Source organism: Falco cherrug, chromosome 2, assembly GCF_023634085.1.
Source record: "Falco cherrug isolate bFalChe1 chromosome 2, bFalChe1.pri, whole genome shotgun sequence".
Taxonomy (NCBI): Eukaryota; Metazoa; Chordata; class Aves; order Falconiformes; family Falconidae; genus Falco; species Falco cherrug.
The window spans coordinates 67,870,128-67,942,216 of NC_073698.1; the positions used below are offsets into that span (position 1 = coordinate 67,870,128).

General features: G+C 41.6%; 1 long non-coding RNA gene across 1 annotated transcript; it reads left to right on the forward strand.

The window, feature by feature from the left end:
- Window positions 1-14,066: 14,066 nt before the first annotated feature.
- Window positions 14,067-28,813, forward strand: LOC114017416 (uncharacterized). The gene is made up of 3 exons (XR_003562470.2): window positions 14,067-14,153; window positions 23,420-23,546; window positions 25,227-28,813. It is a non-coding gene; the product is annotated as an uncharacterized LOC114017416 (long non-coding RNA).
- Window positions 28,814-72,089: the final 43,276 nt, after the last annotated feature.

Here is a 72,089-nt window from a genome sequence, read left to right on the forward strand (position 1 = left end):
AGCTGTTAAGGTAGTTCACTGGGAGTTTGTATCTGGTGCCTTGCAAAAGTCACTTCAGTTACTGACTTTACTGTGAATATCTACATATACCCCAATCTCAGCATAAAAATACTTGTGCATATATTTGTCCTTCTAGAACTAACCGAACAGGGCTATGAATTATGCCTAAAAAGATGCCACTGAGATAAAAAACTTATAAAATAGTAATGGAATATAGAATTTTATATAATGCCAACAACTTTAGCATGATTCTTGGCATAAGCCATTTAGTGCAATTTCATTTGTCTGAACCAGAATGATATTACAAAGTGAATTAATAGAACATTAGTACTGAAAAGAGAAACACTTCTTCCTTTGAAATATGAAGTGCCACTAACTTGAGATGAAACCTGAAAGTCAGTGAATAATATATGGGAAATATTAATATTTTAAATGTATCATATTTAAAATTGCTGTGAACTTAAACAAGGTTTCACATCAAGAAAAAACAAGTAATTCATTTTAGGTTCCAATTTTATGTGCAATATTTTACAAATGAAGCAATTCACTAAAGAAGTGAAGTCAGGTATGTAAGCATATTTTGTTATTTTGCACATGAAATACGGTCATTATGGAATATGAATTTAATTTGGGAAATGATAAAAAAGAACATTTATTTTATTTTTCTACTGTGCTGCAAGGAAAACATTTTTAAGTAGCTGATTAATGAGATGAAATGAACTGATACAGCCCATAATACCTGCACGAGCTTTTATACCTCATGAAACCGCACCACAATGGGACCTTTATAAAAAGTATGAAGTCAAGTAATGCAATCTTATTTTAAATTTAGAATGGGAGTTGATATGATTCAGCTTGATGTTGTAAAAAGTGAGCCCTCTGGCACTTGGCATTACATTACTTAAAAATCACTTCTGCAAGGAAAGTTAGCGCAGACAGCGTAGCAGGGCTGATGCCCAGCTCTACAGCTCAGGGGCAAGTCGTGGTGCCACCACCTGCCTTGCCGTTGGTTTTAGCAGGGAGAAAGCATAGCCCTTCGTCTTCTCCTTCGTACAAGGTCTGTTGACTCCAGTGTTTCACTGCCCTGCTCCAATGAGTGGGTGCAGCTCAGCCCCTGGCAGCCAAACCTTGTGCTCCTCAAGATGGGCCAAATCCTGCTTGTCCCAATCATTGAAGCCAGCTGGAGTTTTGTGTCATAGGAATGAGCAGGATCTGGCCCTCAGTCCACACCCTGGTCTATCTCCATTGGACTTTAATATCAATGGAGGGGTTAACTTTGTGTTTATTTGATGTGGATGGAGTTAGGTCTGAGGGCCACGGTGACCTTGCCCTTATGCTTAAGCCATGTGAGGGTGAGGTCCTACTCACCCTGGCTGTGGTGGACCAGGCCAGCAATAACTGCAGTCGCTATATGCGATACATAGGATACATATTGACTGGGCATTTTGAACAGTTGCACAAAAAAAGGTGCCTTTGCACCAATGGAGAGTGCTGGGATGCGTATGAGCTCTGTAGAAAGGGCCATTGCGTGTTCAAGGAAGGACTGAGTCTGTCATGAGGACTGTAAGCGCTTAGGAACTAGCTTGTTGAAGGACAGCAAAAGTCTGGTTAGTCCATAGCCTGATTCCCACCAGGAGCTATTCACAAGTGCCACAGAAGGCAGCAGCTTGTTGTGGGTGGGGAGGGGACATGCTTGTCACCTTCTACACAGCAGATCTCTTTCTGGCCACTTTTGCCCAAAGCCCTGGTTTGCTATGATTCTCCCAATTATCTCCAATTAATTTCAGTAGCTCGTGTTTGTTACGAATGCCCAGTGCCCTTCTGAAACTCACTGCAAATATTTTAAATTCAGAATAACTGTGATGGGGGAAACCCCCCTGCTTTTCCTTTTTAAACAGTTTTACCATTTTATCACCGTGTGTTTAAATATACATTTCTTTGCTGTGAAATAACCTTCCTTTCCACATTTATACCCATATGCACAATGCTAACTCATAGCAGAAACAACATTTTAAAACACTGTGTCATGCTTATAGGATAATTATTAATCTTGTCAGAATAAAAAGCATACTAAAAGTACTCCATACAAAGGTTTGTGCCTTAACGTTTTTGAAAGTTTTTTTTTTAAGTGATCAGAGATGTCATAACAGAGAGAGAAACTATACGATATATAGCACATAGTAAAAGTATATGACTCCTACAGGACTATTTAGAAATATACAGATTATTTTTTCTCCTTTTGGTAGGCAGATGAAAAGGTATGTTTTTATTTTTATTCCTGCTTGTGTCTTACAGTTCTATGAAGATGATGTGAAACTACAAATTCCAAATTTTAGTAGCTATGAATGATATCAAAATAAGGAAATGTTCATGATACATATCTGGAGGGATAAATACACAATAATCATGCAATCTGATAGCAGAAAGAATAACTATTTGACAATAAAACCAATGCTAAATACAAACAGAACAATATTGTTCTAGTGAGAAATATAGCAAATAAAATGATACAACAAAAAGATACTTTTTCAATAGAAGCTCCCTCTATGTTTAGATTTTTTCCAGCTGAATGTTCCTTTCTAATGTATTGTGACCATCGAGATACAGTTAGTGAAAAAGTTAGTCAAAACTTTTCTGTCTTGATTTTCATATCCCATATCTACAAATCCAAAATTGTAACCTGTAGCAACCCCACTTCATGTTAGGAAGGTGATTTTTCTGTTGGTTGCTTGGGTTTTGCTTGAGATCTGATTTTGCATGCTGTGACTTGTGTGCTGAAATTGCTGGGGTATGTGAGCAGTGTTTGTAGAGTTATCTACTGACTTTGAGCAGGAGAGCCAGCTTTTTCATACTGGGGGTTCACATAAACACAGGAAAGGGGTAGTGCAGGAAAGGGGACTATTTTTCAAGAGCACTGGACATTTACCCCTTCATTTGACTTCAGTGAGAACTGTGAAAGCTCAGTATTTAAAAAAAAAGAAGAAAACGGCCACTTTTCTTTAGAAAGTCAAACGTGAGCATCATATCTAAAAATGGTAAAATGTTGTTGCTGGAAATTTCTGGTTTTATCTTTGCATAGGTTTAGCATCAGCCCTACGGATGTAAAGCACAAACCTACCTTTCCCCATGTGATAACTGTTTGCTCTGCCTTTTCCTTCAGCGAGGTAGGAGAAATGATTAAACCACTGCCACCCTGAAAAAAACAGACATCTATAATAGAAATTATTGTTCATTACTCAATTAAGAAAACAAGAAGTCTAGAATCTGCATAGGCTGTATTCTGATTTTAAATGCTCATGTTTTGACTTTCTGAAAGTAGGATCTTAGTACAGAACTCTTCCAGCTATTTCTTAGCACCGTTAGGAAAGAATGATATGCAAATTTTAAAGACCTGTTAGAGGGACAGCTTTCTGCATGGTAACATGCTGAAACCTAAGGGAAATACAGCGAATGTTTTGAAGAGCAGCCAATGGTTGGGGAGAGGAGAATATGCTGTAGATGCCTCTCTGCTTGTGAACCCCGTAGCAGGTTGTGTGCACCTGGGGTTACGGGCTCCTCTTCAGAAGAGGAGAAGCAGGAGAACTAAACCCCATTACCGGTTATCGCTTAAAGTCTCCTCAGTGTGGCACCATCAAGTTTTGGGATGAATTTTGGCTGGATGATGTCAAGCTGGAAGTGGGAAAGGGACCCAGTGCAAAGCTCAGCCTGCCCCTGGTGCCCGTACTTGGGGGATAATTTGTTTCCTAGTGGTGGGTGAAGCCATGACCCTCCTCCCAGCAAAAACCAGGGACAAGCCACACCACGCCCCCCGGCAGGAGCTGGGGTCCCTGGGGCAGGAGTGGTGACCCTCTTTGTTGTGCCCAACCCGTAAGGACAGGGCTCCCCTCCACATCCCAGCCCCAACTTCACTCTTTGGTTTCATCTCTAACAATGCTGCTAGGTTTTTATTTCATTTTAAATCCTGGCTTCGTCTAGAAACGATTGGGCTGTGCTCAGAACCGGCTGTCTTGATAGGTTTGAAATTCCTGGGAAACCTCAATACTGGCATTTTTTAAACAGAGTAGGCAAAGCACACTGGAATATTCATCGGTGAAACATTTTAAAGGGGCACCATCACGTTGTAATTTCATCTGTTAAAATATATTGGCTAGGGGCAGTTTGGGGGAGTTGCAGCAAAGCCACAAGTGTTCTTTGCAATTTAAGGCTTCTGTGTTTTAATTATTTCTATTTTTTTTTTTTCTGCCACTGTGAAAGATCCCTGGAGACAATGGGGGCTGTGACACTGAGGAACAGGTTATCCTGGCTGCGCAGGGAGCACCATAAGAAACACAAAGTGGACACACAGAATAAAATACAACACATACACCCCCACTCCTTCCCAGTTTCTCTAATTTCTGGCATTTATAGTAGTTACATTACATCAGCAGTGGGTAAAAAGAAAAAAAAAGCAGACGGAAATGTGGTCCCTAAACTGACAGAGCCTCTAAATTTGCTTGAAGAACTATCTCAGAAAAAAGAAAAAAAAAAAAAAAGACATACTACAGTGTTCGGTTTTTTATTTGTTTAAAAGCAAATTTATGGAGCTGGCCATACACCAAAAACTGGAGAGTTTGGTACTGCAGTTGCTTTGGTGTATTTTTCCGCATTGTAATGGGCTACAGGGAGACAAAGGAGAATATGAATATATGGCAGCTGATATTTAGGTTTGGGTGACATTTTTGCTTGTTGTAACTGTCATTTTTAAAAATCCATTTTCCTTCTATCATGCTGTTGAATCACAGCAGACGTTGATGTAGAAAAGCTGGAATTATTTAATAACCAAAATTAGGAGTGATTTTTGTACTATATTTCTCATTACCGACCTCTCAACTGATGAAGAAGTCTGAGGTCCAGGCTAAACTCACCCATGGGGTAGAGCGGGCTGTTAAGGAGTGAGATGACAGACGGACCCCTTCCTCACCCCCCCCGACTGGTTTCTTTATAAAGCGGTAGAAAGCAGACCCTCTCGTAGAGCATCAAAAAGGAAGCTCAAGCATGACACTGCTATCACACCTTTCATGGTATGTTTTTTTCAGGAGTCTGCCCCTGATTTTAGTCCAAAGGAGCTGCTTTCGGGAATTGCGTGTCCGGCTCCCGTGTTTGCCTGCTGAGGAAGAGGTATGCCCTTTGTCCCTCACCTGCAGATGGCTTGGATACTTTTACTTTTCCGAGGCGAGCACTTCCCAGTGGGCTGCATTCAGAAAGTGCTTTTCGTAGCATTAGTACGGAACCAAGTTACAAAAGAATATTAATCTAATACATTCCAAAATTCAAATATGTGTGATTAATAAGCATTATTATCTATAAATAAGGCTCTAATGATACTTTGGCAGTGTTGTAAACACAAGAATCAGAAGCAATTATTGTCATTATTGTTCTGCAAGTACTTTCCATGAATACCAAATGGATATTACTGTCCAGCTACTTGGCACATAGAAATCCTGTAAAGAAACAGTTGTCAGTCAGTCAGGTCTGGCTGGCTGCTGTTAACTACGTTTGTCTAAAATGCAGCGTACCTAAAGACAAAGCCTGCAAGCTGTTGAAAGCAAGATGATTGTTGATTTAAAAAATTCTTGTCTTTTGCAACCCCCCAGCTGATGTTAAATAAAGCTGTGATATATAAAGGATAAATAAAGTTCATCTTGTGAGATGAACTGTTTGTGTGATGGCTGTGATTAAAAATGGAAATGGATTCTCTGCCAAAAAAGCTGCCCTTCTTTGTGTGAAACCCACAAAGGTGAGAATGTCCCGGCTGAAAGGTGGTGTGAAAATAACGACAAAGACCCCCCCCAGCCATTAGAGGTAACCCATGGCTAGTTTTCAAGGATGCGGGATGAAAGGGGCATTCATTCCCATCACGTTTGCCTCTCCCCACTTTGTAGCAGTCCCACAGACTCGAGTCACGCTGGTGGCCGGGTCCCACTCGCTGTGACACCCCCACTTGCCTTCCTTTGGCAGTCTCACCTCCCTCACCAAACCTCGCCACTTTAGATGGTGCCAGCCAACAGCAGCATTTTGTGGTGGGTGTCATGTTGTTCTTCAGATGCCAGGGTGTCATCGCGAGCGGGAACAGTGTGGGTCTGACTCTCCGAATCTGCAGAAAGAAAAAGAAAAAGGAAAAAAACAACAAACCCCAAACAGTAAGCTTTACTTTCCAAATGTGTTCAATTCTTCTTTCCTCTCCTTGATATTTGGGGCGTGCAGCACCCTATACCATGTGGTTTAACATTTTGTTCTCTATTTGTAGGTCAACATTTCCATGATTAAACTTCATCCTTTATTCAGCCTGTTCTGGCTAGGCTTTGCAGCACATGTGATATAAGCTGTTTTCACAGCTAGTAGGCCAAATCTTACTCTGGGTAAGGGAGCCAAACATATGTGACTGAGTCAGACACTTAAATCAGCTCCCTGGTAAATGGGAGATAACTCCAGGTGCAGTGTTGAACACTGAGAACCAAAAAAGTGGGAAGGGTGGCCAGCATTTTTCCGTGTGGGAAAGGAGACATCCTAAGCACACAGACAGTGAAATCATAGCCCTGCCCAAATTTTGGTCTCCCGCATTTGCCTGAGGGTACTCGTCACTGGAGTCATTGGGAATCTTCCCATTGACTTTGGTGGGGTAGGGGTCAGGCAAACCTGAGGCAAGCTTGTGCAGGAGGGGATGAGGTGGGAGGAGGCGAGGCCCTTCTTGGAGACCTCACCTTGCACTTGCAGCGTGCACAAGGCGGCTGCTGGGGAGACACGGAGCACCCCATTACGGCACTGCATTTCTTTCGCTCGCCCTCTCTCCGTCATCCTTACCGTAGCTGGCTCATTTACTGACTGAGGCTGGTGACTGTTCTTTCACCTGGTGGCAGGTATCAGTTACTCTAACATAGGGTTGGACCGGGCGACATCTCCTCATAAATCAATGGAACAATTCCTGGAAGTCCTGGCCACCCAGAGTTAGCATTACCCAACCCATTAATCCTCTGTGCAGAGGATTAGCGTTAAAGGACTCTCTGGCTGTGTGGCCAGCAGCCCCCCTTCTCCCGTCCTTCTTTGCCATTGCCTGGTAACTCTGGTAAGTAACAGGAAAGCCTACAGGGCTCGTTAAGTGCAAACGGAAAAGCCAGATGAGCAGGTGGGTGTCGTGTATGATGCAGAGCTGCTATGTTACTGCTGTGTGGCATTCCTACCGTCACCAGGGCTCGACTGGTCCTGGCTGTTGGGCTGCTACACAGCAAGTACCAGGGTTGACTAGAGTGAATAGCACAGGAGAGCTCCTGCAGCGAGGACACATTTTCCTCAAATGAGCAAGGCTGTACCCATCATGTTGCAGAGAGAGGACTGCGCTTCATCTATTATTTGGTGATAAACTGCAGCATCACAGAAGGGGGCTGGCAATGAACAGTTTCCCTCAGGAACAAGCCCTTCCAGAGCTCCACTCGGGCTGACTCCCTCAGCTAAAGAAAATAGTGTTGGCAATGTAGACAGCAGGACTTCCAGTAACTTTTGGTTTTATCGGGTTTTTTATGGCACCCATCCTTTAGCTTTTTTTAATTTGCTTTGATTTTTTCAATAGCTTTTTTAATTTAGAAAAAAACATCTCCTGCCCAAAACTAAATCTGCTTGCTAGATATTCAACGGGTAAGCTCAGATAATGAATACTGTGGCTGTGTGAGCACTGTGTTACCCACTGTTTAGAAAGTCCTGTCCTGATAACACACATGGTGGCACGCAGGATGAAGTGGATGCACTACTCTGAGGCTTGAAGGACTTGCCTCATGGTTGGGGTGGTGGTGAGGGGGAGGATCTGATTGACTTTTCTGCCATTGCATTGGGAAGAAGAGTCTGCTGGCTACGAGAAGAAAGTTGCAGGTGCCTTCAGTGCTTGTCATGCGGCTAGGGGATGCTGTCCTAAAGTGAGACACAGATGTAGAAGATCTGGTCTGGTCTGGTCTGGTCTGCCTAGGGACATGAAATGGTGCAAGGCAGAGCAACAGGGGGAGTACCACGATTCTGCCCTCACTGGTGTGAAAGTTAATCGAGAATATGCTGGAATAAATCCACATGTGCTTCAAAGACACATCGGTGTCAAATTAGTGGAAAGGAGAGGGGAATTCAGGCCAGTAAGATCTGCTGATAGGGTCAAGTGACCTCCCTGTCCCTGGGTCTGCCTTTTGGAAACACAAACTGCACTTTGGTTTCTCTTTTAAAAGTGTCAGCCAAATTGTGATGCTTACAGAAAGCAAGAGGAGCAGAAGGAGATGGGAAAGTCCTGTGAGCAGGGTGTGAGAGGACTGCACGGCCGTACAGTGATGTGAAGCTGAGGAAAAGCAAATTAAGCTTTTGCTCTGTGGTTATGTAGACAAAGGAAGTTAAGTCACCCTTTTCTTATGCTTAAATAACAGTCTCCCTCTTCCACGGTATAAAAGATCTTGGGATCACACAGGAATGAATTAAGACCATGGTACCAGATGTCATTTCAAGTTAATGAAGAGACAGTGTATTTTGTATTATCTTTTCTCTTGTTTCGGATTGTTCTTTTTTGGGGTTGATATTACTGTAAATAAATACACTTGTCTTTTGTTTCATTTTCCCCTTGTGACCTATTTCATTTAATTAGAAGGAAATGTATAATAGGAAATGAGTAGCATCACACTGGGCTCTGTCCAAAGCCTGTGAAATCATCAGGAATTTTTCCCGGGCTTTTCATAAGCACCAGACCTGGCCCAGCAGAAACGAGGGGCTGTTTCCACCTTATCTGGAAGAACGTGTGCTGCCAGTGTCAAAATATTACAGTCCTCCTTTTAAGATCTGGCCCAGATACTAGAGGATTTTGCTACTGCATATGCCTCTCTCTGCCACATGTTTCACATCTGCAGCAGCATGTTAAAGGATAAAGGTTCCTAAAACCTTGACTCTGAATATACATATAAAAAGAAGATACAAATTAGGGAAAAGATAAAAGATATTGATGGAAGTACAGGAGATGCTCTTTAACATGCATATTATTGACTCAATAGATTGTTACAGCTTCAGAGCTATTAGGGTCTGCTGTGTCAATGTGTACTTAGGGACTGTTTAATATGCAGATGGTTGACATGACAGACCGAAGCCATTACAGTCTATCATGTCAGGGGGGATACATGAATACGCACTTTGCCAACACTGTAAAAAGTCCATTTAAAATACAGTTGCTGTGCATACTTAGCTGCTTTTTAAAATAATTTAATAGGTTTGGTTCTTTGGATGCCCAGAGACTACGGAGTCTGGATATATCAGCAACAAAATTTATTTCCAAATTAAGCCATTTTCCATGTGGAATGTGCAGGCAGGAGGACAGGGTGTAATCTCAGATACGCAGCTCCTATCAAATCTTGTAAAATTAGCTCCTGCACTTGTGCATGTGTAGAAGAGATCAGAATCTATCTGTCGGCATGTGTCTTTTTGAAGAATATAGTTTTGTCTTTTTGAGGGGTAAGGGAGAATGTCGTCTCTTTTTTCATTCAAATAATCTTCAGTAGCAATTAAATAGCTTATGCTACCTAAGAGATCAGTTATTACAAGATAAGCAGCATGACAGTTTGGAAAAACTGAATAAGTCTTTGATTATTTACTAAGTTTTGATATCTGCTATTTGCCTCAAAATGCTAAAAAGTGAAGTATAAGATACAAACATGAAAGGCTCATTTGATCATCATAAGGAAAGGAATCAGTAGTTTTGCTTTTCTTTTCCTCAACAACTTATTTTTTATTAAAATAGCAAAGCCAAGTGTTGTGTTTAATAAGATATATTTTTTTCATTTGAATATCAAATGGAAAAATACAATTAAAATATTTCTGCTTTTACATTAGTTGTAGGCTATATTTCAACAACACATATATCTAAGAAGCTCAGCATACACATTTGGTATATATTAGATGCTTCTAACAGATGCCCAGACCTCTTCCCCTGATTTTTAATGTTCTTTTTTATGGCAGCGATCCAGGGACATTTTAATTTGCAAGCCTGTGAACTTGGAAATAATACTTGTAGTGGGGCATTACATCTAGTCCACATACCCTCTGAGCTTATTGTCTTGTGTCACCTAGCTCTGATTTTAGCTGATCTTCTGGGCTGAGGTGCACCGTGCAACTCCAGCACAAAATTCACAGAGCAAAAGCCCCCAGCCTTGCAAACAACAGTAACTGTGCGACGTTGCAAAGGCCTTTCCTCTTACCTGTGGGACAGTTGGGGGGCAAATCTTGCAAAGGCAAATTTTCAGGCAAATGTGATGGTTGATTTTCTGAGGGCTCTTTTTACTGCCTGACACGAACGGTGAGACCATTGGGGCCATTGGGTTGTGGTGGTCACGGGTAGGACAAGTGCCAGGAGGCAGAAAGCGTGGAGAGGACATTTCCCATAGCCCATCACACATATGCTCCTGGTTCTTCTGTGAGCTCTCTGCAGTGACACAGGGAAGCCAGGAAAGGCCTGGGGGGGTGGGAATGAAAGAGGTCCAGCAAACCCTAGGCAGCGGCTGCTTCTTACAGCTGAATGAATTCACCCTGTGCTCCAGGAGAGGTCCCGAACAGGAGATGCCTGTCCCTGGGCTGAGTTATCTCTGCAACCAACCAGCAGGAGCCCGAGCTGCAGAAAAACATAGCATAGCCTCAAACAGCACCAGTGCCGGTGGGAAAGGTGCGCTTTGCTTCCTCCCCAGCCCTGGGAAGATGGGTGCATCCCTGTGGTTGCCTCTTGGCAATGGGTGGTGACCACGGCTGCGAGAGCAGCAGCCCCTGCACCCCTTCCCGCTCCACCTCTGGTCATCCGGGGGGGGCATGTCTGGCTCCCCAGGATTCTGCCCTTCTGGGTCCCTGGAAGCTCCACATCCCTCTCTGTGTACCCGTGTGCAGGGAAACATCAGCTGAAAGAAGATCGTACGAGGGTGCAATGCAAGGTGCTGCGTTACCTGGTGCTAATCAATAAAGCGAAAATGTAGCTTTTTGACAGCACTTGTAATTTTGACTATTGCAATGGTGTGCCATTTCTTTGAATGCAGTATGCTTCTGTGCCCCATTAAAGGATGGCTGGCATCGCTTTCAACTATTCACAAATGCTGAGATGTTGAAAAATGTAACATTTACAAAAGATACATCTGGTGTATATTTACAAGGCTCAGGAATCATTTAAATAGTGCCTGTGCCATCACCATATTAGGAAAAAAGTTAGTCCCAGCCCCATATGTGAAATCAGTAGTCAAATGTGTGCTGGTTGAAAGTCCACTGATCTGATATAGTATTTTGGAGTATTAAACGTAAATGTGCCATACTGGGTGTAATACCTACATGTGTACACCGGTATAACGTGTGATAATTGCCCATGTGCACCTGCTTCAAACTATGTGGTCAGGAGAGGATTGTGGGTTTTGAGGGGCAAATGTGTAATTTTTTATTAAAGAAGAATCTTTGGCTTCTTGCTGTGAGAAGTCATCGTATTTTTCCCTACTCTTCAATGAGAATTGTAAGACCTGCCTAAGAATCAAGGAAAAAGACGTTGAACAGCTTCCTTTATATCACATAACATGTTGAGGACAAAAAAGTGTTTGTCTCCTCCTGCCAGTGCAATACCACTTAGGCTACATTTGAAAACTATTTTTTAATTAATGTGATGGGTCGTGTGGGTCACCACACTAAGGCAGGAAATTCAAGGTAAACCAGATACTCCCTTTCTCAGTCACACAAACATGAATTAAGCATGTAGCATCAGACTTAATTTCAATTTCTAGGTCTGTAATTGAATCTAGCTCAATGTGAACTTTTTTTTCTGCACCGTCACATTTATATCTGGATGTTAGTGACATTATTTAAAGCAACAAATCAACCTATAGGACTGTGTTCAGCTATACTTTCTTTATGTCATTTGACAGTAAATGGAATAAAAAATGTTACTTTTCTCTAGGGGCAGATTTGTTAAAGGGTTTTCATCTTTTGTCAAGATATTTAATCTCGGAATGTTACAAAAAAATTGCACAGTTTGTACAAGTGCAGATTTCTGCATGCACAGTTTGCCTGATTGCTAATTTGGATGAACACGCTTAGGCTTAACACAGGCGAATGAGGGAGGAAAGATAATTTTTGTGTATATCCTTCTGAGTCAAGTGTGAGTCCCTGGACTCTAAGGGAAGCAGGTATCCACTTTTGGGGCTGAAGGCTGTCACTCTGGATTACCCCATACATCAGTCTCAGTTCATGCATGCCAATGAGAACAAATCCTAACAATGAGCTGTTGAGTGATGCCAGCAGAAATGAACGTTTCTGAAAGCTTCGGGGTTTTGGAGAAAGCAGCTGAAGCCGACTCTGCAGCGTTCACCACTGCTGACTAACCAAAGGAGGGTGAGATTTTGGCAAAAGCCTCCCACGTAATGGACAATTTTGAACACACCTTTGTTTTCCAACGGGCTGAGTAAAGCTGATACGGCACTATAGAATTAGGCCAAAATGCCCAACCGTGTTATTTCCTCAGAGGGGTTCACTGATGGAACGACCTATCCAAAATTATTAGTGCTCCTAGTAATTATTATTATTATTAATTCCTGTTGGTAAGCCTGTCCTTCCATCACAGTAATAATCACGTGCTGGGATGTCTACTGCTTAGGACATCATACACCTTTGGAAATGGATGATTGTTTAATTGATAGATTGTAAAGATGGGCTGACCTATTGCCTTTCCATGTTTTGCTTTGCTTCAATTGCTTGGACTCTTGCAGCTCCTTAGTAGCTTCTCTGATCCATCATGTCAGGCTGGCAGCTGTGCCTCTGCACTCTGCCTGCCTGCCCACCGTGAGCCAGATTTCGATCTCAGATGCATGGCATACCCTCCTCGCTCCCTGTCCTCTCGCCGGAGAGCTGATTTTGCCTGCACCTCTATTAAATGGCTTGATTTTAATGGGAACAACTGCTTTCTCCCACGGGTCCTCTCAATCCAGGGCACTAGGTGTGCAAGGACAGAGGAGGGCACACTCCCAGATGTCCCTAGGTGTGTGCTACGCATCCAAGATCAGGCTCCTGCCTGACATCCGTGGGCTGAGCAACCATCCCCTCTGCCCTGCCCCACCCCCCCCCCCGCCAGCGAATGGTCCCACTCAGTACTGTGGCCATTTTCATGTGGAGATATTTCCCCCACGCTGTGTAACTTCTGCCCTTACTGCGGACTCCCTGCTTCTTTCTACCTTAATTTCTCTGTGGCATGCAGGCTCCCAAAGGACAGCATCTCAAATGAATAAACTCCATTTTACATCAATCCACTTGGGAAATTGTCCTCAGAGGTTTCCACCCCCTCCCCACCACTAGAAAAAATGTTTAGTAGATGGTTGAAATTTTACAAGAAAATGTTCAAGAAGGAACAGATATTTTTTACTGCCAAGCTGTATAATAGGTGTTTTTGAGAGGTCGTTAACTTCAACAGTATAGTCAAAACCTGTGTTACACCCTACACTGCATCCTTCGTTAAGCAATTAAGTTACTGATAGGCTTTTACATTTATTTACCTTGATGGAAAGATATGTTTACTCAACCTGAGTACAAATCAACATGAGGAGGTGGAAGTTCAGAGAAAATTTGACTAATGATGTTGTGTTTTCATCCTTAAAAGAAAGAAAAAAGCCTCCCTGCTTTTGATGCTATTTTATCTTCATTGGAAGGGATCCGAAATGATCCCAACTGTCATGTGAGTGCTCAGTTAGGCTCAGATCCTCTTTGATTGCAGCTGAACATCTCTCTCTGTTGGCTCATACCTTCCCTTATATGAATACAGCGTACAGCACTTCAGGTTGTTTATTAACCAGTGGTTTAACTCTTCCTCTGTGGATGCTCTCACAATTATATCTTTAAGCAAAATACAGGCTGCGGCCACCTTTGCCTGGGGAGATGTTAATGGGTCCACATCGCTGACGTGAAGGAAGAATTTCCTCTCAGTTTCAGAATAACTCCTAAAATACAAACCTGACTGGTACTAATCATATTTCTTTCAGTGAACCTTAATTATCTCTCCTTTTCTTTCAGGCCCACTCTGTTCTCCAGGCTTGTTACGTGGATTTCTCTCTCTGCAAGTAATTCCTCAGCATCTCCTTGAATGGCATCTACCACACGTGAGCATCCTTCACGTCTCTAAGATACTTTTGTTGTTATTCTTTTTTGAACATTTGTTTTTTTGAGATGACATTGATAGACATGAGGCCTAAGTCTGGAGATGTTCTGTGGGTAGAGCTCACATTTATTTCAGTATGTTGAGCAGTTTTAGGATCTGATCCATATTGAAGACTAGCACGGCGTAATGAGGCCTGGGCATATAAAACAATATGTATTCTAACACAGCTCACTCAAAACAAATATGTTCCCTTCTCTTCGGCTGGTGTAAACAAACAATCTCCATTGTGTGCAGCAGGGCTGTGCTGCACTGCTTCGCGTGCAGCAAGAGCCTGGCTTCCCAGTTCATGGAACAGCATCTCCATCCCGTGACACGGGTCTTCCCACTGCATGCCCGGGCAACCCAGGTGTAGGACACCGGTCCTAAAAGCTGACGTTAAGTCTGGTGTTAAGTCCTAAGTGCTTTATAGGGAGAACTTTTCTGGCTGCAGACATACTTAAAGGGGGTCTTGTTTCTGAGTCCTGTGCTCTTCAGTCAGGCAAACCTGTCTCTGGATTGCAGGACAGTTTGCACGGTGGGCAAGCAGAGAATGGGTGTCATAGTTGTCGCGAGATGCCCTCGTACTGATCCCCAAAATTGTCTCTTCTGATATCTAAATTTCCTTGTCATAAAGATCGGCAACCTCATGAAAAATTCGTGATGACTCGAGGTGGAAACATTAGCAGAGGCTGGTTCAAAACTCACGTGCAAGATTCCTTGTCTGTGTGAAGCGCCGCAAGTTTGAACCCAGGTGCTCCTTCTGTGATTGAACTCAGACTTCTATCCTGTTCTGCAAAACCATTACCCTCTCCTTGTAACTTGTGCTGGAAGCGGAGTGAGCTGTTTTGGCACAGAAATGATTTCATTGTTAGGCTAAGTGTTACACAGATGGCATTCTTAAATGTAAAATTCTTTTTATGATTCTTTCGATTTCATATTTATTTCATTAGATCATTATTTATGTTAAAGAGACACCATTAATATGAAACGTGCTCAGCTTGAAAGAAAATGTTGAGAGGAGTTTCAGGTATCTGATCCTCAATCCTTTAGTTTTTGTGTTTTGCATTTTCCTATTTAAAATGTTTTTTTGTGTCTCTAGGTGCTATGTGACAGATCCACACAAACAACAGAGGGGAAAGAGCCTCACTTAACTGATTAGAGGAGAGAAGCAGTGAAAGGGAATATGCACAAAGCACTGCCAAGTTCACAGAGCAAAGGAAAAGATAAAAAAAATAGAATAATTTCACCAACTTTTTTTTAATTTTTATTTAGAGTAATGCGAGGTATTTCTTATACTAGCAGCAAGGAAACAATTTTCAGACAAAAATGTGATTTCTTAATCAAGGGTCTCTAATTCAAAATATATTTATTTAATAAACAGTAATTATGATAGCTGCAACTACTCATTCATATCAATAATTCATTCAAAAGTAAACCATATAATCATACTAGCATTTATTTTTCCATTTAATAGGCTGTGATTTAAAATAAATGTAAATCGTCATAGTCATTCAGCTCCATATACTGGGAAAGGAAAAGTCACCTTAAACCAAATGGATATTGTGGAAAAAAAGGGGACGAGAAGTTGTTCCAGAGAAACAGCTTATGGGGGCAGACCTTAACATGAGCTAAAGAGAATCTGCTTTGTAGATGTCAACAGAGCTTTAAGCTGAAAAAGGGTAGATTTAGGTTACATATTAGGAAGAAATTCTTTACTGTGAGGGTGGTGAGTCACAGAAACAGGTTGCCCAGAGAAGCTGTGGATGCCCCATCCCTTGAAGCATTCAAGGCCAGGCTGGATGGGGCTCTGAGCAACCTGGTGTAGTGGAAGGTGTCCCTGGCCATGGCAGGGGGGTTTGAACTGTGTGATCTTTAAGGTCCCTTCCAACCCAAACCATCCTATGATTCTATGATTGTAAGGCTGAGTTACGCTAGATGAGACTCAAGTCAGTAATTTTAAAGGATGGGATGTTGTAGAGGGTTTTCCACTGAGTCATATTTCTTTCTTTAAGAAAATAGATGAATATGATTTCTTCCACTTTTAAACAAGAAAAGGTAACAAATGTGACCAAGAAAATTCTAGTTTGAAGAAGTTTATGTGTGGAAATAATAGGCTGTTTGCAAGTCGTAGGTTGGCTCTGCACGTGTATGTGGAGCAGTATTTATTTTTTCCTGTTGCTAAATAGTTAGCCAAACCCTTTCCTAACTTGTATCCCTAACTACCCACCTCGTTTCGTCAGCTGACAGCTTTTTTTAAACTCCTTAACCATCAGCACTCCCGCAGCAAGCTTTGTTGAAAGCCTTTCTTTCTGTCCCCTTGTCTGAGGTCCAGAGAGTGGTGTTTGTAGGCTGTGGAGCATGGTGGCACTGTTAGAACAATCTTTTTTTTTTTCCTTTGGGCACAGGAAAAAAGCGATGAAGAGCTTGAGCCCCAGTCAGCATGTGCTAGAGCATCCCAAGCGCTGGGTGCAGATCTTGCCTTGCAGCTTTTTCTGTTGCTTTTGCTTTCAGTAGGAGAGGCCAGAGCTCGTGATGGGGAGCGGGGTGTCACTGCACCGCCTATTCTGCTCCCACATCCGAGCCAGCGCCAATGGCATACCCTTCGGGCCTTGCCACAGCCATAGGGCCCTCTTGTCCTCCGATGAGCTCAGCAAAGCCCTTTTCCTCCCTCAGACAGAGCGCCCTGTGTTCTGGCTGGGAAAATAAGGCCACGCACCCCTTCTTCCCCTGAGCTCTGGCAGCGATGCTTTCGGGGAACATCTGGAGGTGGTGGCTGCAGCCACAGTGCTGCCGTGAGCATGCTGCAGGTTAACCCCGCCAAAAGATCTTTTCACAGCCTCGCAGCTGAGTTTTGTCACCCATACAGTTATTGTGTTACTCTCCCAAGGCTGTCCCAGCAGTGGCTGCCCCACAGGTGTAGCCTGCAGTGCACAGGGGTGTACGGCCACAGGGCAGGCAAGTTAAAGTGGTACCTGACTTCTGGTTCTTCCAGTCTCTGCCATGCTTTGTGCGGTTGACATTCCTCCAACAGTTTTTAAGGAGAAAAGTGAGTCATGTTTAATTTTCTCTGTCCTAATAGAGAGGAACCATACTTTTTCCACCAGTTACTGCATTATTCCTCTCTCTGGTGTGGCTCTGATTTAGTGCTGGATGAAGCTCAAAAGGAGGATTAGTGTAGATATACTCCCATATGCTTGGATGCATTTCTGAACTGTGTCTGTACCATCCTCACTGCTTTTGATGGAAAAAGCTGGGCTATAAACCTGATGAGAACAGGCTTCCATGCAAGATGTTTAGTATTTCCTGCTTCCATTTGGGCCAGGAATACAGCACATCCAGCCCCCTTTGGCCCTGCAGCTCTTGGTCACGGGCTTGCCTGAAATGCAGAAAATCACAGCAGCAGAAAACGAATGGGGGAATAAGAGGAAGTTTTTATCTACTTTAATAAAGGCTAGATTAGGGTTTAGTTCCAGCTTTGACCAAAACTTTGCAGGGGGATGGGCACAGGTAGAATGTTTTTATTTTAATGGAATTGGTTTATCCACCTTTTACATGGTTGCACTGGAGTGCAAGCCCATTTTTACGGTCCTGAGTAAAAGAACCTGTGCTGCTTTTTAAAAGCTGCACCTTCTGGGAAAATTAGGGCTGGCTGTAGGACCCTGACTGTGTTGCATTCAAGCAAATTGGGAGTACAAGAAGGGAGAAAGAAGAACAGAAAGAGTGAAAGAAGGAGAGAGGGAGGCTTTCCTAAAGATAAGCTGCTACAGTGAGTCATATTACTCCTTGGTGTCACACATGGGGGCTTCACTATACCGAATACCTAGTCATCATCAAATTGTTTAATAGTCAAACACCAAGCCACACTGAACTTAATCCCAAAACTGCTGTTCTGCTGCCATTTGGGGGCTTTCTTCTTTCTTCTTTGTTTTTTTAAAGAATTTCCTTTTAGTACTGTAATCAGATGGTCATTTTTGCTGATTCTTCTCTCCATTACAAGGGTTTCTGAGTTTATGAATGAAAGGCTATGTTTTCTCAACCAAATCCTCCACTCCTCAGTCTATTAACAAACTAATGTTAACTTCCCAGTTTTGACTGAAACGACAGTCTCTGTGAGCTGGATGCTTGAGGAGTCCAAGCTAGCTAGGTAAAGAAACACCTTTTTCACATGCCCCGGTCTGGCTCCTGCGTTGCCCCACAAGTTTCTATCAGCACAAAGGCTGACATTGTCTGTAAGGAGCAACTCAGATTACGGCCCCTTCCAGCTGCATTGCCCCTGACCCGAGTCCTGCCCCGGGCTGCCCACACTCTGCCCTCCCCATATGCGTGGAGACTTCAGCTACAGCCTGCTGCCTGCCAATGTTGAGTCTGGTCTTTAAGGGTGGCCTTGGATGCGTTTTGAAAGGCAGCGCAGATGCTCTGTGGGGATAACATGGAATGATTATTTTAGGGCAGATTTTCCCCTAAAAAAAAAAATAGTTCTACATGCACGCAGTTTGATCTTCACACAAAGGATTTATATAAGAACTCACTTCTCTCTGTCAGTTATGAAAAAAAAAAAGCATGCTGGTGGGATTTAGGGAAGCGTGCAGGCTAGAGGATAGCAGCAGACAAAAGGGAGTTTTTTCTTCTAAGAACATCTGCACAGCTGGAGCTCTGGCAGCACTGTGGTTAGAAAGCCTAGGTGTTGCCTGGCCAGGGCAAGGGACGATGTCTGTTTGGCACCCTCCTGACAGGCAAATTTGGCCAACAGTTCTTAGAGCAGTCCTCAGCCCCATGCCCTGCCGTGTATACACAGAGGTACATGCATTATTTTGCCATCAAATGCCTGTTCTTGGGAATCTGCCACCCTGGAGGTAAACTGCATGTAAATGGTCTAAGGGTAAGGATGTGAGAAGAAACTGTGATTCCTTTCCATGGTAAAGTAGATGTAAAATAGGTACAAAGTTCGCTGGGTCTGTCAGGAATAGAATTGCCGCAGTGCCTCTAGACCAGCACAAACCCAACATCCTGACTCCTAGATGCCCTGCAAAAATGTGCCTACAGCTCAGGGTAGAGAGACTTAACAATAGGTCTGCTAGAGAAACAGCCCTTGCAGCCTAGCAAGGGCCCAGCAGGATAGGAAACATTTGGCACCTGCACGCCCAAAAGTATTCCTAAGGTTGGGTCGGCACCTACGAGTGGAGCACTGGCTAACTCTGTCCAGTCTGTGTTGTGCTGTGAAGGAAATGTGCATGTGAGACTGAAGTTGCTCAGATTTCTGTCTGTCTCAGGCTGGCCCCATTCAGCTATCTCTGTCCTTCCCAGGGAGTGAGTCCCAAATCCAAAGACAGATCCTAACAATACAACCTCTGTGCTTGCCTTTAATATAGCATGATTCTTAAAACTGAATATAAGCAGGGATGAGGCTTTAGATCTTCCTCAAATCTTAGTGTAACTTCGAGGTTGTCAGGCAGTATTGAAGTGAGAGATCTGGAGTAGGAAAATTAGTGAACACAAAAGTCATGATATTTACTCAGTTTATGCATTTTCTCTCTTTTTTTTCCCATAAAACCTGCATAACTGGCGTGTAATTGTTTTGCTAAGTGAGCCTTGAAAGCAAAAGTCTTGATAGCTGTCACATATCTTCTTTGTAGTACAGTGTGTTGTCCTTAGAAGCTAATCAGTAGAACTTGCTCAGAAGAACTTAATCAGCAGAACTGAGCATATTGTCAGTGCTTAACAAATAATAAATTATAATAATAACAGCCGTTCCTTTTGACACAACTATCAAACTTTTGCTTTATTTCCAGGAGTGCCTTACTTGCCTCTAGTTAGGATTTAATACCTACTACATCTCTGCTTACTGTGGTTGAGAGGATGGGTGATACAACCTAACAGGGTAGAAGTACTGGTTGAAATGAAATTTTGACAAACAGCAGAAAAAGAAACCCAAGAAAGTTATTGGGCTGTTCCTTTTCGCTTACTGGTGTTGCTTATAAGACTTAAAAATTGGATTCAAGAATAGATTTGATCTGTTAGATTGTTAAAATGTGAAACATTGTGCTTATAAGTTAATAGAATCACATATGAATTTCCTGGTAGTCTCTTTTTTAAAAGACAGACTCATCAGGGTTTCCTTGCAGAAAGGTGAATGTATCCAGAAGCACATCTATTGTTATTAATTATTTTTATTATAAGGAGCTTGGATAGCTTGGAGAGTTGTTAACATATCTGGGGCTATCACTTCTTTGTCACCACTGTAATTTGTCCTGGACTGGGAGTTACTGACAATCATTTCATTTTCTGATTGTTTGGTAGTTTATATGCAACTAGTTGGTGGGTTTTATTCACTTTCAACAAGACATATATCCACATTATAAAGGAAGCCACCGTGTCAGCTCTGAGCTGACAATAATTGTCACAGGCTTAAATGGAACTGTGTCAATTTATCCCGGTTGTGGATCTGACCAATGATCACAACTGGCATTAATTAGCAGATGTGTTATCGGACTCCATGGAGATGGCCTGGGTTGAGTGACAATAGAGGTGCTCAGCCACCGTGGCCAGTGGAGCTGTGCCAGTTTGGCAGCTGATGGCACGGTACCCAGTGCCAGCAGGTGGATAGTCCAGGTCACCCGTGATGGAGGCATGGTAGTGGCTTCTGCTGCCAGGCCCCACGCAGAAGGAGTCCCAGAGCGCAGGGCAGCCGGTTGTATTAAAACACAAGCAATGTAAGGCACCTGGGAGAGGAGGAGGCGGGGAGGGAAGAGGGGGAGGATGCTCCAGCGCTGAACTGACTCATCCTTGGAGCCGGGTATGCATGAGAGATTGCGCTGTTAGTGCAAAGTGAAAGCCACCGGCAAAATGTGCTGGGGCTCTGGCTTCCCGAGTGCACCATCTGAACGGACACTGTAATGCCAGTTGCATGCATGTGACAGAAGGGTGGGGGAGACAGATCTAAAAAAAGGGGATCCTAAAGAGCAGCAGGATTTTGCAATGGCAGCTACTTTCACCCACAGTGCTGTTATCGCTGTAAACCAGGGGTTTGGACCATGAGTAGAGAAGTGTCTTGAGCAGGTCATGTGGGTGAATGAAGAGCAGGAACGTGACAAATTTGAGAGGCTGCACCTTCACCAGGAGAAATAAAGGACATACTATCCTCCCTTTGCATTCATCTGAGTGCAGAGTGGGCTAAAACCAAGCCAATAACCTGTGCAGATCCTTCTTGCTCAACAGCAGCCACCCCATATCCTTTTTCATGCCCACTTGTCACCACAGGATGGTGGAAAGGAACAAGCTGCCAAGCTAATGGTGTGAGACCTTTGTAAAGATTTCTGGTCTCAACATTCACAGGACAAACTTGGACCCCCGGTAGCTCAGGGAGTAATCTTTTCAGCGACTGACACAGTTTCAAAATTGGCTCAAGTTAACTGACCCCATGCTTTTTGGTGCACTGGGAAAAAAATTCTTTTCACTGTGAGATCTTTTCGGTGTAACCCAGGAAAGGAAAACAGCAGAATAGTGAGTTAAACAGTACTGGGAATGGAGAGGTCTGTAGGCTGGTCCCAGGCCTCTGACCCAGCTGATGGGAAGATGCAGACTATCTGAGGAAGGTGAGACAGTAACCACCGCCCTCAAATCCTGTCACCCTTTCCGCACACTTCTCACACCATTTTAAGCAAGATATGAAAAGATGTTTAGGCACCTATTTGCTGTGACAAATCTGGGTCCCTCTCTGAATAGCCATCTCTGGGCCCAAAGCCACAAGAGGATATGACTGAGACGCCTGTGGGATATAGATGTCCAAGTCCAGGATCCCAATCCACATCCCCCCTAAGTTCATCACCCACATTTTTGCTAATAAAGGTCTTAGGACATCTAAAATCCTTCTTCTGCTCATGCCCCTTGGCCAGACAGTCACGAACTCAGCTGAGCTGAACTTCTCAGAAGCTAATCCTGATTCACCTCCTCAAACTATGCATTGCTTTGCCTGCATGTCCACAGAGTGGCCTGGCAAAACACATGTAACACGTGCTCAGAACTGAGCAGTACACTAAGTACAGCCGCTGCCTTCACTGTCACTGAGGGTAAATGCCCTCAAAGTCCACCTGGGCTTCAAGAGGTTCTTATCTCTTATCTACAAAAAGAGCAGGAACCGTAACCAGGAATCTACAAGCTAAAAGTCCGTGGGGGAAGGTATTTTCCGTACTTTCTGCAGAAGTGGTGCCGATATGCATAAGGTTCTCTGGGAGGAGTTTGAGGCAATAAGGTGGAGTATAAGATACCTACTCCAGCCCTCCTCTGCTGAATTATCTTGCTCTGCACTTAGATGTTTTGGATTGGTACAAGGCAGAGGATCTTATTTGGTATACTCATTGCTGCGTAAGGTGTTTCTAAAATATTGGCTTCACAGCCTAATGAAAATACAGTGATTTTTCAGAAAAATCAGTAGAACACATCCTCAAAGGATATACAGACGTGATGATTATTAGAGTTTTAATTAAAATATCAGGTAGAATAAGTATTATGGTGTGTTATCATTTCTAAGATAACAACAGAATAAAGGTGCCCATTTCTTTCTTGAGTGCAATTTTCTAAATGAAAAAGTAAACATTAATATCTTCAGAGATCTTACTGATCTTGTACGATAATTTAGAAAAATATCTCTATTAGGGATAGTTATGTATGCTTTTTGTTGGAAATGCAATCACAGGATATGCACATAGCTGCAATCTGTAGACAGATTAAGTAAATTAAATCACTCAATGTCTTTTTTCAATAGCTCTAAAGTTAAAAGTAATTTGCAAAGAAAATACTCAGTTTCAATTGGTTTGTAATATCTGTTAATGATCTTTGGAAAAATTTCTGATAACATGCAGGAATTCCCTCAGGGACAGGGTTGTGAATAAGTGGATTTTTTTAAGTTGGAGATGTCATTAGCTAGTGATTTCTTTGAAGTAAAAAGCTGTTATGGAATAAATTGCAGAGGTATACAAGTGAACAGGACAATCATTTTTATGAATAATATACATTTTTTCTACTGTGCTTTCTGCCCCCCAAAGAAATAATTTACAATCTAAGTTGCCATTACAAACATCCTGGAATCACAACTGTGTGTGCATTTTGTGCTTACTTTATGTACATGCTCCATCTTTATGTGAAAGCACAGATTGCTGGTGTAAAACTGCTAGTGTAAGGAGCTGATTTGCTCCTTTTAATGTTGGTTTTTTTTCTGTTCTTCCATCCCAGTAGATAACTTTTCTAACCTGCAATGCTGAAACAGCTTCCCATAACTGAAATGACTCCAGCACAGCTATTCCCTAGAAGACATCCTCCCTGATTTCTTGTGGGGCCTGTAAGATGACTGAAGTTGTAGGTAAGTGCGATCACGGAAAAAAGGGCTTCTGTTCTTTTGGTACCTTGTTAGCATTAAGAACTTTTTAACAGTTCAGAGATGAACCAGGTATCTATCATGTGTCACTACAATAAGGCAACATTTCTCAGGGCAAGTGAGATCTCCTGGTCTCTGTCCCATCTGAAGCAGAAAAGAGTGCCGGGGCACCACAGAGTGCATGTGCCCACGGGGAGCATTGCCCTGCTTCAGAGGTTCAGCTGTACCATTTGGCCACAGGCAGCTGAGGATGGGCCATACGTCTCCGTAGGCTCCTGTGGGTGGGTCTGTTTTTACACAGGGACTGGGGACACTCTGAAGGGATGCTGGTCTGGGTGATGTGGCAGTAGGGCTCCAGGGTGTGCTGTCACATGGACCAAAAAAGAAGGCTAGCTGCAGCCATTGAGCCTTTGGTTTCCTCACCTTCCTCCAAACCTCTTTAGCCCAAGATTGTATTGACCTTGGTCTGCTTTTTCCTGATCTGCAGACAGGGCTGTAAGGCACACCGTGCTAGCGTGAATATGACTGTTGCCTCCAGGGTTCCCACACAGGGTTGGAGAAAATTTGTCTGGCTCTAGAAAGAGACATGAACAGCCACCAGTCTGAAAAGCCTCCTAGCGTTTCCTGATCCTCTGAAGGCCTATGTAGGAATCCATACCTTTCCTGATAATCCATCAGCAGGTCAGACAGCCCCTCACTTCCCATACACAGATGTTCAGTGATGCTCTGCAATTGCTCTGAGTGTAGTAGGATGCCTTCCTGGCTGCTCCTTAGCGTTCACTAGCCCTGGTCAATCCTAAGATGCCTTGACTTTGACAGAGGCCAATACTAGACAATATGGAAGGAGACTTTCCCTCCTCACCGCGTGTTTAACAGTGTAACAGTTAACCACGTATGAAGATGCCTTCCTGACCCTGTCTATTGACTGACATATGCCAAGAACCATGGGGATGATTAGCATGCTAGAAAAACTCACAGATTTTTTGAAGGCTAGGAGCAGCCAGTATTATAACCTAACCTGATCTTCTGCATATTACATGCTACTGAATTGAACCCAATCTGAATTTTGTGTGAAGATTTGCTTTTATGGCTAAAAATGCCTCCCCATTTATAAATATGATGCTGTTTCTCTCAGTACTATCCAGGCAGCAGCAAGTTCCATTAACTGTATAGTGTTTAGAAAAACAATACCTCTTCTCCATTTGAAATTTGATACATCTTTGTTTCACCTTGCAGGATAGGAAAGGTTTTTTTTTTTTTTTTTTTTTTTTTCCCCTTTGCTGCTAATTAGGTTGGAAGATCATGAGGACAACATGTTATTTATATTATAGTCATGGTTAAGTAGAGCTCTGATGAAGCCTGGGGATCCCATCACACAAAGTGAGGGAGACTGTGCAAGTCCTTTGGGGCTGGGACTATTTGAATAGACAAATGGCACATTTTCAAGGAAGCTGAGTGATTTAACTGGAAAGATTGTCACGCAGGTCAATGGATTTGTACCTCTGAATCACCTATGCTTTTCTGAAAAACTCATGCAAAGTTTGAAAGAAGGGTATGGAAAAGTGAAGTTTCTAAAACAGACTAAAAAATGAGTTTGGGATATAGTCAGCAAAGGAAAAAAGGTATTGCTAATATGTAGCTCTGTGTCCTGTCCACTATCCATAGGTCACATTAACCTCCAGTGGCCGAAAGTCCTCAAAGAGAACAGCGTACACTGATGAAAGTATCTGCAATGATGTCTGCTTCATGCAAGGGCCCAAAGCCTTCCAGAAGAACTGCTAGGGTCCAAGGACATCTTCTAGATTATCTCAGGCAACAGCTCTTGTTCCAAGTTTATGGAAAGGGTTCATGTATGATTTGCAGTCCTATGAGGGTGAATGTTCTCTGAGAGACAAGCTGGTGCTTGTGTTCTTTATCTCTTCTCAAGAAATTTTCCATCCTTTTGACTTTTATCATTTTTGTTGCCATTCTCTGGACTTGTTCTTTTTCTACTTCCTTTTTTCAGGGATGAGGTGACCAAACTTGAAGACAGTATTCAAAGTGAGGATGTGCCACTGATTTATATAATAGCTTTATAATATTTCCCATATTATTCTCTAAAACTCTTTTCTTCGTACAAACCCCATAAGATTCTTTTTAATTCTTTGAACTGCAGTGCCTTTTAACATCTGTAGTTTACTCTGATCAGATTTCGACAAAGGAATAAAAGGCTCCATTTTTCACATAGAATTTTATTTATTGTTTGAACTTTAGAGGAGAAATTGGTTAACTTACAATTTAAAATTCTTGGCAATGTAGACCATTGGGCAAAGATTTAATTATCAGCCCTTCCATACTTTCTGTAGAAATGTGTGAGGCTGAAAGTTGGTACAAGGTCTTGGCTTAATAGACTTGTCTTTTGTTTTACAAACACAGCCAAAGACTTAATTTAGAGCTGTCAGCATCCCCAAAGATGTCAGAAATGTCTTTCACCTGTACCTCCTTCCCAATGAAGCATGCTGGGGCCGTGTATTTACATGCCGTTCAACCAGGACCACACACACGTGCAAGCAGTACCCGAGTTCTGTGGTGTCCTCTTCGCTGTACTGCACACCTCCACACCAGCTCAGGGAAGACCCCTTTGAAAATGAGGTGCTTGATAACTGCAGACGGTGAGGATGTCACTCTCATGTCACAGCCGGGTGTTATGCCTTCATCAGGGTTTTAGAAAAGGCCCAGGGAAAACAGTTATGTCTCTTCTATTGCCCAAGACACTTCCTGCAGCTACTGCCTTTCCTTAGAGTTACCAATCCAAGTGCTGACCCTGCCTGACCCTACTTATCTTGTAAAAGCTGACAAGATCACAGCCTGAAGCAGTATAGCCACAGGCTTAATACTGGCTACCAAAATGTCTGTTTAGTATTTTCAAGAAATGCTGCTCTAAAGATTTACAATACTAGCTGCTAGATATATGGACAACACCAACACACAGCCCTGACCCCTGAACATTCAGCCTCACTTACACAGAAATTTGTGCCTCTCAAGGGGCCAACACCGAGCTGCCACAAAACAGTGATTCCCTATGTGCAAGTGAGCTGGAATGTAAGCATCATGTGATTACATACACTCAGATATTGGGTAAAAGTGTTTGAAAACAGAATTCATTGTTAGCTGCTTTCATCAGTTGCATTTCTGCTTTAGCAATAGAAAGAGCTCTGCCATTTCTGTGTAATATATATATATTTTAGTTTAGTGTAGAGAATTGTCTTCATTCTGCCTTGACCAAGGCAGTTTTTCATCAAAAGTTATTCTTAGATAACTGTAAGTTTCTTCCCGAGCAAACATTTTAGATACACTGTATGAAAGCAAACGCACATTTCCTCAGATACCTCTAAGGATAAACACAGTTTTAAATATTCAAGAAATATTAAGGGACCGATCTAGTTTAGTTGTATATACATCCATACACAACATACATTAATAGTTCTTGCAGGAGTGGTGGTGTTTTTTAGGGTTTTTTTCCTTTTCTTTTTAGAACAGCAAAGACATGGAAAAGGTCCTATTGCTCCTGTCGGAAACTTCTGCTGACTGCAGCATGAGTTGGATTGGGCCCAGAGAAACCAAATACACACAAGTAACAATGAGTTGGCCATACAAGCAAGGAAAATCACAGATAACAGGTGCACACAAATTAGCAGTGTACCTTTTAGGTCATCCAGTACAGCTCCCTGACACCATGAGATTGTTTCCTATGGCATATTTTCGGTTGTTTTGTGTGCCTAGATTAAATGTCCTAAGTGATGCCATGTCCCTAGGGAGAGATTGTGCTGTCTAGAGTATCTTGTTGTCAGAAGTTTTTTTTTTCCTTTCTTAACATCATCATATTTCTCCTAGTAATGTCCGTTTGCAAATCTCCTTCTTTTCCTTCATTGATGCTATTTTCCTTCAATATCTTTTAACTAGCGTGATGTTGTGTTTAGTTAACATTAAGCCAACCCATAGCTATTTAGCTCATTTAATCTTCCCTAACAAATCAGTCCTTTCAGTCTCCTGGTTAATCTTCCTCTCCTCTTGTCACACCCCTGCCTGTCAGTATCTTTTTTAGTTATGAGATTTTAAAGATGTGATGCATTTCTCTGAACTAATGACAGATCTGGTATAGAGCTGAGTGTCCTCAATGTCTTCTCACTGAAAAACCCTCATGATGTGCCCAGGGGAAAGCTGCCAGCACTCTGGAGAGACACACAGGTAGAGTATCCTGCTCAAACCACTTCCTTGGTGCCACTTATTCTATGGGCCAACAAAAACCTATAGAAACACTTAACCTAGTAGATCAAAACCCAAATACGTGCCATTATGGATTTATTTTACTTCTCACAATGGTAGGAGATAGGGTAGCGCAGATAAAAAGATCTTTGTTGCTGTTGTTGAGATTTTCTAACTCTTGGTCATGGACATTACAGTCTAAAATTATGGAAGATGTCACCTTCCATAACTATATCCGAGTACAGAGAGAGTACACTGTAGAAAATAATTATATACGTAGTCACAAGCCTAGCTGTTCACTTCAGGCAATAAATTCTGATCAACAAACAACACTTCTTTAGTGCTAAATGAGATCTTGGTTGTAATTGAATGTCTTTACCTTTGTGTTCTGTTGGATTGGAGGAATATCATTTTAATCTGCTCTCTTTAAATTTTCATTAAGGAACGTTTCAGCTACCTGCAGCCTCATCTGATGATGTTTAATGATACCAGCTAGCTCGGTCTGCCATGCACCAGCAGGGGCTTCTTTAAATTGGTCAACTTTATGGAACATTGTTTTCAAGTCTAATGTACTTGGAATCAACCTTTAAAAATAATGGTATCTTTAAAGACAGTTTATATATGTAGTGCACATACATGCATGCATTTGTATGTGCATATGTGTGTATGCATATATATGCGTAAATGCATACATGTGTACAGAAACACTGATCCTGTTCACCTTCTTGAAATCATTACAGCTAGTATTAACATAAATGTGCTGTTAAATTGGCAGTGTTATACATTCTTGTTGGAGTTTACTTCTGTAACATAAAATCAGAAAGATAAGCTGTGAAACTCATGCAGCTGATGACATAATGCTAGGATCTCGTGATGCTGAATCTCATATTTCTAGGAGTGTGGGATGGATGTTCCTTGCTGAAATAATTATACTGCCTATTCCAATATACGCTTCCTTGTTTTCATGTGGGCACTGAGATGTCCAAACCATTAAATGTATATGGTATGAGTCCTGTGTTCCTTTTTTATTCTAAAGAAGGCATTCACTTTCTACGGTTGTTTTATTGTATAATAAAGCCAATTACTCTAAGAATCTGCGATGAACATAGCAATAATATGTGACAATATGCATATTTACATTTAATAATGATGTCCAAATGTACATATGTGCATATAAATATGCATATATGTATATACAAATACACATAGAGAGACATATACACAAATTAAATGGAACCAATTAGAATGTGGCATAAACAGTTTCAAAGCTTACCTGTTATGGCTGTGTGAAGGGATAATTTGAGCTACAAAGACATGCAAGAAAGCATAGCTCAATACACTCCATTGGCTCATTCCCATTATGCTCAACAGCGACAGGCTGTATGCTAAGATGGGGTACCAGCAGACATCCGTAATGACAGCTGGTTCAAAACAGAGCTTTCAAAATAGTGCAACACCCCTAACTTCCTTCCAAATCCTGGTGGTTGCCAGCACTTGACTGAGGCTGGTTCTTAAGGTCAGATGTTCAGATAAAAGTTATTCACAAAGAAACTGGTTCTTTATGTTTGAACTGTATATACATTCAGCACATAGACTCTTTGTTGCCCATGAATTTGCATTTGAGCTCACACATGGATTATGCTTGGCTATTACCTGCAAAAGCGATTGATGTTTCTCCCTGATACCATGCCCTATATGCCTGAGGCTGTCTTCTGTGGAGTTCTCCACTCTCTTGTGGGCTACATAAACTGAGATCCAGACAGTAGCTCGCTCTTTTTACTGGGACCAAAAAGATCCCTCAGCCTCTCTGTTGAGAAATGGAGGAAAAGTGGCTTCCCTTTAACATCACCCACATCACACCCACTATGCTCATCCAACTAGGAACACAGCAACCCCCGCCCCCCCTTCAGTTGTCCTGTGTGACTTTTCCTGGTGGATGCATATAGAATCTGGAAATAAACACGATTCTCCTTTGGAAGGAAATGCAAACAGGGTTTATCTATTTGCATTTGAACTCAGTGAAAAATAACCAGGCACAGAAAACAAGCTTGAAGATAAGACATGAATATAAGTAAAGCTAAATTTCACTAAGCTAAATTTGAGTGAAATGTGCCACGCTGTTATAATTATTACACAGAACATGTGCTAATTAATCGTTATGCTGTGCTAGTGAAATAGTTAAGTATTCCATATGGGGCAAGTAGAGGAGCTTACCCTGGGATGCTATTGACTTTGCTGAGGAGCCAGTATGTGGGGAGCATGCCATGAACAATCTTGTGAAAAGCAGGCTGGTGAACTGATTTGGCCTTAGACATGACTTTTCAGGGTGGTTAGGAAAATATTTCAAATCTACGATAAATTTTAGTTGTAGCACTGGACTTCTAAGTGTGTGCAGCGTGTTCAAAAGCAGTTTTTCATTTATCATATCACCTGGGGACCCCAAGTGCTAAGCATCAGACCTTCAGAGTAATTCAGACAGCTAAAAGTGCTGCTGTTCGGGGATCTTCAGAACTGCGCGGACCTTCTCTCCAAATAAAATCAAGTAGACCTGGGTATCAAGGCACTTCAGAAAAGCATTGACCAGATGCCTATCAGCCTCTTGGGGAGCTGTACTCATTTCAGGAGTATTGACCCTGCTTCAGCTGGAGGTGCCTCTGGGGAGATGCTGAGGGGAGCAGGATGAGTCTGTGCTCATTTCTGGAGGAGGTATGGCTCTCTTGCAAACCAGAGGCTTGTGCAGGGCTGCTTCACTGCGGCGGGCTTGCTTGGCTTACCGACACTCGTCCTGCTAGCTCCGGCATGCTATGTGTGAGCAGTGCTGGCCACACAGTCTGGCTGGCGATGCTCCTGTTTGCCATCAGCCTTCCCTCCTGGATCAGGGCCGCTACCAATTGCTGAGGGGTAGCCAGAAGCAGCTCCCTCTGGTGAACCTCTTTTGTGCTTTTATCTCCCTCTTCTTGGCAGTAAGCTGCCACTGGCTCCCAGCCACGGCCCTCTCGCCCTCCCCAGTGCCCGGCTTGCATGCTCAGCCAATGCCTACATCTTTTCCAGCAGCTGGCCCTACTTTTCCTCCACAGCTGGCTGCTGCCCCCTACTGTGGTAATTATTATTTATTATGGATATTCAGTGTTCATTATGTGTCCGGAGTCCAGTACTGTCTGAATGACTACCAGGGTCCCACTGTGTGGGCAGAAGCGTGCAGGAGAGTACACGGTTGTTCCACACTGATACTCACCCGACTCACTCTGGGAAACACTGAGGGGGAAGGAGCGAAGGTGGCTGTTGGCACCTATTAACACTATCTGGTGCAACATGTACTCTCTGTCCTGTGTTACATGACTCTAGCAACAGCACAGCTGAGTGCAGAACTGCTTTTTCTCCACCTTGCTATCAATAGCAGGTCTCCCACTATTCCTGCTATCTAGCAGGAAACACCTGAGGTGTTTTCCAAAAGTCATGGTTGCTGCTCAGTCACAGTTTAACTGTTGAACCGTTGCTGTGAATGCAGATGTTGCTTGGTTTTCAGTTGCTCTCAAGAAGTAATGCCCTTAGACCACAGTATGGCTATGTGGGACGTAATTTTCTTTCCTGTTTCTCTCCCCTACCTTCTTCTCTGGAATTCTCTGTTTGCGCTGATTCCTTTGTGCATGTGTCCTTCTTGCACTTCATCCTTCCTCCTCACCCTGCCTCCCTGAGGACACGACCCTCAGTTAAAAACAGAGGAGCTTTAACTCCTACAACTTAGTGCACAGGCAAAAGCACCTGGAGGAAGAAGCAGCTTCTGTGCATTTGCAAAAATACAGAATCCTAAACATATTTCACACATATACGCAACATGTGTGAGAGGCGGGTTCTCAGCTGTGGTGGTTAGGGTTAGCTCTGTTCAAGAAGATGGAGCAACACTGATCCATGGCAGCTGAGGATCTGTCCCAGTATGTAAATGTAAATATCTATTTTTACAAGCCCTCCTACAGTTTGCTTAAAAAAAATGCTTTCTTTTTAGAAAGAAAGAAAAAACTGAAAGCATACAAACCAGTCAGAAATGTCCCACTTTCTATATTTTATCTAATTCCTGCCTCTGACTTCCTTTGAAAGCTTTCAAAATCTAATGAAATCAAAAGAGACAGAGTGAATTAAAAGTGAAGTAGGTTTACCTTCAGTGCACTGGGCCTGCAGGAACTGAAAAAAACAGGAGAGAAACTGAAAGGGTACAAAGCCCTGTAAATCCAGATAATTTAAAATGTTTGATTGTAAGCAGGCTCACCAAACCCAGAAAAATTCCCACTGTCCTATTACTTGTAATCTTCTGCCCTTTCAGCTAGCTGCAGCAAGTTAATGTCAAGAGCGAATATTCATGTTAAGCAGTCTGTACATCAGAGCATTTTCTGGCATGAATAATTTTTTAAATTGTTTTCAGTGTACATTTGATTGCTTCCTTTGCATGCTATGTGTACACATGCACTTCTCCGGTCCCCTGCTCCCCTCCCCGCCCCCCCCCCCTTTGGTATGTAACTGTCATGTAGGCTGGAGCTATGGTCTTTGGGTATGGAGGATTCAAACCTCAGAGCTCAAGGAGTTTGAATCCAGGAACTGATTTGTCCTCTTTTAAGATGGAAACCACATGTGTGACTTGGATCCAGATTTGGGGTGGATTCTGGCTATGCTAATTTGAATGCATTAAGATGTGGGATTCAGACTCATTTATTTGTTATGACAATAGTTCTAGTACCCACTACAGGGTGCTCACCTTTCCACTCACTAGAAAGATAAATGCTTTGCATATTTACTTCCTCTGGACTGATTTGTGGTTCATTCCAGGAACAAATAATCTTCAAGATATTTTTCTGTTTGATTTCTTAACATCCTTTATGACACTTGCTTAAAGTGACCTTTGCAAAAACTTTGGAACATTTGGATCACTCGGTCACTTTCCTCTGAGAAGACCCTGTTATCCCACTGTCCCTCTGAAGGCTGCTCCACTGGTTTTTCAAAGTACTCCAATGCTATAGAGAGGTAATTTCCCCCCTTGTATCAGCTTCAGTGGTTTGAGAGACTGAACACCCTCATGGGGTGTTCCTGTCCAACAAATTCTCTTCAACTGCTGTTCAGAACTGGTTTCTTGGGCTCCCTAAAATTGTGGTAAACTTCAAAGCTCTGCAATTCCCAGGATTTTCCTCATCTCCTTTTGAAGACAGGCAACATAATAGGGCTCCCCAGCCTTCTTGTGTTGATGCATTTTTCAAGGGAAGAAGGCATCTCCTTGTCAGTATCTTGGCTTTTTCTCACTTTATTTCCCCACAGAACTCCCAGATGAACACCATCCGGTTGTGGTGATTTACTACACTTGAGTTTCTCAAGTTACTCTACAACTTCCTCCTTAGAGACTTCAATCTGTATAAAGGCCACACTCTGATTTTCTTTGCAAAGTGCCTTTGGCACAGGAATTTCTACATGACTCTCAGCAGCAGACATGATGCAAGAGATTCATTTAACTCCTCTGCTAGCTTGTTGCACTCTTCTCCTGACCCACTTCACATGCATTTGTGGGGATCTCTGGGGTGTTTGGGTCATAACCCAGCCTAAGATTTACATTCGCCAACAGGTGAGGCTTGGCTCTCAGCAGGTATTCTCTCGCTGCTCCACTGAAGGATCTTTCTGTGCATTACCGCAGCCACTTTCACCACATCTTATCTGTCTGGCTTATTAAGCCCAGTCCCGTTCCTCTGCACTACGTCTGTCACAAGTGGGTTAGATCCTCACCCATGCAAACTGGCACTGTCCCTAGGAAGGTGTTCAGGTGAGGAGCTGGTCCTGCAGGAGCCCCCTCCTCTAGCACTGGGCAAGTGACCCCCTGGCATGTCATGGCAAAGGGGCAGGTGGAGTGCTCAGTGCCACAGCCCAGGGGGAGCGGGACCCACATCCTAGCCCACAGCCTGGCCCTCAGCCAAGTGAACACCCTTTTGGTCTTGCAGCTTTGGCAAAGGGATGCCAGAGGGCTGCAGAAATCCTTTCTCTTCTCCCCTCTTTCTTTTGTATATCTTTATTTCTATTTCTTCCCACCCCCTTTCTGTTTTAAGAAAGACAGAAACTGCCGTACAGCCAATCCAGCCTTTAATGATTGTGAAGGACAGAACTAGAACAGCAGAAATGGGGCAAACATTCTCCATGACCTATTTTATTCTCTGACCAGTGTAGGCTGGCCTTCAGTCTAGATGTTTCAAAAGAAGGTCAGTTTTATGAGGATGCGTGCTCACAACACTACTGAGATTTGTGACATAAAAATTATTTCAATGAATTTTCACAACCATTACTTGGTTTGTTTATAGAATCATACCCAAGATAACTAGCTTAATCTGTATTATATTCATTAAAGATATATATACCTGATGTGAGACACAGAGAAACACTGCTTTGATACGGGATGGGTTTGAAATTGACATTAACTATAACTACCTAAGGCACAGATATGGAAACTATATCTGAAACCAACTCCATGGCTTCATCCATCAATGAGAAAAGTATTTCTGCTGTTATTGATGTTGTCCTAGCTTTCGGAAAGAGTGATGGGTATCCTTATTTCACTAACATTCTTATTTCAAACAGCTCTACTTTCTCATTGGCTTTTGGGAATAAATAAAAGACCCTGAACTTCCTAACCTTTCTAGGTTGACATTAAATATGTCTCAAGATCCATAATTCCAGAGTTGTCAGTTAAAGTCCAGCCTATGAAATCTATGTCAAGATACAAACTGGCATGCTCATCCCTAGCACATCTGTTTAAATAGATGAACAAATCCTTAGAAATTAATAGGGTCGTTAATTTCCTAAAGTTAGGGAATTCACATGTAGGGCAGGATTCATTATAACTCGCTGTAGCTGTCTTAGAATTAGCTATCTAGTATTAGGTGACTCTTTTCTTTGTCTGCTGTGGGTGGCACCTCCAGATCTCATTCAGTTCAACTATTTCATGTGGCCATTTTAGGATGGCATCTCAGACCATCACAGTAAAATAGGTTTCACTGGTGGAGTCTGTCTTTTTCCCTCTTGACTACAGAAGGACGGTAGGCAACTGCCTTAGACCAAACCACTAAGGTGACATTATCCCATTGTTAACCTCTTGGTTCAATGTAATTTTTAATTTAAATTAATGTAGTGTTATTCTGATTTGGTATATATATATTTATTTTTACTGTAGTCCACAATTATGACTATGCCTCTCAAACATCCCTGTTTTTACTGAAATGATTTTCAGATTTTCTGCTTTACACAATGTGAAGAGAAATGCTACTTTCTTGGTCTTATTTTCATCACCTATAGGTGTTCTCATTTTATCTTTCAGTATTTTGACTGAATGTAGTGATACGCTAGGATCCCACTTCACAGTGCAGGAGCAAAATCTCAGCAAATGGCCTCATAGTCAGTACAAAGTTAAGATACAGAGAATAGACTGTAGAAAGGCAGTTTTAGAGTGTTTTCTTCTAACTGATATTAACCAATTTTGTACAGTTACAATGTTACATGGACAAAATATATCACAATACATTTTCAAATTGGTTTTAAAGTATCTCAATGGCCAGAACAAGTAAGATGTGTGTATATCTATAAAATATGGCTAGCAATAGCTAAGTGAAGTAACTGAAATCGTACTATACAGCATTTAAGGCAATTTCTAGTTCTCCATGTTTGCACCTTGCCTTCTCACAAAACAAGCAGGTTACACAACCCCCCAAAAAGTAAGTTTCTGAGAGATCAGAAATCTTTCAGAGACCTTTAGGAAGGGACACTCAAAGGTATACAAAACACAGAAAGAGAGGTATCTGTTCGTGTTGGGATCTCCAACATGACTCCAGTTAGCAAAAGGGAGACAACAATCCTAATAAAGAAGCAAGGCAAGTCTTGGTCCTTTATTTTCACCATGCTTCCAGAGTTTGAAAAAGCAGTTACATGGCCCCACGGGTGACAGAAGAGCACCTCTTGTCACTAATGCTGTTGGCAAGGTGCAAAAATTAGCAAAGCTTAGCCTTGAATTTTGGGTTACATTTGGAGTCTGTTTAACCTGTGGAATTTAAGTCTGTGGAATGGCTAGTCCCTCCTCAAAAACTCTGCATCACCAAATACTTTTTCTCATTGAAAGGCATATGCTATTCTCTTTCTCTATACCCTCCCTCCGTCTTTAAGATACTGAAGCCATTGTTGCTGGCTCAGGTTATGGTTCACCGGTCCATGGCCTGAACACTCTCAAAAGAGGCTTTCTGGACACCATTGCATCACCTCACCTTCTAACTACACCTTATTCAAAAATGTGCACCACCTTCCTCTCCTCTTCATGGCATTTATGCCAGGACATTACAAAGTCTTGCCTGCCCACAGGACAAGGCAGATAGTGCCTGGAAGCACTGCCTCTGGTGTCAATCAGGCTTCTAGTCTGCCTTCTTTATCATTCTTCCATGCCCCCATATGGCTTACTGCATGGAACTGTAAGAAAGCTAGACAGAACATTTTTTGGAGAGTGCTTTCTTTGCATTGCCTTCCTTGCACATATCTGTATAGTCCTATGCAGTAATTCATATTTTTGGTTGGGATGTATAGAAAGGATCCATGGGAAAATGACAAATAACCACTGTCATCATCTTTTTTTGTGGATGTGAAAGAGTGCTTTGTAGGTGAACCAGGAGAGAAAACTTATTGTAAAGTGACGGGAGTTCCTTTCAAATCCAGTAAGAACTATCTTAAATCATCCCACAATTGAGAACATTTGCAGGGATGACTACCTCTTCACAGTACTCAATATACCGGTCACTTCTGTCGGTAGGAGCTACTTTCTGAGGGAATATGATCAAGTGGAGGAAATCTCCTGTGGCATAGACATGATTGTTGATGGAAAATGAATGATTAGTAAACATCTTTCAGTTGGTGTTGAAAACAGAGATGTGCAAGAAACAAACCTTGAACACAAACAAAATTGCTTATTTGGCATCCATTCTACCCGTGGGGTGATTCATGGTTGTCTTGTGCCGGCAGAATTTTCATCAACACTGGAGAATTTTGCCAAAACTAAGATGATGTCAAGACCTCTGCAGAGCATCTGTTACTTGCTTATGCATCTAAGTCTGGACAACAGTTTCTCATTTAGTCAGAAAACATTTTCTAATTAATCTATTACCTCTGGACTCTTTCAGGTTTTAGGAAAGTTCCGACACAAATTTAGATATGGAAATGAGATCTTAATGACAGATGTACATACCTCTGTGAAGAGTTACGATGCAACCTCAACTTGCAATTCTCTGTTCTGGGAGGAATTTTGATTAAACTTCAGATGTGAATGTCACAGTTTAGGGCCATTTATAAAATCTGAGTCTTGCAACTGGCTCTGAACATTAGTGTACTTGGGGGGACCCATGACACTCTGTGTGATCTCAGAGTGGCATCCTGGAAGAGCAGGTTTTGTTCTTCTTTTTCTCTCTATAGATCCTTAAAAATATGCAAATCTTTGTGATCTGCTTCTCATACAAAGAGTTGCAAATTCAGCTACGGATCAAAGATTAGAGCATATGCCTATTATTGCGGCTGCCAGTTAACCAATCCAAATGTTTAACTCTTTAAAGAAATAGAGGGTCAGCAGCTTTCTGAATAATTGTTTCCAGACAGTCTTCTGTTGGTTAGATTTCTATATCACATTCAGCTTCAATTGCTGCTGTAATTTATCTCCACTCCACAGACTCTAACTACTAAATTCACGTGTTAGTATTTGAGTCACTTACGTTTAGACTAATCCAGAGCATGCTCCATGATCATTGATTGTTTTATATGGTGCCTCACGGATTAAATGAAAAAAACCAGTGCCATCCCAACACCTGCCTCTGGCCTTTTGTTGTTCTAGGAAGTGCGGAGAGGAAGAAACCGGGCCAAAATTGACTCAAAAATAAATCAAGTTGGGATGCGTACTAACTTTTTTGTAAGCTTACCTTCACTTGGGTGTTGACAGCCAGAACAGAGGGTGTATTGCTGACAGCCACGGTTGCCAGCGTAGTGCCACATAGTGAGACAATGCTTCTTCACTGGTTTGTAGGTGAACTTCCTTGTCTTTCAGTCTTGTCTTGTCTCCAGGAAGGAAAGCACTTCAGAGGTGCTCTGATCATGTCCTTTGTCCCACTCTGGTGGGCACCAACTCACCCTCAAGCCTGCCAGAGAAGGGACCTTGTTGTGGGGCCAGCAGAACCAGCCACACCTTCAGTGCTCCCTCCTGGAGCGTCACTGACTGCCGCCTGCTGCATGCTCTTGCGCTGCGTCAGTTTGCTTCCCCAGCCTCCTCCTGCCTCAGTGCAGTCACAAACCAGCCAGTTGTTACCTAAAATGATGGAAAAAAGGCTGTATGTTTTTTACTTTTAGCCAATATTAAACTGAAAAGTAGAACACACTGCAAATCTGTTCCTGTTCCAGTTTTGGTCTGGGCTATTCAGTGCCAGTGGGCCCTACTTCATCAAATGACCATGTCTCAAGTTAAATATTTTCCGTAACAGGCACTTGACTTTGATGGAGAGAGCAATGTGTGATTTTTAAACTAAAAAGGGCTGAGGAGATGAAATGGTTAAGGACATACTCTAGACCCATAGCCTTTCCTCAGAAGGAATGATAAACACCTCTCTTTGGCCAGGTCTACTTTCCTACACCTTTCTGAGGAGAAGTAATGGAGAGTGCTATTTATTATGTGTTGGGATGAAGGTAGGGAATGTTTTCCACCATTTAAAAAAATAAAATCCAGAATTTATGGGAGTTTGAAAAGCAATTTCCTTTTAAGGTGCAAATTCCTAATTTGCCACATAAAAGTACAGGAATTAAGTGCTAAATCCTTTTTTGCCAGTGAGACCTGTGAAAGGAGGTATGAAAAAAGAGTTACTGTTAGATTTCTATTCATGTCTTCTGAAAGCCAATGTATGCAAAAGTGCACTGAAACAGCCCTGATTTTTTTTCAAAGCCTTCCTGCCGTTCTGACTGACTTTTAAAAAATGAACCCTTGTCCGGTTTTATTTGTGTGGTGGGTTCTGATTTTGTTCTGCCTGTACTGTATCACTTTTCTCTCCTCACCATTAATCTTCCATGAATGTTCCCTAGGGTACAGTTCTCCCTTTTCTGCATGGAGAGTTTCTATTGAAATTAATGGACATTCTTCTCATGGGTGGAGGGAAGAATACACCCTTATATCAGCCCTGCTGCAAAAGAAGATTATTCATTGAAAGGAAGCGTTAGTCTCACTCCTGAAAGCCCAAGGTCTAGTCAGGCAGATTATAGTGGGAGATCCCAACAGGAGGTCTGGTACAGAAGCAAGAACTACTTGTGCAACATGAAAACAAAAGCCAGAACAGAAGACTTTTTAAATGTTGGAACAAAACCCGGTGGAAAGTCAGTGGTTGTACTCTGTGATGAAGTGTACTGTCCCAAACCTAGTTTTAGGGCAGATACGGTGCAGTGAAGGCATCCATAAGGAACCTGTAGAACCAGGCATAGTCAAGAGACCCGCACAGTGCCAAAACCTAATTTGATCTGCAGAGAGGCACTGCAGATTGGCCAGGGGTCTGGGCCAGGCAAATAAGGGTATATTGTGCTGTGCAGATGTATCACCTCATTTGGAACTTGGGCTTGGGAGCTTGGGCATCTTTAACACAGGCGTGCATTGCACAATATAGATGGGCTAATAAGTCTCATTCCCCTTAGAGGCTTAAATGGAAAAGTCTTACGTTCCTTCACAGAGAACTCTTTAATGAATTAAAGAGGGTGTTGACAACCTTCAAGCAGAACTGCATAAATTCTCATAGGAAGGATAGTAGCTGCAATGTGAGGTCTTGAAGCAGGCGGATGACCTTATAAAACAGTACAGTATCTAAGTTTAGTAAAAGAAACACACTATATTTAAGTAGGCTATGGAAAGGTAAATATGCTCCAGGAATGGCCCCAAGCAGTTTATATTATAGTAATGCTACTGTCACATTTTAGATAGATCATTACTATAGATACTATAATCAATGGCTAGGAGATAGACTTTAACAGGCACGGGAGAAAGTTAAATAGAGGATAAAAAGCCTTCTTTCCTCAGAAGTATTTTCAAGTATGAGCCTCTCCTCCACCTTGTACTCCAAAGGAAAGGAAAAAAACACTTGTCTAAGGAAGTGTTATATGGATGTGCTAGGCTACCTCAATATTCTTAATTCTTTGGGATATTTCATAGGGGAGTCCTACACACAAGGATGACTCCTTTCACCATGCCTGTCTGCTTCCCTTGATGCCTTGTTCCATACAGTGATGGAAAGAGTGTTAAAAGTTGGAGAACCACAGGGGTGGAACAAACAAGGATTTCTTGTGTGTTTACGGTTTGTGAAACCTTGATTGTTGTATAATTAACGTGCCAGTTACCCTTGGATTTCCAGTCTCAGCAACCGATGTGTTTTTAATATTTAAATTTGATTTGAGCGTCTCTGGCAAAGCTCTGCTATTAATTTGTGCATATTTGTATTTTGGTTGAAGATTATATACATATCTATCAAGATGATTAGTTTAAACAGTGCACTATCTGCTCCTTCCACCAAACCTGGAACGCTTGCTTTAAGATTAGCCTTGTCAAATTTACTTAAAGTGACCAGGCAAATACATACAACTAATTTTGTTATAGGCAAAATTAACTAATGCTCTTTTTCATGGTGAGGTGCTGTAATGATTTTATATAGCAGTCAAACTATTTAAATACTAATGCTGCCTTCATGCTGTAATCACCATTCCAGTCAGATGTCATTTTTAGTAGCCTATAGGGAATTCCATCCCTTAATTATTCTTCAATACACAAACCAAGCATTCTTTAATTGGTGTAAATTGAACAGTGTTCCAACGCAAACAAGGAGAGGACAAACTAATCAATGATTCTGTGCATGTCTATTGGAAAGCTATTGCCATTAGATCAAGTAACAAATCCTCGACTCCATTAGCTTCAGAGGAACGATGAGGGAAAAATACTGCTAATGCTGCTTCTTGCTATCAATCAGTAGTGGAAAGTGTGTAGCAAATCCTATAGCAGAACTCCAGCTTTTCTTGAAAGTGCTCATGGAAATGTAAAATATGAAGATATTATGACTTTACAGTCCCCAGTCATATGTCTTTGATGGGGGTTTGTCTGGAAACAATGTGTTTTTATCCTCTGCTGCTTCTAGTCATGTGGACTGTTTTTTATTTTTCTCTTTTAAATAAACTACTCTTGAATGATAACATAACTTTTTTTAACTTGTCAGGAAATTTTTGGCAAATTTTCTGGCTCTCACAGGCTATGCTCCATATATTCATATGTATTCACTACTGCAGCACAACATAAATTGGGCGGCTCTCCCATCTTTTTTTTTAATACGATCTGAAATAAAGGTGCTGTATTTAAGAAACAGATGAAAAATCTGTCTCATAAATGTGTCATATTCACTTTTCATTCTTGTCTCTTTTTATCAATTCTCTGAAACTGATTATTTATCACTGGAGAGGGAAGGGAAAAAAAAAAGTAAAAGGCCCATTACAAACCCCTGGCCCAGATCTGCCAGTCTTACAGTTTTAGTTAGTGTGGAAAGTGAAACTCCTCTGGAAAGAAATATACTGGCTATGGTTGTTCACTTTTTAATCTATTTGTTTTTGATATAATATGCTATTTACTGTTTAAGGACCTTTCATGTTGGTTTAAATTGAAGTTTTTAAAACCAGCCTAGCATAAAAAGCTCTAAGTGACATAGACTGCGTAGAGAAATACAGTGTCTTCTACAGACAGCCTTTGTTCACAATACAGTTGAAATAAGTACAGAGCAGGCTTGGTAGAAAACCCACCTTCATAAAACCAGAGGGCTTCTAATTTTCACATGTCCTAATCACAGTCACATTACTTTGCTGTCTGTACCAGACCCCTCAGGGCTGGCTCTAGGTTTTGCTGTGAAGTCACATGTGTGGGGCCTGAGGCACTTTTCCATCATGCCTGCAGCTGGGGAGTGTGAAATTTTATTTTATTTTTTTTTCTTTTGTTGGTTGGGATTCTCTAACTGGCTCAGTTGTCATGGGTGGCTGGCTTGGGCGGTGGGGAAGAGAGCAGCACTAAGGTAATCACTCTCAAGGTTTCATACTTATTTGTTTGCTGTCAGGATGAAGATGCTGAAAGATTTGTTTTCTGAGGGAAAGGCAGCTGCTCCCCTCACCTCCTTTCCCAGACCAATGTATGTGATTTCCAGATAATGAATTCTCCTCTGTTTCCCTACCCTTGCTTCTTTGCTGGTTGGCTCTTGTGTGTAGTTATACCATTCCTCAAAAAAGTAGAGTGTCCCATCTGATTTAAGGCATCTTTCTTCTCCCTGCTACTCTTCAGCATCTTCAGTGGCAGCTATAAAAGTGATGCTGATGCCAGCAAGTGGTTATGACACTTAGAGTGGGGTTTCTGGGGTGCTGAAGAGGTTTTTCAAGAGTGATAAGCCACCACTTTGCTCCTCATTCTGGTGAAAGTGTGTTCTGAAAGGCAGGGTGTCCTTCGGAGTCTGTGTCTGCTTCCTTGTTTTGGGAGATCTGGACCCTGAAACAAAGGCACCTGGGGCCCAAGCAGCTGGGAGACACCAAAAGAAACCTTGTGGTGTATGGGTGGGATACAAGCTTTGAGATGGCATTGCTGTACTATGCCAAAGAGAAAACTTTATCAAAGCAGGATGTTAGATAAGATGGTTTTTAAAAAAGTTTATAAAGTCAAATTTTTTTTGTAAAGCTTGTGAATTCTACTTATTTGAAAAAGACAGTTGCTGTACCACTGTTTATATACACAGGATCAAGTCTTACTGGAGTTGAAACCACATAAGAAAAGAATCAAAACTACACTTGGGATCCAAATGACACCACTGGGAGGATTTAGTGTAACAAGTTTACCTGAAGTTGGAAACAACCATTGGCAGCTGTATTGGTTTGGGCTATAAGAAAAAGCTAAGATTTCTCACTCGATATTTATGAAGAACAAAGCAAGGAATTTTTATTTTGGTTTCTTGTTCAAAGAAAAGCCCCAGATTGCTGAGAGAGTTTCAGTGGAATAATTTCTTAATTGCCTGTGTATTTGTAGGCATATCTGGCCTTTAAAGTCCGTATTAAAACTCCCCAATGATTTCCTTGGGATTATGCCCTTCAGAATGGATGACAGGAGGAACAAACACTCGCCAGGTCTGCACCGTGGCCTGGAAATCCCAAGGGAAATGCCCCTCTGATCCCCACACGGCAATCCTCAGTCACCATTTTACAGGATAAGGAAGATCCCTCCATTCCCAAGGATGATAGAAAGAGAGAAAGACAGACTGCATGAGGTGGGATATGTCACTCCGTGTTTGAGACAGAAAAGAGAACGATAGCACACGAGCAGCCAAGGGAAGGGGAGCCAGCAGAAGGCTTTTGTAAAGCAGCTAGAATATGTAGTGTTGTTGTTTCAATGTAAACACATACAAATGCATTAATAAAATATCTTGAATTGTGCTAAGTTTAGAGTGTGACAATATTTTAAAATTCCTTTTAGCGTGGTATGTACTTTTTAACACTTTTGCACATGACTCCAGAGATCATTCTGATTTGAAAGATTTATGTTTTAAATAGTATGACCTATGTGACATTTTTTAGTTTTTTAAAATTTAAGAGTGAAGTGTTCTAGTAATGTGGATTTTATTTATTTATTTCTTAAAATAAACAGATACTACCTGGAAGAAATAATCATTCTCATTTAAGCGTGCATTATTCCAGTTGCATTCTGTGTATCTTTGCCAAATTGCTATTATACCAATGTTGGGCCAGAATCTGAGATTGCTTTCCCTCGTACCTCTCTGCTTGGTCACAGTCATAGTGACCTGCGATCCTAAAAGATGCTGAATAAACCTCAGCTTCCATGAAAAAGTTCTGACATATTGACTTCTTTTATTTGATAGTATTCAATGCCAAATTACTTGTCGCTGAAAGCTTCTATCAATTTTAAAATTTATTTTTATTTTAATGAACTCACCTTTGGTCATACGGACCATTCTATCTGTCCTGCTTCTGCAGATAAACCCTCTCTGCAATTGTTCTCACTCATAATGGCAGCTGGGCTGGGCATTCACAGCATGTTTTTTGCCCTAGAAAAATTTAGAAGTTTATTTGATACTACCACATAAGTAGGAGTTCCATCAGCTTCTTAAAGTCAATTAAAAATATCAGTGTAATAACTGCTGAGAGATTGCTTTCAGCCAGAAACTAGATTCACATTTTTTTGGAAAGAAGTTTGGGCAGCTTATTCTCAAAGGTCTTCAGTGAGGGGGACTTCACACTCTCCACAGACAATCCCTTCCACAGCTTCAATGTCTTCACTGTCAGAAAGTTTTTGCCAATGTCTGACCCAAATCTCCTTTGTTTCAATGTAGAGCTGTTACCTTCTGGCATTCTGCTGTAGACCTGAAGAACAAGACCTTCCTTGCCTCTTTGCAGGAGAGGTTTTCAGATTTGTGGTCTTCGTTGTTTAGTTCCATTCATTTTCTTCTCCTCGAGGTGAAATCACCCAGTTCAGGTTTTCTTGCAGGCCACATTTCTCAATCTTCTGATCATTCTCATTCCTCTTGTTTTGACAGTCTTGAAGGTAGCTGTATCTTCCCTGAAATGTGGTGCTTTAACAGGGTCCATGCCAGTGCTCAGCTGAGCAGCATGAACACTGCCTTGTATCTTACAAGAAAACTTCTGTGCGCACAGCTCCCAACAACTTAGCCCTCTTGTAACCAGTTATGCTTCTGATTTTCTCTCCTATGGCTCTGGGGAGAAAGAAATTCTCTCTCACACAAAATGAAGGTTCAGCCTTGTGTTGCCCACTGCTACCTGGAAAGTTCTTCAGATGCTGCTTAAGACAGAAAGAGGGTCCTGGGCATAATCCTTTGGAGGAGATTGGAAACCAAGCTTTGCATAGGTGAGACATATAATTTTGATCCCATACAATTCTCCTTTTGTTTTTCCTTCCGAATTGAAAATATAAAAATGTAATGCTTAATTTTAATTTTTTCAATTTTTCCTCGTGCAATTATTTGGATTACTAATTTAAGCAAAAGCACCATCCTGTCCCCTCCATGTCCCTCCCTCCTCCAATATTACTTTTTATTTTCTTTATCATTATTTTATCCAAAGTGGCTTGCATAGTTAAGCATAAAAAATGTGGCTTGTCATGATCTGTTTAAAACTTCACCTTAAGATCAGTAAAAAATTTGTACAAAACCCTCACCCAATTTCAGAGCAGATACTCTCCTTCTTGACTTGAATCAATTAAGCAAATAAACTGTTTGGAAATTCTAATATAAGTCTGTCACCTGTGTAAATTCATTCAGATTTTATATCAGGCTAGCTGGTTGGGTTTGTTTACAGCTGCATATTTTGAATATTTTCTCAAAAATTGCATTATTTTAGTCACAGACAACTTAGACTTAGGGGCCTCACTCCCTTAAAGTCAACAGAAAACTCCCTTGAGCTTCTCTTGGGAAGGTCTGAGCCTTTAATCTGTGTTTGTTTAGTAATAAGTCCCTGAGATAGGCTGGTAGATAGGTTTCTTTGAGCCACACTTGTAGCAATATTAAGCATGTTTTTCTTTCTGATATACCCTGGTTTCTTAGACTGCTTAAGCAGGTACTAATGACTTTGCTACCATGATCTGCTCCTGAACCTCTGGTTTGTCTTTCTATTCCTAATCCATGAAGGTAGATAAATATTTTGCAATGGAAGTGTGAATATATATATATTTTTAAATGAGTGGTCCATCATTACTCTGCTGGTTTCTTATTCCATTAAATTCCACCACACATGATCATTTCTGAACAAACATTTGCAGTCAATATTTGCTAAAAAAGTCCAACTCATCCTAGTAAATAAAGCATTAGAAAACATAATTTTGTTCCTTCACCCAGCTAAATCCATTAAGACTTTAACACAAGTAAAAACTAAAGACAAAGGGAATTTCTTAAAACATGAAGGTCTATAGCACATTTGCATTTTGAAATTAATTGCTGACCTAATTATTTGTCAGTAGTAGGATAAGTTAATCAAATATAACTTACAGTAAAGCTTCTAAACACCCGCAGGATTTTCTCCCCCTGAGTAAATTGTCATAGTGGTCCAGTTTGACAATCCATTCTCACTGTCATCTTGTGACCAAAGGAAGACTATCTGGGAAGTGGTACCATATGGAGACACAAGAGAGAATGAAACACTTAGATCTCCTGTACAAAGGCATGATAAGCTAACAGTCACCAGAGGAAGTCAGGAGCGACAAAGCTTTGAAAAAAGAAATACCCTGCCTTTCAAATCCATTTAGATTTATTTTTATACTGTCTCCAATTTGGACTAAAATGCTCTGATATTAAACATGCATATAAAATAGAAAGCAAACGTATTGTGTAATGTTTCATTTCTAGCATATCCACGGATCTGCGTTTCATGCTTAGCATCAGTTTGGTGGAAAGGCTGGTATTTATAGACAAGACTAGGACCTTTTCTTCTTCATCTTAGGGAAATTGATTGTGTTATCCACAAATAATATGTCGCAACCAACCACTTCATGACCTGAGGCTAAGGATGCACAATTTTATTTCAAAATGCACTTGGAAACAAAGTCTGATTAAACTATCAGGTAATATGACCAACACATTATTTTCAAAAGGCATACCTAGGGATTTGAGTTAAAAACACCTCATCAGTAGTAGTATGAACTACTTCATCGCTTCTCTTATTACAGTACTGCCTCTCTCCTGTCATCTGCTGGCAATGGCAACCCACAGTAAAGGATGTTTTTCTGATCATTTTGCACTCATTAAATACAGCTGTCACAATAGCGGATGCTAGAATGCGTACAAAACTTTTATGCCACGTCAAAATAAAGCAGAAACATTTTAAAAAGATCTGAAACCTTTGAAGCTTCTTCTTGAGAAATATTGAAATATTGCTTTTTGTTGTTGTTGTTTTCGACAATTGAAATTGTTCCACAGCAACACGCATTAAAACTCACTGCAGAACAAAACATCATCCATCAAAATTAAAGAAAAAGGCAAAAAAATGGAGAAAAAATAAAACCAAACCCAATCTCTCAGAAGCACAAATTGTTTGGTTTCTGAGAGTCTGAAGTTCTGGTTCATCACCTGATTTCTGGGGCTGAACACACATCGAGTTCCAAAATCTCAAGGGAGCTGACATTTGGTTCTCGACCATAAATGAAATCTGCCCCATAAAACTTCCAGCTTAGTGAAAACATCTTCCCCAAGTTCCCAATTCTGAGAAACAGCTCCCTTTCAGGCAAAGCAGCAGTAAATTCTGTAGTTGTTTGACATTATTGCCATAAAAAAATATTTAAAAGGGCAGCATGAATGACCCCGAAGCCATTCTGTAACTGGTGTGAGTAAAGAATCCCCTATGAGTAGCTTTAGTTAATCTTGTCTGTATGCAAGTGTGTTCTGAGGAACTGTAACATCCAAGGTGACCTGTTGAAGACTTCGGTCACCCTGAGCTAGAAGAAAGCAATAATTTGCACCTGTCTTGAATCTCCCCATTTCAGGATTGCATGATTATTTATAAAAAAAAAAGTGGTTAACTTTGAAGCATCTCCTTGAGTTGATTACTATCCTGAAACTGTGAAGCAGAGCCCTTGAGCAAAGATACAGATTTGCAAAGATACAGATTTTTCAAATGACACCCACCTTGTGGGTAATATAGTACTCACAAGAACAAACTTAAGATATTCTGGATGCCTGATCCTGAGCTTTAATCAAGACACTTCTTCAAAGACTGGACCACACAGGTATAAATCCACTACTTTTATTACTTGCAGTTACTCATTTAGCAAAAATGGCATGAGCTCCATTACCTTGTTTTAAGTCCTACCTTCTGCCTCTCCTGAAGTTATGGACTGGGGCCAATTATGTGATTTACTTGTTGTGGACTTCCGTTGCCTTTTAATTTTTAATTTGCAGGTTTTGCATGTGCAAACAACGATGGGAAAAATGCAGGTGCATGTGTGTGTGTCTAAACATACCCTTAACACATACCTGAAGAGTGCTTCACGCTCACAATCTTAGCAGTAGGATGCAGCAGGGATGCTGGGAAAGGAGGTCCTCAAAAGCTGTGTCTGGGCTGGAGCAGCTCCAGGCTGTCTCATTCCCCCTGCCAAAGTGCAAGCCTGTGATGGTCAAAGGGAGACATCTTCCAGCATCCGTGCACTTGGCACCCATGCAACGCAAGCTGCTTTCATTACGGGAAGCTAAGTTGTCTCCATGAGATACGGTGGCACTACAACCGTTGTGTGGAGATACACTCTGTTGTCTCTCTCTCTGACTTCCATCTTCCTGATGCAACTGTTTCCTGCTCCCTTTACTTCTCTTTGTGTATTGTCCTTTGCCTTTGTAAAGATGTCTTTCCTGAGATGAAAGACAGAAAAATTTTGTCCGTGGCTTTGGGAAAAGGAGAAAGACAGCATGAATCTTACTTCAAGAGCATATTCACCTAGAGCAGCAGTTTTTATTAATGGATATAGTGAAGGCAGGACAGAATTGGTGGGTGAGAATATTAACACTGGGAAGAACGTTGCTCAGCTCTCATTTACCATTACTGCCTACCACTACCATTCCTGGCTCAGCTTGTTCCAAGCTCAGTCCACCTGAGTTCCTGGCTAGTATCTTCTTCCTGGATTGTCAGAAAACTTTTGCAGACAGTGCTAGACTCCATAAATCTGAATCTCAGAGCAGTATGTAATCCCAGCTATGCTTGTAGGGTCAAGTCACTTTAGGACTTAACTGGGTGGGGATTAATCACGGTGGAGTGACCCGTGGGAGAAAATACAGCCAGACAAAGTATCAGTGTGTAGATTGTGGATGAGTATGAACAGAAATTAAGGTAAAGATGAAGAATTTGGCATGCCATACATTGAAGAAAGAAGTGAGAGAGAATTCAGTTAAAGGGCACAGGTAGTGAAAGGGAGATAGATTAACAGGAAAAGCAGAAACATGAAAAATATGAGAAGGAGGGGAAGAACGTAGTAGAGGGAAGGAGAAAAGTTCCTGTGGCAGAACGCAAGAGGGAGAGGAAAAGGAGTGACAGAGCAGTAGAAGGGAAAAAGGGATGCTGCTCCAGTGCATGATGTAGGAAAAACTTTATGGGGAAAGTTGAGATGAAGGCGAGACAAAACCCACATGACACATCCACAAGCAACCATCCAACTCCCTTCGCATACATCCACATCTTGCTGGACCACAGAGTGCAACTTCTTTCTCAATGCCAGAGCCCCCCTCCTGGTCTTGGGCCAGCCCGGACACCAGGCTGGTGCCCTGGCTGCTCCTGGCCCTCTCTGCTGGCACCTCTGTTCCTCTCTGCTGTTGTACCATGCCAGGCCAGTACACTCGGGTGCTTGGACAGCTTCTGTCTTATAGCTTTCAAAAGTAATTTCAAGACTGGTCTATAATCCAGAAATCTGCCTGACAGGGCACAGTATAATCCCAGCTCTATTTTAAAGGTCAAGTCCTGCAGGTTTTGCTCGGTTTTGACTCATTCAGGCCTTCTAGCAATCTCAAAAAGCCATCGACCTAGATAAGGGAGGGCAGAACCAGGGCCAGAGTCAGATTTCCAGTATAAAAGTGACTTCATTTTCAGGTGGCTTTGCTGTACCTGCTGTAAAGTTTCACTGTTCTGTTTCTCTCATTGAAATACATGGAAGGCACTGTACATCAAATACATAAAAGTTTTGACTTTTAATTCCTACTGTGTATTTTGGTAAGAGGAATTAAATGTCAAAACACAAAAGCAATTATACACTTAATGGTAAAAAACATATAATCAAGTCATTTTTTTTTATTTTCAGATTGCGGGCATTGAAATAAAAGGGCAAGAGGGTCTTACTTTGACATTATATGAGATGGAAAGGCACATTTGTATCCTTTTGTACCTTTTACAAAATGAATACGCCTGTAATCAGACCCATTCATTTTGAAAAGGAGATTGTGCGTTAGATCTATGGCATATTTGCAAGGGTGTTGAGAAAGAATCTAAGTAAAATGTGCCATAGGAAATCAACTCTGGGGAAATGCAGTTATTCTTCATGATGATATACAACTAGTTTGCCATAACACTTGGGGTGAAGCAAAGCCTGCTGGTACAGGAGAGTCATTGCTGCATATTTTACCAACCATCATTACAGCAAGGTAGGCAAATTTTTCTAGTGTGGGGAGTCCTTGAGCTGCAAATTGCTGAAGGCTGGGAGAGTGATCTGGGGCACTCTGCTATGAGGTTGCCCTCTTTTCCTCTTCTGTAGTCAGCTGCTGGTGGCCGCCATTGGGGTTAAGACACAGGTTCTTAGATTTTCCTTTGCCAGGGCAATTTTTATGTTCCTTTCCTCTATGCACCCAGCACATTTAAAAGGGGAAGAAAGTCATGCTGGCGCTTCTATATTTCTATGGTATTAGTAACTAGTGGGTAGTTGCTAGTGTGTTTGTACAATCCCTAACACAGTGAACCACTGCTCCCACTCCTAGGCTGGCAGGCACCTTTATGTCACCTGTGGGCAGCTATATAGCACAGCTCATGTGGCAGTATGTCCCACAGTCCTAGCGAGCTGGTCCTCCAGACTGGACACAGCACAGGGTGCATCACAGCTCTCTCTGGCTTGAGCAGGTGGGTCCCCTTTCCAGAGGCTGGGGATGACTGTTCCACATTTGCAGCCTGATCTGTCATTCTTCTATTACAAGTTCCCCTCTAGCTGAGACAGACTGAAGGTACAGAAATGGCCTTCTATGAGCTTAGTGACAACTCACAAGTCATGAGATGGTGCTTTTCAACTTCTGCAGCAGTTTATGGGGGAATAGAAGTCCTGCTACGCTACTGCAATCCAACAATTGCTTACACAGCCTCAGTGTCTGCCAACCATTAGACCAAATTCCCTTTTACTGCTGCAAGATCTATGAACATCTCCTACCAGAAACATATCAGATGTAAGGTGTAGGGTCATTCTCCCATCCCACAGACTAGTGTACTTAGATTGCTCCAAATTCTGGGGTCTGACTCCTACTTACGAAGATTCCTGAAGCTGTGTAAAAGGACTAAAAATGAATACATAGGAATGTAGGTAAACATATACAGCTGAGTGGCTTTGGCATGAGCTAGGAGAAAGCTCCCAAAGCACAAATCTGAAAACACAACTTAAAACTCCCCAGAAATGAAATTCACACTGAATTACCTATCAGCCCACAGTTTTGTCATTCTAAATGGGAAATATTTCTGTGGAGTGTGGTGATTCCCTGTATACATAGACAGTTGGCACTCTGCTTAAAGCTCATCCATGTAGCCAACTTTCGGGAAAGATTTCCCTTCAATGGAATTACACCAGTAACCTGTCCCAGACTAGAAGCAGGTTATGTACTATGAAGCTGGGCCAACTAGGATTCTACTTTAATGTAAGCTCTAATTCTGACTTCTAAAATGCATTTTGGCATATTTATTTTTGTATAAATACTTAAGTGTTTTCTCACTGTCTCTTGTATAGCAGTAATATAAATATTAAAAAAAAAACCCAAAAACAAACCAACAAAATACAAGTGAAAATAATCAGTTGAGGAAGCATGAAAACACTGGCCAGTTCACCCAGAGATCTACTGCTTCTTTACACCACTTCACGCGTATAGAGGTCTTAAAAAAACCCCAGAAGATTTTAAGAGAATATTTGTATGTATGGTTTATGTCTAAGAAATGGTAAAACATCTATTTTGTATGCCAAAGCACTATTATATATCTATATTTAGCTTTCACTTTTGGTGGGTGTTATCTGCTAATGTATATTTCAGGGAGTTTGGAAATCTAATGTTAAACCGTGGTATTTTTCACTTGCTGAAAAGAATGGGCTTTTGATAACAAAAGAGGCAAAAAAAGACAACCTGTTAAATGGTACTTACTGAGAAATAGGATTCTCTCTTCCAGTGAGAGAGAGCCATCAAACTTCTAAATCCTACTTGCAGGCCTGCGATTTTATAGGGGAAAACAAAAGGATTAAAAAATCCCCTTTTTTACAAAAGTTAATTTCTCTCAAATTTGGAGAATTGAGTTGAGTCCCATCAAGCTGAGTTTCCCCACAGAGAGAATGCAATGACTGGTGTAGTAAGTCCCTGAAAACCAAGTTTTTGATGGACATTTTCTGTCACCTTTTGCCTTCACAGCCTACATTTTCCTGTCATATAATATACGGTAATTATATGGATTTTCCTCTTTCCAAATCACAGGAATGCTTCCTTACTTGAATGGAGGGGCCACAGACTACTAGTCAACCTAAAAATCCTGTTAGCGTTACATCTCAGCACAAATGAAGAATCTGGATCAGTGCCTTGTTAGATCACCGCTATTTCTAGCTCGCTGAGTAAAAAGAGCATTTTTTGCAGCCTAGTTTGATAAGTAAAAGGTGTCTTTCTCACCTGCATGCACTCTGAATTGTCACTCTCATTCTTTGTTCCTTTGCATGAGGCTGTTGTCAGCTCCCGAGTCACAGAACCACTTGCAGGAACGGCTCAGGAGAGTTTTGGAAGAAAGGAAAGGGAAAAAAGGAGCCGCATTTTTATTTAACAGGAGAAGGAGAACATAAAGAAAAGAAAGGTGTTCTCAAGAATGTAGCCCGCAGCCTTGTCAGGTAGCATTTCTTCAGATGTTTTTTTTCTCTCCCGTTTCCCACCCCAAGATCTCTCTTCATCATTTTTTTAAACATCTCTTCTGGGACAGGGACATGAAAGTGAATTGTGGGTCAAAGGCAAGAATTAGGGGTTGCCAGGGCTGCTTTCTGATGGCTTTACTTTATCTTTGTGTCCAAGCTTTTGCCAGTCAGCAGGTACTGTGGGTTATCCATTCCAGTCACATCATTTTCTGCTTGATGACAAGCATCACACCTTCATCCATCACATTTACATTTCAAACTGCCACGCTGCTCTATTGATTAATTATTTAGCAGCTCTTGGCCACTTGTGAGTGTTGCTGCACTCACGTTTCATGGAGAAGGTCCGTTCTTTTTATTTATGTACAGTTTTGTAAAACAAAAAAAATATGTAAAGCCTTTAACATACACACATCCTAATAACCTCTGTGTGCATGCCTGTATATATGCATACATGTGTGCATATTTACATCTCTGTGTGTGAGTACACCGGTACAATAAGGTAAACACAGGGATCAGAAGCAGGTAATCTGATCAATAAGACCATGCTCACACTGATAATAGATTTCTGAGTTTTTAGAGCACTGAGTAGCAGATCAATGAGACCTTGCAGGTATGCTCGAGCCGGCAATTGCATCAGCTAGACAATGCTCCCTACAGACGAGTGGGGAACATGCACATCATCCTCTGGGCTCTGTCACTCCGAGCAAAAACAGGTGGAGGGCTTTTGCAGGTGCCTGTTAATGGCTATGTTTCTTCCACATCACAGGCAGCAAAGGGCAGTGTTTGAAGAGGACAGGGGATCTGGTTCCACCTAGGGCTCTGCTTGCCTGATCACTTGCCTTCTAAATCACTCCATCTGTCTTTTCCTCAGTTCTCCTTTGGTGAAACAGAGAATTAGGATCTAATCTTACAGTCCTTTTGCATGCTTGATTTTATCTGTGTTAAAAATCCACTATAAGAATAAAATCTGTCTGCTCTAGCAAGAAATGAAAAATTTAAGTTAGTTTTAGAAATCTGTTTGGAAGATTGGTGTCTGGCCCTGCTTCTGATCCCTGGGGCGCTCCTGGGCACTCTGCTCTGGCTGGACACTTTTATGACCCATCACCACCTCCCACCCAGCAGTCCCAATGAGAGCAATCTGTAATCCTTTGGTGTCCCAGGTGGTGGTGTGCTCCAGACTACTCTCATATTCATAACTGCTTGCCCAAAGATACATGTCTCTAGAAGGAACAGCTGACAGAAGAAGGCAAGATGAAGTATTTGATGATGGGAAGAGGAATGTTTGCAGTAAAGGTTTTGAAAAAATCTTGTGATGTTTGTGACATCACATGCTTATGTTGGAGCAGGAAATGAGGTCATCTTGACTACTAAAATACAGTTAGTATTTGCATCTGTTTTAATGTTTTCTACTGTTTTCATTTTTTACAAGTTTATTGCGGATATAACCCAACAAATGTAAACAGGGTAATTCTTTTTCCTGCTATTCATTTTCAATAATTTCTGACTTATGCAAAGCCTATTAAAATCAAAGGGAGTATGTACATTAACTTAATAGGCTCTGGATGAGACCCTTGAAGAGGAGGGACCACATGGTTCTTATTGCTCCATCTCTTACATTTCTATCTTTATCCTTCAAATTGTAAAAGTAAATGTAATGCCACTGACTTTTTTTAATGGATGGGATTTGTGCCAGCTTTGAGCTCATTGTCTGAATGGTGTTAGGCTAGGGTTGGTCAACATTTTTCTGTCAAAATTACTTGCTTTATTATAAAGTACATTGGGAACTTGTATAAGGCAAGTGAATACCCTATTTATATATTTACAGTAAAATATTACAGCATTCAGACAATAAAACAAAACCATCTGCTTGGTGTACCCTCTATAGGAAATGGCAGTTTGTTGGCTGTTAGGCTTGCTTTTCCTAGTTACCTTCTACAGCAGTTCTCCTGTGTGTATTCCGTATGCCTTCCGGGGTCCACAGATCCCGATTCTAAAAACCCTTTCCCTAAGGTGGTAATCCAGATTTCATGGGACACTGGATGTCACAGAGTTACAGAGACTGCTGTGGCACAACATTTAAGAGGTCAAGCTTCTCCAAATGGCCTGGAAGGTGGCTGTGGTTATTTTGGTGTTTGAAGGAAATGTGAAGTCCTCAGCCTTCAAAAATGACCATTGGTTGGACTCGATGATCTTAAAGGTCCTTTTCAACCTAAATGACTCTTTGATTCTATGATGCTAGTACACTGTTCAACGCCCAGAGAATAACTGACTGGCTCCTTTCTATGGAGAGCATTGAAATAAAAAATGAAGTCAGCCTTAGTCCTGACGGGTTCGGGAGGATTTGGTTGTTTGGTCAAATATAATCTCCATCTCTGACTGCAGTTAAAGGAAATATTTAATGTTTGATTTTTGCCATGTCTTCCCCTCTGTGTTTGCTTCTCCTCCTGACTCACTTAGTTCCTTTTTGTCTCTTTTTAACAGAAAATTCTGTGAAGTGCAAATTCATCTACTGTTTTTTTCCTGCTCATTCCAAAACTCCTCCACTGCTGGCATTTAGTGCCAGCACCTAAAGCTGACAAAGGCCATTTTATGTGAACGGACTCAATATCATGCAGACCGAACTCTCCAGCTTATGTCTACTTCTGGCCGTCAGGGCCAGGCCTGAAGAAAGGCAAGGTGATGGCTCCTGGGTCAAGTGTGTTCCCTTGCCTTGGGTAAATGAAGGAATGGAAGATAAAGCAGCTATTTCAGACATCCCTCATATCTTCTCCAAGGTAGCGGTTTTGTCCAGCTCTAAAGCTTATGCCTGATAAAGAAGACCACTGAATCCCTGCTAGTGAGGGAATTGGTTTACTCACTCTGGTGTGTAGGGGAGGAGGGGAATGTAGGTAGCATAGATGTCCATGGAGGGAAACAACAGCAATGAATGGTTTTCTCTGTAAGAAGTCCTGGCCTCTCAATTTCCAGTACACTATGAATATACAGAGAAAAAGCTATTTATTTCTGTCTGTTACCCCAAGTGGTTTACACTGATGTAACTGCTGGATATGAAATGTCATGGAGGCAGTACTGAGTTTTAATCACAATAATTAAAACTTCAAGTAATTTGAAAATCAGCACTTTCATGGTTAAACAAAGGTGAAGATATCTATTACCTCTACAATTAACAAAGTGTCTTATAATGTAAAGTGTACAACTCTGAAAGATGCTGCAATTTGCATGAACATCGAAATACCCAGGTCTGGTTTAAGTACAAAAATGAAGGACAGAATGTGAACCTTTAACTTGTGCAACAGAGTGGTTTCACTCACATGAGTAACCTCAACAGGAAAATGGCAATCTAGTACTATGGCAATGCTTGATAAGATCAAGGACATTATTACCTAGACCTCTGTGCAATACTGTTCCACTGTAAAGATCTGAAATTAAAAGAAAACCAGATGAAGCTCCTTCTCTAATATTGCCATCATATAGTGTCTAAGAATGTATTTACATGCCTTTTAAATTTTTTTTCTTTATTTCCTTTGAAATAACCCTTCTTTGTAGAATAACAGTGTCTCTCTTACGTACCTATTCACTCATCGATCCTAAAACTAGGAGTTGATACAGTGTCATAGACGGTATGGCAGCAAAGCTCTTCACACTTCTCTTTGTTTTTTGCTTGCTTCATCTCTTCACGTCCACAGTTAACAGGCTTGCTCTGTATAAAAAAAAATAATCATAGTAATTAGTTGCCATAGGTGTGTTTAATTTGTATTGTCACAAATAAAAAGGAAAAATAACACTTCAGTTTTTTTGGGCTTAATGAGATCAGGAAAGTATTTTCATAATTGAAAAGAAAGATACTTTTAAATAAGATCTTTTATTAGGAAGTGAAAACAATATAAAGTAGGCACCTTCCAGTGAGCTATTCTGTAAAATGGCAAACTTGATAATAAACAAAAACAATTAGATTGTGAGTGGACTCCTTACTTTACAAAGATTAAAATACATAAACATAATAATTTTGAGTACTTGACAGGATTACACAGGCTCTAATTCTAAGTTATGCCATTTCTGACTGCACAAATACTAGCCAGCACATCCTGCTATTGCCAGTAATGAGAAAGGTCCCAAGAAATCAATGATATGAGGGAGAGAAAGAAAAAGTACTAGAGCAACAGGTGGTTCTTCACCTTATCTATGGATACAGCACTACTTTACCATTTCAAGAAGGAGCAAATACTCAGCTATTGCTGAGAAGGTGGTCAGTCACACCATCAAAGTTATCTGGTTTCCACTTTGGTAACTAGAGTTCATTAAAGATGAACATCCACATCTTATTGTCAATCTTTTTCTGCAAAAGCATTATTGTTAATCAATTTTGATATAAAGGTCAGAGAAGAAGAATGCTATATCTTCTGCCCAAGCCTGGACATTCAGTCAACAGAGAGAGCCAGTAGAGTGTTTTCCAGAGGAATTAAAAAGACAGACAAATAAACAAACAACGAAACCACGAAATGGCAAGTCATAGATCAAGCTAATAGTGCAGTGCTGTTGTCCGTGGAGAACAACATTCCTGCCTGACTTCCCAGCACATGGAGCACTTGCTCTTATTTTATTAGTCAAGCAGGGCTCACTTCTGCCTTCCCAGTGCACCCAGAAGTTCCTGGAATACCGGATTGGTCCCATCTATTATGGTAATAGCATTAACAACTAATCTTTCCAGCACAGGAGCCCTGTTTATCAGATGGCCACCTGTACCAGCAAATCCCATAGGTTGACCACATACAACACAACTAATTTCATTTTATTTCCTCTAAATTTACTAGCCTATACCATTTAACTTCACTGACTGCCCTCTTGTTTATAAGTAATGTGACAGGAAAAAAAAAAAGGTCATGACTTGTGGTTTAATTATTCACACCTAATTAATCACACTTTCAGAAGCCTCTAGTAGATATAATATTGAGAAACAAACTTTCTGGCTGTGCCTTTTACACAATAACATTGATCCAGAGAAAAGGGAGAGTGCTCCCAGCCCTCAGGGGTGTGACTCCCAGCCATCGCATGGAGGAGACACCTTTTGGAAGTAACCGTCCCACAGGACCGCATGTTTCTAGTGCACTCCTGCCCTTTCTATGGAGATGCTTGAAAAACATGCAGAAGCCATGGATACAACTCTTTGTATAGCCTATATTAACATTACTGCCTAAACCAGACAAGCAATAACATGCCTTGGCTTATGGGATGAATTCCTCCTAGGTAACTTCTCTCTGCCTACACAGTAGGTAAAAACCCAATAGATTATGGTACCTCTTTTTTTTTCTCTCCAGACCAATAAACCTTAAAATTTTTCTTAAAGTGTGTCGCGTTTCCAACAGGGACTGAACACCCTGATTCAAAGGATTGTGGCTAAGGGGAGTCTCTGCAAGGTGGCAGTGACAAGGCTGACTGTCCTGGGGCTGGAAAGAGAAGTGACCTGGGGTGTCCTCATATGTGAAACATTGCCTAAACCATTACTAGGCTGTTAGTAAAAGATTAGTTTACAGCATCACTGCTATGACTGTGATAATGCTGCAAAAGGCAAAAACGGGGTTATTAATTTATTTGAATCAGATATTGCTAGTGTCAGCCTAAGAAGAGAACTCCAGGCTCCAAGCTGGCTGGGGGCCACATTGCTGAAAAGGGCCATGATTACAGATACATGCTGGAGCATGGTCCTCATGCTTGAACCTTTCCCTGTCCAGCCGTTTTGGTTCCCACTCAGATTTCTACCTTTCCCTACACAGTGTTGAAAAGACAAGAAACACAAGTTTCTGCAGTTGCTTCTGCAAACTGGTGCTCAAAAATGATGTGCAGTGCTGTGCCTAGGCCTTCAGGGAGGTAGCTGTTAGTATCTCTTCAAATAACCCCTTCTGGGGACAAAGAAAGACTGGCACCATGGTTAGCAGGGGTGCAAGGTGCGTGGATTTAAGTCCCTCTTCCCTCTACTTCTCTCTACAAAATGGGAGCTCTTGGAAGAAGGAAAGTACTCTAGACCCTACTGACTCTAGATGTCATTGCTTCATCTTGATGCAGAAGGGAAACATCCTCGAGTCCAGTATTCTGGTGGGATGAGAGATCTTTTTCCTCCTCAGCTGGAGCTGTGACTGAGCTGTGAGCTGAATTTCACACTCAAAGCAGCAATCCAGTAAGACAGTGACTTGATGTTTGGTGGTTATCTTGATTTGGTAGTGCAGTGGAGAACGATTCGTACTTAACTTCACATAAATGACACTGGCATAGCTACGTGAAAAATCCTGTGGGAGCAGCAGAAACTGTGTACAGCTTTTAGGCTAAGGATTAGCTGCCTTTAAAGAAGGCTGCCCTCACTAGATTGAGAACTGATTGCAATACCTTCTTGTCTCTTCCTGTCAATAATTTTTAGGGTTCAAAATAATCAGAGTTCAGTAATTCCTCCGCAGGAACAATCATACAGTGTTGAATTACATACCCCAGTCTGCCTAAGTGTGAAAGAATAAAGGCAAATTTTGAACAAAACTTGCTACACTGAAGCAAAACACATGTCTCTGCAGCTGACAGACATGTGTCTTTGCTGCTTTGCAAAGCTTAATACTTAAGGGGAATAAACTCTGGTAGTGCAACAGACTTAAAAACCAAACAAATCAGCCCAAAACTCAGTGATATGTGACCTGCATGTGCCTTTAAATACTATTAAAATAGAATTTGACTAGACTTGCTCAAATCAGACTTATTATCAACAACACATTGTCTCAGGAGACCAACATTTGTCCAGTTAGGGCTTCCTTCATTAATCGTCCAGCATCAAGCAAGCCAAATCCAAATCTGTGGAGAAAAAGCAATTAGATATTTTAAGCAGTGATAAGAACACCACAAATAATCAATTTCTATGGCATTAGCAGCTACCTGGCCCAGAAAAAGTCTATAAAAGCTAGAATTTATTGCAGAGCACCAGACAGTTTACAGAGCATTGATTCTTAGTAGTATGCATAGATTGCTGGATTTAAAGAGAAATCCCTAATGGTTCTTATGTTTAATTTTTTTCTTTTTAAAGGGAAAACAAGGATAAGGTGCTCAAAAGTCCAAACTGCAGCAAGACAAATGTCTAACAGCTGTTAAACAGAATTTGTTTACCTCTCAGACAAATAGAATACTACCATACTGTTTAATAGCAATTACGTGCAACCTGATGCATAAACTTCATAAAAGATGGGAAGATAAATACAATCATAGTATTTTGTGGCTGGAAAAATATTATTTGTGCTTATTTTTAAAACATTTATTGCACCTGAGAAACTAACAAACTAGAAATCATTTTTGCATTTGTTCAGTTCGTGAATCTGTAGGCTTTAAAGCCTTCTATTCTTATTCCTCCGTAACGAGATTATATTGGGGTATTAAGCTTTGTGATTTTTGACTACTTATGAAAGCAAAACAAAAGGCAATGCAAAACTTGGGAAGCTGTCCTGGTTTCGGCTGGGACGGAGTTAATTTTCTTCTTAGAAGCTGGTGCAGTGCTGTGTTTTGGATTTGGTGTGAGAACAGTGCTGGTAGCACACTGATGTTTTTAATTGTTGCTGGGTGATGTTTATACTAAGTCAGGGACTTTTTGGTTTCTCAGACCTTGCCAGGAAGAGGGCTGGAGGGGCATAAGAAATTGGGAGGGGACACAGCCAGGACAGGTGACCTGAACTAGCCAAAGGGATATTCCATACCATATGGCATCATGCTGAGTATATAAGCTGAGGAAAGAAGGAAGCGGGGGACATTTGGCGTTATGGTGTTTGTCTTCCCAATTCACTGTTATGTGTGATGGAGCCTGGAGGCAGTGAACACCTGCCTGCCCATGGGAAGTGGTGAATGAATCCCTTGTTTTGCTTTGCTTGTGTGCACGGCTTTTGCTTTACCTATTAAACTGTCTTTATCTCAACCCCTGAGTTTTCTCACTTTTACTGTTCTGATTCTCTCCCCCATCCCACTGTGGGGGGAGTGAGTGAGTGGCTGGTTTGCGCTTAGTCACTGGCCAGGGTTAAATCACAACAGAAGCACAACCTTATTGTTTGCAGCACACAGTACAAGTAAAAAAAAATATTTCATCTTAATATTCCCCAAAGACAATTTCTGTATGTAAATGTTATAACTGATCTTTTAACACGTGAACCAAAACATCTCTGACCTCAGATTTCTAGGCCAACAGGCTCAGAAGTTGAAAGGGTCTTTGGCAATCATCTCATCTGACCTCCAGTAGACGTACGCTAGAATCTTTCCCCAGAAGCTGGATTAAATCATGTCTTTTAGAAAGATATCTAATCCTTCTCATTTTAAAGACTCCAAGCTATGGTGAGTCCACCTCCTCCCTCGGTAAGGTCTTCCAGTGCTTAATTACCCATCCTGCTAGGAAATGGTGTCTTATTTCAAGGCTGAATTTGTCTAACTTAGCATTGCAACACTGAAACGCGGAGTTTTTGAGAAAGAGCAAATATAAGTGACATGATACATTTTATACTAATCCTAAATCAAAAGATTATGGAAATACAGAAAACATGACAACGAAAGCTCTAGTCTGGCAAATGTTTATGCAAGGGGGTAGCTTGCTGCATAGGAAATGGTTTCTCTCAGTTCAGCAAGCCTACACACGTGTAAAGTTACACCAGGGCTTCAAATGCGATTTGAAGAGAGGCATTCGGCGGGGCTTTTGCTGTGAAAAATATTAAGCATTAGTTAATTAAGACAACCTCCCTCTGCCTCTGTCCCCACTCTGAGCAGCCTTTGAGGTGGGGTACTATAAATTACTACTAGACGAAGAAAAAGTGGGAAAGCTTCCTATTGCAGAAATCTGATTGCTGCCGTAGGGGGCTGACTGCTGAAATTCAAACACAACCCAAGGGGGGAGGGAAAAAACCCACCACCAAACCCTGAATAAAAAAAAAAAAGAAAGGAGAGTTGTCAAGATAATTAAAACTTTGCAACAATTCAGTAGTGGTGCTGATAAAAACAGCACTGCTGGCTGAATGCAAATAAGATGGTAAAGGCCCTGTTTGGATTATGGTAATTACTCAGTCTGAAGTTAGCTCCAGCCACACACACATATGAGCACACACATACACACACAGCAGTGGAGTGGAACCTGACAACCATACTTGGCGAGTGATCATAAAATTCCCTGGCACGCTCTCAGGATGCCATGTGGAGCTATTTGTACAGTTAGGTACGGGACTCTGCGGCGCAGGAAATACCAGCGGAAGCACGGCTGACCCGCCTGGCCTTCAGCGAGAGCCTGCCCCCCTACTTATCACTGGCCTGGATTCAAAAGTGATCTCTGGAGAAGGCAAATCAATCGAACACATGTTTGGTCTAAAAATGTCATTTTGGAATATGCTAAGATATTTCCTTACATTAGACCATTTTGTTTGCCCCAAAGATTTGTCAAGTGCAATTGAATGCATACACATCACAACGCGTGCCGGTGCCAGAACAAAATAATTTCAATGTGTCCTTTAGTACTCCGATAAAATGCAGGCAGTCAGTGTTGAAACGAGATGCCCTGTGAAAGTCTTGTGCGCTTTGGCATTCTGCATTTCTTCCAGGAACTTGTTTCTTTAAAATTTGGGATCCATCCAAATGAGCAGATTTTGTGTAAGAATGAAGAAGGGGACCAGCTCAACCTCTCCTCTTGCCTTCTAGACGGAGGAGTTGAGGCAGGCTAATTTATGTGATGAAAAATCATTAAAGAAATTACAATTTCCAACACTGATTCCTAAATAATAAAGCCTTTACATGGACAATATCATTACAAATAACCTTATTAATCCGTTGATTCAGCTTTAGAGCCAATTCTGATATATGACAAAGATGTGTTTCTTCAACAGTTTTCACAAGTTAATATTAAATAATATCGGCACACACATCATTTTTATTACTAAGTTCTTTGATTTGTTCACCCTGCACAGTCTCTACAGCTGTGTGTTTTATGTCCTACCCATCACAGGAGAAACTCCCATTAGCACCGGCACACAGCAGAGATGTGAACTTTGCAATCAACATCATTCCTTCCCATCCTCATTCTGGTTTTGGTTAGCACTGAAAAGGCTGTTCCGAGCAAATCAGAATAGGCGCAGCCCAATCACTGCTGCTGAAAGCGCACCCGTACTGTGAAGGGCAAGCTTCCCTGCCTGGCACGTTCAAAGTCTGCACAGACTATATCAAATCCAGGTTTATACATGACTGTGGATGCCAAGATACAGTCCTCTGACCAGCAGGCTCCTGAGGGAAGGCACCCACAGCTCCCCCTTCTCTCCCCTTCCCACTGCCTTCACCCCCACACCCTTTCTCTCTCTCTCTCTGGCTCGACCCAGTGTGGTTGCTATAACACACACACAAGAGCATCAGCCTTGAAACGCTGCAAGGTTCTTGGGTTGCTCTACTTCAGCTAAGACACAAAAGAGGTGTGTTTTGACTTGCTGTGTGACCCTTTGGTGGTATAAGGGTTTCTTCTCTTTTCCCAAAGAACACTGCCTTAAAGGACTACTCCGCTGATAGGACAAAAATCGAAAATACATGATGTCTCTTCTGAAATTTTCTCAGTGAAGTTTACACAGTGTTTTCTCTGAGATTTTTGTCTTGACTAAAACAAATGAGTATAAAAGGGGGAAAAAAAAGGAAAATTAAAAACTGCCAAGATCTCCTCTCTTATAAATCACCTGACAGTATTAATCCAAGACTTCTGATTGTACAATAGAGGGCTAAAAATTGGTTGCAAATATGTAATTTCAACTTAGAGATCCAGTTTGACGGGGTTATCATGAAAAGGGCGGTCAATACAAATCACATGTATGACCTTAACATCATCTTTTCCACTTTTCCATATTTTATGCATATTTAATCACCTGCAGTTACATTTGACAAGATGCAAAAGTTGGGCTATGATCCTAAAGCAGTCAAGAATGTTAAGCAGTTCAGAAATGGCACAGTGTTACTTTGCCATAAAATATGAACATTTATGAAGGACATAATAATGTATTATAAAGGGAAAAATAAAAAAAAAATCCATAAAAGATTGCTAGATATTAAAGGAAGTCTGATGAAAATGCACATTTATTAGTTCATATTAGACAAAAAGCACTTCATAACTATATAGCATTGCTATTGTGATAAATGCAGTATTTGTACCAAACTGCTCGGTTCTTCTCACTACTGAGAGATATGGGATTATGTGTCTTAAAATTGAGGAATAATGATAAGACTTCAAAGACAAATCGAGGACTCACAAGATCTTGAATTTTTGTATTATATATAAATTTCCAGAATGAATAATAAGTTTCTGGACTCTTTAGTGTTTTGTACTGCATGGATGTTTTTTTTTTATTAGTATGGACAAGTAAATTTTATTTGATAGCTTGTTGTATTTAAAGACAGTGTAAAACTCTCATTGCAAACAGTTGTTTACAGTGCGCTTTTCAGCACAAAGCTGTTTTAAAGCTCAATTGTGCATTTTGCAGATAAAGTGGGAAAACTAACTGAAGGCTGTATTGTAAGCAGTGGTTGCCGTGGAAACCCCAGTTTCAAGAGCTGGTTCTCCATTACCACTTAATTTAGGCTTCCTAATTGCATTCCACTAAATCGGTAGCGACAATATCTGCAGAGCAAAACTGCATGCCCAGTCTAGCGCAAACCTCTTTGAAACAGGCTTTTTGAAAGCCAGGAGCTATAAAAACTCAGCATGACGTGGAGCATATGAGAAACCTGTAGTTCAAATGTACTGCTGCTTGCTTTCTCATCCTTAGTAACTTCAGTGCGCTCCACACCAATCTATTAGTTCAGTCTACCTTAAAGATCATAAAGCTCTGCCATGTGGAAACTCATCTGTCCACCAACACATTGGTGCAAAATAGATTTAATTGTACTCCCAACCCAGTATCATGTCCATCTTATTTTACTACACACCAGCAGGTAGCCAGTGCAGAGCCTTACTTTCCTTGAACTGCCCTTGCTCCATAATACGAGGAGAACAATACTTTCTCAGTTTAAATCATTTGCCACTGTTCAGCTGTGCAGCAAGCCAGACCGCCCATATGTGACCTAAAGAGAGCCTTGTCAGAACCACTAGACATAAAAGCATTCCAATTATCGACCATACTGCTTTAATAGAGGAGGCAACTAATATGATAGTGTAAGTGATTCTGCCACTGAGAAGCTCTTCGTCACTGTCAGATTAACACTTGAGTTAAACTCTTGTAAATCAGTCACATTATGCCGTCGGTTGAGAAATAAACACAGACCTATTACACTTAGAATTCCAGAGGGCTCTCCCCGCCATCCGAGTTGCATAGGATGCCCTATTAATCTGAATTTTGTCATGTTTATTATTTTGCAATTACTAATGTGGGTAACGGTGGGAAGATTTAAGTTGTCTGTGATTAGATTCTGAAATGGATGTACATGCCCAGCAAAACCTTCTGCAAGGCAAGAGAAAGGAAGAGAGAGGGATGCAGAAGACGGCTTACATGTAATTTCTGACTGGAAAAAGCCAGCAGACCACCAATTTAATTAAATCCCATAACTCTTAAAAAAAAAAATTAAGAAAAAACACAGAGCATTTAAAAGCAAAATACTTCAGTGTCTTCAAGCACAAGACCTCCCACAAGCTCACAGCGAAGCGCACCTCCTAGCCACTAATGTGGTTCCATTTGAGCCTCTAATATGTAACAAATGAATGCTCAAGTTGAAAATAATAAGTAAACAACTGCTTTTTCAACACTTCCTTCCCTCCACAGTATTATTAAATGCTGGTAAAACACCTTTAAGTCATACATTATCAGGTCGTAATCAGCTTTTTTATTTCTGCAGATTTTCACAAGTTTCTGAATTGTCTCCTGCTCTGCCTGAGCTGCTTTGAAACCAAAATGAACACACCTTTGGTTTTGATTTTGGCGTTTTGGATGTGAGAGAGTGGATGGATGAAGATTGTTAACACAACCTGGGGATTTATTTTTAGTGACACAGTTCTGCCTGTTCAGCCGAGTCCTTTCAGGTGGGTAGTGAGGCTGGGAGAGCAAGGGATGGTGCCAGGGACTAGAAGACTGGCTGTTGAGTTTGTTTGGTCCCAGGTTGCTTCAGCCAGATGGACACTCCTCAAGACTTCCAGCTGGCTCCTTTTTAGATTTTAGGAGCCCTATCTGGAACCAAGGCAGATTCCCAAATCAAAATATGTACAGATCTTTCTAAAAATGCTGATCTGAGATGATATGCCAGTGTGTCCCAGGGCAGAAGCAGCAGCCACGAAGGTATTTCAGGCTAAACATCCTTCTCATGCTATCATCTTTCTTCAGCAAAACAGGGAAATGAGCCTTCATGTCACTTTTCTTCTCTTTGGGTTTCTGCAAGGATCTTCTGAGGAGACAAGGAGAAAATGCTGGAGGTAAGAGGGGAGGAACAGAAAGGAACGGACACCACTGTGCTAAAACTCTGCAGAAAGACTGCTGGAAAGTTAATGTGGTTGGAAACTGTATTAATTTTTATATTTCACTTTGCTCTTCAGAAAGTCCTTAAAAAGGGGCAATGGCAGAAACCAAAGGAAGGCCAGCAAAATATATTGTACGTTGGGGAAAGCCAGAAAGGACACTTTTCCACTTTTGTCTGTCTTCTAGTGCAGTCCATCTTCCAGTCCATATGTGGAAAAGTGAGGCCTTGAAAAGGCTGTGTGGGAACTTGGAGGAGGAGACCATTCACCCCTTGTCTCAGATGAAATGACTTGGGGCAGAACTCAGTCAGAGGCTGCTCCAGGCATCATCCACAGCAGATTAAACTTTCCTTGGGCAGGACTACAGGAAGAGACTGTAGACATACATTATTTTCTCTCAGCAGTCTTTAAAGCGGGAGTTAGCAGATTTAAAAAAAAAACACAAAAACAACAAACCCACAATGAAAGAAATTTGCCTGTCAGAGACATGTTACATTGGAGAAAAATTCTGTTTTCCAGTTTAGGTAATTCATGTCCTGGAGAACAACAAAGAAAAATGAAAAAGCTCTCAAGAGACAATGGGCTCTATTCTGTCCTCACATGCATGGCTTAGTTACAAGTGGGCTTTGAGCCAACTTCTGTGCTCAGCTACGCACACGCAATTTCCTTTGACTTAAACAGAGCATATATTTATATGGGCAGTATCTGGCCTTTTTGTGTATGGGAATTCCTATGACTTGTTTATTATTTGTATGATATTATAAGGATCAGGGCCTCATTGTTTTGAGCTTTGGGAAAACAAGGCTCTGTGTTCCATCCACTGGAGATATTATGGTCTAGGAGAGCCAGCAGCATGTGAAGGGTGTGGGCAGTCTAACCATCAGTCCTCTGTACACGGTTATATCTTTCCCGATTATAAAGAAGTGTATGTAAATTTTAGCCACTGAGAAAATAATTGGCTTTCTTGACATGGAGTGGATTCAGATGACTGACAAATTCTGTGTGTCTTTCCCATCCCTCCTTGTCCCCAGCATAACACTGCTTCCCACCCCGGATTTGCTGAATGGTAGTCTTTGTCCTTAAAGCTGGTTTACCCTTGGCAGGTGATACTCGGTTTTGTTTCAAGCACCTGCTTTTGACAGGGTCTACACACTGCTGGAGCCAGCTTCTGTGCTCAGCTACATGTGTGTGGTTTCCTTTGACATCGAGTATATATTTTTCTGGGCAGAGCCTGTTCTTTTGGGGTATGGCTCTACACAGGCATGGGAACCTGTCTGGCTCACGTTTGCTTGGGGCTTGTAAATGCCCTGGCAAAGGCCACAGAGGGGAGGAATTTGAAGGAGCAGAGGGCAATGACCTTACTGCTCTGTTCAGGGACCATACCTAGCACCAGACATGGCACTGGAAGAAGCAGGAGGATATTGGTGGGTGGGAATTGTGCAAATCAGCTCTTCCTCTGAATGCATCACTGTATACAGTGCTTTGCTATTTAGGGATAAGCATAGTGCACGCAAGAAATCAGATGGACTTAGGGACTCATTTCCCACACCCCCCCGCCCCCTCCCCCCTCCCCCCCCCAATCCCCCCCACCCCAATGGAGGTGAGACAGAGGACCTGAAGCCCTCAGAAAAGAGCCAAACCAGCATGTTCTCTCTCCTACATGCTGGATGCCTGTTTGAATGCCAGCAAGTGTGGCCGGGGTTCTGCAGGTTCGGGAGGGAAGGCTTTCAGGGCAGGGAGGAGAGCCAGGAAGCAACTGCTCTCCATCCCTCGCCACCCCTGGCACCTTTCCCAGTGGAAGTCAGAGTGGGAACTAACACACATGGAACTGGTGCTGTTCCAACTCCCCAAGAGGAAAACAACATTTTTTCAAGCTATATGATTCTTGTTTGTAGCTATGTGACACCTTATTTAATGACTGTGAAATACTGCATTGTTCTGATTTTGAAGATGCGTATGTCTTTGAAGGACCGCTCTCATTTTTCTTAATGCTTTTTAAATGCAACATTTACAAACACCTTCATTTTCTTGTTGTTGCTGACTCACTCATTGACATTTTAAGCTAAACAGCATATGGCTTATAGCTTTGTACAAGCGATTGTATACAATTCATACATTTTCTGGAATTAAAAAGCCTTGAAAACATGATGACAATTTTCAGAACTACAGGTTTATTCTTAAAACTGGGAGATCTGTGAGGTCTATTCTTCATTTTTACAGATTTTTCTAAGTAATCCAAAAAGAGTTGTACAGGGCATCGCAATTTCCTGGCTGTAAAATAACAGTAACAACACAGGTGGATATTTAGATGTGTAATTCCCACATGTGTTCAATGTGCTTTGCGGTCTTTAAATGGAAGGGTATTACTGGAGTGTAAGGTATTAATTATTGTTATCAACATCTAAGACATCTCTTGCAGAAGATTTAAATCAGCTTCCCCTGGAAACGTAAGAAATAGGATTTAAAAGGACCTCCTGCATCAAGTTCAAACCCCAACTTCTGCTGTCAACTACACATCACATAATTGGTTTCATGAACTGCTCAAGTTTCATGCTGGAACCAGTGAAGTTTCTTGCTCCCTCTGCTCCTGTTGGAGGGCTGCTCCAGGATTTCATTCCAGCACTTCCTCCTAATTTCCTGTTTGAGTTTATTCATGGCCATCTTATAACCATTTGTTCTTATGTCAACATCGTCCTTTAAATAGCTCTTCTCTCTCCTTGTATATTTATAGACAACAGTTATGTTCCCTCTGAGCTTTTGTTTTGTTTGTGTAAACAAGTGAAGCACTTTTAGTCTCCCTTATTAGATAACCTCTCCTCCTCCTCCCAGCACACCTTCTTGGTGCTTGTCCCAATTTGAATTAATTTTCTTGCATATGGGTGACCCAGGTTGTACACTGAGTGCCTGTTCTTTGTCTAGAGCAACAGCATTCAATGAATAACAGAAACACCCCTCACCATTGCCAGATAACTCTCCCTCATCACACTTTTGTTTTGTAGGCACAACTTATCTAAGGCTCACTGACACTTTTTATTAGCAAGAAGTGTGGTCCAAAACATTTAAGTACCTAATATGTATTTCTTTTTTTTTAGCCAACTGCTGAAGTAATGCTATCCACCTGAACTGGGTGCCTAAACCCACTGCTTTATTATTTGTCTTCTGAAGTGTAGCATCTTGAGGCTATACTCCTGGATTTCACCTGGTTCCTTCCTGTTCCTTTTCTCCCCTGGTTCCTTCCTGTTCCTTTTCTCCCCTTTCCTCTGCTTGCATTATTTACAACTCAGTATTGGTAGTTTTCCCTAGCTTTGTAAAATCAGCAAATTTCAATAGCACATACTTCCTTTTCTGTAGTGTGGTTATTAATGAAAATATGACCCTATGAAATGATCAGTCCAAAGAGCAGCCTGTGTAGGATTCCACTGCTAATCTCTGTCGATCTCAAGAGATCCTTTTTCAGCATAACTCATGGTCACCTCTTCAGCTAATTCCTTGCAGTTCTGCCAACTGATCTCTGCTTTCTCCAGTTTAAATAATACCTCTCACCCTGCAACTCCCTGTAATATGATTTATGGATGCCCACGGAGGTGAGTTCTATTGTATATTCTTTCTTTAAAAAAACCCCATTATTCATAAAAGAAAGTTATGAGAGCTGTATGGCATGATCTATTTTTGGTAAAAACCCGACGTGTTTTAACACATCTCTTGCTTCCTTCAAAATTAATTTTAAAACATGGCATGCAAGGAGAGAGCATTATGAATGTGAAAAATCCTGCAAGTCATGTGCTTGGTACTGTAATGGGTTAATTGCTGCAGTGCAGGAGGCTGATACGGAGCCACAAGAAGGTGCATGCCTTAATGAGGAGCTGGTAAGGAGCCTTGGGGCATGAAATAGGGGCTAATATAAAGGAGAAAACTGTACGGTAGAAAGCCGAGCAACCCAAATAAAGATACATTTGCTCTTGTTTATGCTGCAATTACTGTCTTGCATGAACACTAGACAAAACTCAGAAACACTAAAGGAACTCAATGAGATGGATGTGTGCATGGGATAGTTCTGTCCCAGACTTAATTTTCTGTTTTAAGGTTTCACTGGCACTTCCTACTATGTTTTGTCGAAACAATGGTGAGCTACCAGTTAAATTGAAAACAGAGACTAAAAATTCACACTGCGGAGCACTGCTTTAGTTGGTGGGCCTACTGTTCTTACAGACAATTCTGGGGAGGCAGTCTGTTTCCAGGCTGCATTTTTTAATGGAGCAATTTTTGAAAGACATCAAGTTTACTTGGACTAAGGACAGTGCAGCAAATACTGGGAGTCACTCCCATCATACGGTTCAGAATAGCTCCACCGCAAATGCATACTAGGCCATGACACTGGTCAACTTTGTACTATTTCGTTCAGGTTTTCAGGTAAGACTACATCCAGTTACAATTTCAGAGGGGCTGGTAATATATAAAATATAAACTTTGTCTTAGTTTTTTGGATTAAATCAGTTTTCTTTCTTTCTTGGGGGCTGGTTGGCAGGGTTGGGGAGGAATCTTGGAAGGCGTGAGGATCAAAACCAAAGTAAAACCAAACCAAAGTTGCTCAAACCTCAACAAATGTTTAGCTTGTTATCCGGTCCAAAATGGTTCATCAGTATTTTGCTATCCCTCCTACTTTATGCATTAATTAGATACCTTTTAATCATATTTTCTCCAATAGTCTTTTTTTTTTAAAGTAGATATTTTTTTGTCTTTATACCTGGTGCACAAGTAGTGGCCTTTATAATATATACTTTCTCTAACTGTAACAGCATATGGTATCTGATCTTCACAAATTGCTAATAGCTGGACATTCCTTTCTGGGATTAATTAATGATGATGATACAAACCTGGGAGGAGTGGCTGATACACCAGAAGGCTGCACTGCCATTCAGCAAGACCTGGACAGGGCACAAGGGGCTGACCTGCTGGAAGGCAGCTCTACAAGTTCTGGTGGACCCCAAGCTGCCCACGAGCCAGCAGTGTGTCCCCATGGCCAAGGCCAATGGCACCCTGGGGTGCATGAGGAGCAGCGTGGCCAGCAGGTCGAGGGAGGTGATCCTCCCCCTCTGCTCTGCCCTGGTGAGGCCGCACCTGGAGTGCTGGGTCCGGTGCTGGGCTCCCCAGTTCCAGAGGGACAGGGAACTACTGGGGAGGGTCCAGTGGGGAGCTACAAAGATGATGAGGGGACCAGAGCATCTCCCTTGTGAGCAAAAGCTGAGAGCGCTGGGCCTGCTTAGCCTGGAGAAGGGAAGACCAAGGGGGGATCTTACCAATGCATACAAATATCTTAAGGGTGAGTGTCAAGAGGACGGGGCCTGGCTCTTCTCACTGGTGCCCAGTGACAGGACAAGGAGCAATGGGCACAAAATGAAACACAAGAAATTCCATCTGAATGTGAGGAAGAAATTCTTTACCTTGAGGGTGATGGAGCCCTGGGACAGGCTGCCCAGAGGGGCTGTGCAGTCTCCTTCTCTGGGGACATTCAAACCTGCCTGGACGTGACTTTGTGCAACCTGCTGTGGGTGACCCTGCTGTAGCAGGGGCTTGGACTGGATGATCTGCAGAGGTGCCTTCCAACCCTGACCTTCCTGCGATTCTGTGATTCTCTAATTGTAACAATAAATCAATATTACTATAAATGGAACAAGTAACACAATCAGACTTACTGGTATATTGATAATCACCTAGGTAAACACTGGAGGTATTTCCAAGTCAAATAATATGATCCTTAAAAGCATATTTCTATAAAACACAGGTACATACATAGTCTTTAAATAAAATTCTGAAGAGCCCCACTGAAATATTAAACTGCAACAAAGTAAAAGAGTATCTAAACATCAGCTCTAGCCTTTTTCTTTAACATTCCTTTATTCTCTTTTTATTCTGATAGACCCTTTTTCTTTTCCTACCACACTGTTCCTCTTGACCCTCCAGCCTTCTGCTTCCTCCTTGCTGTCTTTCCTGTAGAAAATGCCACACAGGATCAGACCATAGGTCTTTCAGGTGTAATATTCAATCTCTCTGAAAGTATCAGTGTATCAGGTCTCCTTCTTGTCTTTAACAGAGACTGACCTAAAGCCTGAAG